This window comes from Amphiura filiformis, chromosome 2 (genome assembly GCF_039555335.1).
Source record: "Amphiura filiformis chromosome 2, Afil_fr2py, whole genome shotgun sequence".
Lineage (NCBI taxonomy): Eukaryota > Metazoa > Echinodermata > Ophiuroidea > Amphilepidida > Amphiuridae > Amphiura > Amphiura filiformis.
In genome coordinates, this window is record NC_092629.1 from 16,243,721 (window position 1) to 16,315,809 (window position 72,089).

Below are 72,089 nucleotides of genomic sequence, written 5' to 3' on the forward strand. Positions count from 1 at the left end.
ACTCACTGATAAGTGACCAGTGATAAGGTTCTGTACGTTATGGCGTACGTCCATTCATAATTCACTGGCAATATGACTAATGATATCGTTCTGTACTATATATAGCAACTGTTGATTCAAGATTATTCACTGGCAAAGTGACTAATGATATAGTTCTGCACTAAACGGCACATGTCCATTCACCACGATTCACTGATGGTGATATAGTTCTGCACAATATATGACAATTATTTATTCACAATGATTGACGGTTTTACTCTTGTTTGTACTGGCACAGCATAATTCTCAAATACAGAAAGGAAAAGAAACAATGTAAAGTAGTAGCAGGCTCATTTCTAAATTAGAATCTAATATATATAGTAGCATTGTTCTGGCACTGTCTAATAAATTACACTATGTTGTGATACTCATGAAGGTCTCTTGTGGTGTCCATAAGCCACATGGCTTCATCAGGAAAACAAGTTCAGTTAACAGTTCAAGTTCAGGTATCTAACCTCTCTGGATAGTATACAAAATAGCAACAGAGCCCGGAAGTAGTGCTACTTCAGGTTAACTTCTGTAACTTGCTCTGTTTCCCTGGCCAAGTCCAAAACCATCTTCTTCATTTGTGAAACAATGTCTTCATTTAAACCAAGGTGGTTCCACAGTGAGTTTGTGGAGAATATCAATGCAAGACGAATACATTCATTAGGCACAAGAAACAAATTTGTTTGATTTTTGGATCAACCATCGATGCTGCTTCGAGGCTTGTTATTAATGAACTAACAACTAATTAATCAGAATTAATGCTAAGTTTATATTAGTCAGTAATCAGTATCAATGCAGGCAAAGATTCATACGTTGTCAAAATTAACAATAGTCAATTAATTGATTTCATAAAAAGTAAGGCGACCATGCATCAGAAGAATGCATCATCACAGAATGATTGGATGCTTGTCTTGAGGGTGATACAGGGCAAGGGTTGGGTTTTTTCTGTGTTTCCATAGGGCAAGTTTTCTTTCCTTACAAGATAGCCTTCGGTTAAAGTTCCCTTCCCCCTCAAATGAGCCTTGGGCCAAGTTTGTTTGTTTTTTACTGACCGTCGTTTTATCTTTTCAGTTTCTGTTTCCGTATCCGTAATAGTTTTTGTAAGTCATTGTTATTTTGAAGTGGTAGTCTCCCAGGTGTGACCAATCTTTTATTCTAGCCTTTTGTTAGTTACTGAAAATTTGAAGCTCGTGAATTTCAGTTTTCGTTTTGGTAAGTTATATTGATTTTTTACATAAAACCTTGAGATGTGCGGTTGGGTGCTACTCTAGACAAAAGAAGAGTCTAAATTTTACGGTCCTAAATTCGCGGTAAATTGTAAGGCTTCAATTGACTTGTGTTTGGTGTATATGCACTTACGCCTAGACGTAAATGGCTCGTAAAAAAAGTCTTGCATTGAAATATATACTAACCATGTTGCCAAGTTATAAGCAAAAGTCTTTCATATTGGCGATGAAACGAGCGTCTGAAATAGTCAAATATCTCCCAATGAGGCGCGTACAAGTGGTGATTTGGTAATCATGTTTTATATTGAAATGCAATACAAAAGAATTGCATTGGAGCAAAGATAATGTATTCTATTCATTCGTACCAATGGCAAGCTAATCTGATAATTGGTTGGGCATATATGCAAGACTCGGGTTTATTTTAAATGTTTATTTTTACAGAGCTTATTTTCAGTCATGGATCATACTGATAAATTTCGCAAGGGAGGGGGAGGGAGGGAGATACTTGAGACTGAACAAGTGAGAGTGGGAGGGGGTGAGGAAGAAAGAGAGGAGAGGGAGAGACGGAAAGACTAGAAAGAGAAAGCTCGAGAGGAGAGAGTAGGGACCGGGAGGGAGTGGGGAGCCTGATCATGGGGGGGGGGAGGAAGCAAAATAGGGAGATAGACATTGATACGAGGGAATGGTGACACTGTGGCCCTGCACAAGTACATTAGGGCGCGACAGGCTCATAAGCGGACCTTTTGTGATTTCAGGGCTTATTTTCAACGTTTTTACAGAAAAAAAGTGGACATTATCATTCGGATTGGCATGCATTTTGTCAAATTAATATAGATCAATTTAGCAATGCAAACACCAGAGGGCGCTAGACCATTAAAAACATCGGTCTTGTCTCTCCCGCTTTTATTGATTGACATATGCATCTGCTTCTATTGAAATAAGCTGATTGGTACTTCAAAGTTAACAATGAAGTCAGATTACAGTAAACTTACTGAATCACTTGCGTTTTCGTATCTGAACAATAGACTTACTGAAACTGAAAAGATAAAAAGACCCTGAGAGTACAGAGGTTTTTTCTCACATATTGTAGGCAAGGGTTTTTTTCCAAAAATTACTAGCCCCTTGAACTCTTATAGTGCATCCCTTATGATTCTATTCATAGCCCTGTAGACTCAATCCCATCATGAGATGTCTATGAGAAGGCAGAACACCAGAGAGCCTGCAACAAGGCTAGCGAAGGTTTACCAGGTTGGTAATTTGTCACTGAGTGGACATTTCATAATTCAAAGAATGTTAACTTTTTATTTCAATGCATATTTTTATAAGCTGTGTTCAAATGGGCTGATAAATTACTGGGCTCTTCCAGTTGAAATCCATACACCCCCTATGGAAGACATGACCTGAATCTACCACACAGGGGTCAATATTTGAAATGGAGTCATCGATTCAGGTAACCCCTTTTGAAATTCACACTCCTTGTATAGGAAGTAAAGGACATGTCTTCCATAAGGGGTGTATAGATTTAGGTCTACACCATTTTTATACTAGATTTTGGCTTTACTGCTATTATACCAAAGTCAGTAAAGTGACAATTGACTCGTCTTGCTTGATTGTATCTCATATTTAACCCCATTGGCAATAATGAATTGGTCTCTAAGAGCTATTTTAATTGGTTACAAAGAGTGTTATATCATGTATTGAGCCAATCAGAGATGTGGTAACTCAGCAAACACAAAACCTTTTAAGAAAACATTTGAATGTTGGATTAATTAAAGGGTGTAAAACGTTTTAAGGTAATACACTATTTTAAAGTGTTGCGATTTGGTAGTTCACAACATCTTGCGAATGGTAATGAGCTTTGGCAAAAATTGCATTGCTCATTTCCTTGCGAAAGCGTGTAGAAGAATTAAAATATCACAGAAATAATTTTGTAGGTCCTGTGGTTCTTAAGTTATGTTGTAAAGAGGGCTGAAACAACAACACTTTTGTAAAATGTACATAACTCATTAACAACAATAAATTAAGCAAGTTTTCAAATTATATAATTTGTAGAATGAACTTTTGCAAAACATCAAAGTGTTATTTGTCAATAATTTATTGACCTAGAGAATGAAAATCGATTTTTTTTTTTGGTTGCTTCGACCAACAACACCTCGTCTACCCTTAATAACATTGAAACACTTTTTTGAAACCTGATGCAAAATATTCTAACATAATGATGACAAAATATTTTGCAAACAATGTTTGCTAACAAATGTTTCACAATGATATTTTGACAACATATTTGAAATGCAGTGCTTTTCATGTCTTTTTTATAAACTGACAGAAATGTTATTAAATGTTTTGACCACAACCAAGATACATTCATTTTAAAAAAGTTTTGTGTTTGCTGCAAAGAAATGTATGCCATTTACCATTAAAAACATCGGTCTTGTCTCTCCCGCTTTTATTGATTGACATATGCATCTGCTTCTATTGAAATAAGCTGATTGGTACTTCAAAGTTAACAATGAAGTCAGATTACAGTAAACTTACTGAATCACTTGCGTTTTAGATCTGAACAATAGACTTACTGAAACTGAAAAGATAAAAAGACCCTGAGAGTACAGAGGTTTTTTCTCACATATTGTAGGCAAGGGTTTTTTTTTTCCAAAAAATTACTAGCCCCTTGAACTCTTATAGTGCATCCCTTATGATTCTATTCATAGCCCTGTAGACTCAATCCCATCATGAGATGTCTATGAGAAGGCAGAACACCAGAGAGCCTGCAACAAGGCTAGCGAAGGTTTACCAGGTTGGTAATTTGTCACTGAGTGGACATTTCATAATTCAAAGAATGTTAACTTTTTATTTCAATGCATATTTTTATAAGCTGTGTTCAAATGGGCTGATAAATTACTGGGCTCTTCCAGTTGAAATCCATACACCCCCTATGGAAGACATGACCTGAATCTACCACACAGGGGTCAATATTTGAAATGGAGTCATCGATTCAGGTAACCCCTTTTGAAATTCACACTCCTTGTATAGGAAGTAAAGGACATGTCTTCCATAAGGGGTGTATAGATTTAGGTCTACACCATTTTTATACTAGATTTTGGCTTTACAGCTATTATACCAAAGTCAGTAAAGTGACAATTGACTCGTCTTGCTTGATTGTATCTCATATTTAACCCCATTGGCAATAATGAATTGGTCTCTAAGAGCTATTTTAATTGGTTACAAAGAGTGTTATATCATGTATTGAGCCAATCAGAGATGTGGTAACTCAGCAAACACAAAACCTTTTAAGAAAACATTTGAATGTTGGATTAATTAAAGGGTGTAAAACGTTTTAAGGTAATACACTATTTTAAAGTGTTGCGATTTGGTAGTTCACAACATCTTGCGAATGGTAATGAGCTTTGGCAAAAATTGCATTGCTCATTTCCTTGCGAGCGTGTAGAAGAATTAAAATATCACAGAAATAATTTTGTAGGTCCTGTGGTTCTTAAGTTATGTTGTAAAGAGGGCTGAAACAACAACACTTTTGTAAAATGTACATAACTCATTAACAACAATAAATTAAGCAAGTTTTCAAATTATATAATTTGTAGAATGAACTTTTGCAAAACATCAAAGTGTTATTTGTCAATAATTTATTGACCTAGAGAATGAAAATCGATTTTTTTTTTTTTTTGCTTCGACCAACAACACCTCGTCTACCCTTAATAACATTGAAACACTTTTTTGAAACCTGATGCAAAATATTCTAACATAATGATGACAAAATATTTTGCAAACAATGTTTGCTAACAAATGTTTCACAATGATATTTTGACAACATATTTGAAATGCAGTGCTTTTCATGTCTTTTTTATAAACTGACAGAAATGTTATTAAATGTTTTGACCACAACCAAGATACATTCATTTTAAAAAAGTTTTGTGTTTGCTGCAAAGAAATGTATGCAGGGCTGGATGTTTAAAGTTTATAATTGTTAATGGAGACCAAAAAGCTGTATTTTGATTGGTTGCTGAGATGATATTATCATGTAATTAACCAATCAGGGGGACTGTAAGCATAGACTGTCTACTCTGTAAGAAAGGCAGTTGTGCCCCAAAGAAGATAAATTACCCTTCCCAGAATTCTTTGCAACATGACGCATCATCTCAATGTATTACTTCGTCAAGGTTCCCTTTGTTTTCTGGTTGAGAATAGACTGGTAAATAACAATATTTTGCAATATCTGGATGTGCTCTGTTCATTGAGGTACTTTTTTGCCTCATCGACCCATGTTGCATTAGATAGCAAATCAGTATAGAAAATTGAAATACAAAAAATGCATTGTGGGTAGTGTAATATATCTTCTCTGATAGTGCCCATGGTATTGCACTGCATGCAAACACCATTTTTAATGTAGTCTTTATTGTAAATGATTGATAAGAATTTATTTTTATAATTATAAAATTTTTTAATGATAATTGTAATAAAATCAATGATTATGACAAAACGTTTGTGTTTGTTTTCAGTTTTTTTGTGTGTGTTAGCTGTCATAAACATGGCTGAAACGAATATATCGACACCCTTCTACGATAATTGACCAACTCAATTTTTGCAATATTGAGGAAAAAGTAAACAATTTATTCACTAATCTTTGGACAAGAACAAAATGATACTGAGACAAATTAAAGGATATTATCAGAAACGAATAGGGTGATTACATAACTGACTTAACTGCATGTGACTTTCAGTAACAAATCATCAAAATCTTAATACAAACAGCTGAGTGGGGCAAAAATTCTGGCATTAAAATGCCAAACTCACTATTTGTAACCTGTAAATATTGCCCAACTCACCCCAAAATCTCCTTTATGATTGGTCAATGTCAATGGCATTATTACATCAAGTGCATATGCTAATAGAGACATGATTTCGAAAAATTCTCAATACGGTTGTAAACTGAGTCTTGCATAATCCATAGGTCATCATATTGGTGGGCCGGGTCTGATGGGGGGGGGGGGGCACCAGGTCTGATTGGGGGCACAAGCCATTTTTTGGCAATTTTTCAATGGGCATGTGCTCCCCCACCCCTACCCTATGACGCTACACCACTGGTATGGATTTCAACTGGAATAGCCCTATCTACATGTGCATGTGAGTGAAAATTAAAGATTCAAATATTTGAGATCAATAAGAAAATAAGTTACAACCATTCAAAAAAATGACAACAAAACATATTCATTATTTTCACATTCATATATCAAAATTTATTCTAATTTGACTTTACATGAGACAAAAATAAATTATTATTTATTGTTAATTATGTTATGTAGTTATGAATTCAGCTGAGACAGCCGGATTTGGTTTTTGGTAAACCATGTTACGCATGCAATATTTTTTGAATTAGAGAACAAGGGATCAATGCTTTTCATAATAGAGGGCAGCATATCATTTTTTTAACAGATCAGATGATAACAGCATAATTAGTAATGAAAAGAGGAAATACAGGGTTAGCTAGCAGTCCAACAGGCGGCATAGGAAGCGCAACAAGTGACGTACGAGGCTGGCGAAGATACAGGGCTGACAGCACCATTCCAAATACACGGTTAGCAATTACAAATGGAAAATTAACATACTTGCAGTGTGGTACACGGTCGCATTCTCCCACGGTTTTAGAGTAAGATAATTTTGCTTTGACACCACATAACAAATTTAGAATTGTTTGTGAAGATTTCATGATTATGTGTTAATCCAATGGCGACCTCAAAATTGGCGATATCGCTTCCTACGCCGCCTGCAGTCCAATGAATTTTTGAGAACAATAAACCCTATTTACTATAAACAAGACATTTTTGAGTGACAAAACCAAGTGAAAATTAACTCACTACAATATTTCGTCCTTCACATCGGAGGACTTCATCAGGTATGACTGATATGGTCATCTGATCCACTTTCCCGGAGATGGGTTTCGGTTGGGCTTAGACTCTTTTCGCAGTCTTCAAAAGCGGATCATATACGTGGCTAAGGAAATATGTGCCCTCCTCTCTGTTTAAGGTCTTGCTCCCCCTTCTTCTAATCTCCATGGCTTCTCGAACTTCTCTAGACTTCTTGTTGTGCTCCTTGAGGATCTTTGAATCATCCCAATTGATAACGTGGTTGGCCCGGGCAACATGATCAGAAATTGCTGATTTGGTCTGTTCTTTTTCTGATACCTTGCGTTCAGATCGAGTGTACTTTTTGTTAGTGGCCTTATTGACTTCAGCTTTGTGTTCTGACATCCTGGTTCCAAACATGCGAGATGTTTCACCGACATATGACTGATCGCAGTTTTGGCATCCAATTTCATAGATACAATTGCCTGTTTTTTCTTTCTCGCGTTTGTCCTTCGGGTGTACTAAGATACGGCTCCATAAAACTCCTTGTGTACAGAAAACCCACCCATACTGATCAGTATCTTGATTTCAATTCCGAGCATCCTCTCCATCAAAAAATGGGAGTTATCAGAACCCTTTTTGATCGTATGAACTCTGTCGTCACAGAAACAAGTGATAAGATCAAAGAAGAAGAGCATATTCGCACAGTCCTTAAAAACTGTGGCTACCCGAAATGGACGATGGACAAAGTAAAAGATCAAATGCAAAACAAAATCCAAAACGCTGAAAAACAAATCTCTAAGAAAAGTAAGACCACTGATGAGAAAAGCAAAGGCATGGTGGTTATCCCATATGTTAATGGCGTGTCGGAGCGCATTCAAAGAATATTCAAGAAACATAAGGTAGATACTGCCATGAAACCTCACCAAACTCTCAGGCGATCTTAGTACACCCCGAAGGACAAACGCGAGAAAGAAAAAACAGGCAATTGTATCTATGAAATTGGATGCCAAAACTGCGATCAGTCATATGTCGGTGAAACATCTCGCATGTTTGGAACCAGGATGTCAGAACACAAAGCTGAAGTCAATAAGGCCACTAACAAAAAGTACACTCGATCTGAACGCATGTTATCAGAAAAGAACAGACCAAATCAGCAATTTCTGATCATGTTGCCCGGGCCAACCACGTTATCAATTGGGATGATTCAAAGATCCTTGGGCGGGAGCACAACAAGAAGTCTAGAGAAGTTCGAGAAGCCATGGAGATTAGAAGAAGGGGAGCAAGACCTTAAACAGAGAGGAGGGCACATATTTCCTTAGCCACGATATGATCCGCTTTTGAAGACTGCGAAAGAGTCTAAGCCCAACCGGAAACCCATCTCCCGGGAAAGTGGATCAGATGACCATATCAGTCATACCTGATGAAGTCCTCCGATGTGAAGGACGAAATATTGTAGTGAGTTAATTTTCACTTGGTTTTGTCACTCAAAAATGTCTTGTTTATTTAATCTACAAACCTGATGAACTTATTCAATGAACCTATTTACTATGATGCACAAAAAAGTGCTGTATTTGGCTAAATAAATATATACAAACAAATTATTAATTGTAAGGTTAGGACTGTGTTTATACTTTGAAAAGTCTCAACTTAGCTCTTTAATAATGCAATTGATGCAACTTAGAAGGCAGCTAGACAATATTATAATACATTAGAACATATTACAATGTAGAAACATTTTGACCAAGCTTCAAAAAATAAAAATTACATGTTAATGAGCCTTTTCAGTCATTTTAGCTCATTAACTACGGGTACATTGATTATTGATAAAAACAATAAGGTAAAGGAGCTTTATTTTTAATGGTTTTTTTAGTGTTGTTCAGAACAAACAAACAAAACAATTGTTGTGAAAATTGTAAGCTAAACCACACTATTACTAGCTATATCTCAAAATCAATATTAGCGACAAATGGCTCATTTTATACTTTGATCAGCTCGTAATCAGCGGGCCTTATAACATCACGGATTAATACGGGGATTAATATCAAAATATTTTATTTTGAAAATTGTCTTGTGACATCTCGCCAGAAGTCCTGTAGGCCTACTTAGTCTACATTCTTAAACACACAAAATATAGGCCAGCAGACAGGTCAACTAATAGCTACTAATAGCACATGGGTCTACTTTTCGGCGTAGTTGTAAAAGCCTAACATTTCCTGCCTATTAAGAGCTTATCAAACTATAGCATGATCTCATCACATATTTTCTTATCAACGCTTGTATGTTCTGAATATTAGTGCAGACGTTGCCATAGAAACAACACAGAAAGAAGTCCCGTTGCAGTGGCTAGAAGTAAATAGATTGGCTGGATTGTCGATTGACCTGTTGACAAAGACAAACATATAGGTTATTTTTTACAGACAAGCACAAAAGGTGTGAGAAGCATTTTGGGCTTCCTACCCCCCAGTAAAAAATAGGACAATTGGGAAAATGTCAATTTGGGTACATTTCACTGCATGGAATTTTGTATTGATCAAAAGTGGCATTTTGTAAGGTCCTAGATCAGTAAAGAGTGTCATAGAGTTGTATATAGTGCACAGCGCTATGTTGAACAAAGGGGAAGTCGTGCGATTTTTTTGTTAAAAGCAATTTCTCAATTGATTTCATTACATTGAAAGGTAAAGATTGAAATAAAACATGTTTCCATTTTTTTAAAGACCGTTTAGTGCCTGAAATCCAAGATGGCCGCCGTGATTGAAAATTTGCCATATTTTACTCATAAATTGCGCTTTTACAGAATGGAAGTCCCATTCATGGGTTGAGTACAAGTTTTGAAGGTGTTTCTTTATTGATTTGAGGACGCTGAATAAAATGAGAGGGGTCTGCACCATCGAAAAGTGTGGGTAACTCTTGGTAGAGGGCGTTTTTCAAAATGGCCGCCAAAATCCCTTAAAATCACCATAACTTGGTCAGAGAAGCACCCAGCAGCACGATTCTGATGTCTATACCCATGTTTTCAGGGTCAAGGAATCCAATAGAGTCATTTACAACAGCCTTTGACCTATCATTCCAAGATGGCTGCCAAAATTTCAAAATGGCCGCCAGTGAAAATTAATTTGGCTATATATCTCGGGTGCAGAAAGTCCTAGAAGTATGATGTTGGTGTCTATACCCATGTTTACAGGGTCTAGAAATCCATTGGTATAATCTAAAACAGCACAGGAGCTTAAATCTCAAGATGGCCGCCACAATTTAAAAATAACCACCACAAAAATGCATAATTTAGCCTATATCTTATCTTATCAGTGGTTTATACGGCCTTATCCGGGGTTTAGGATCCTTACCTGGGGCTAAGATATCTTAACCTTAGCATAACGCAGTCTAAACCCCAGATAAGGTATCTAAACCCCAGATAAGGTATCTAAACCCCAGATAAGGCGCCGTAACCCCAGATTAAGGGACATAGATTCCAGATAAAGCAGTCCAAACCCCAAATAATGTGCCTTAACCCTAAATAAGGAACATACACCACTGATAAGGCATCTAAACCCCATGTAAGGTGCCTTAACTCTAGATAAGGATCGTTAACCCCCGATAAGGGTCGTAAACCCCAGATAAGGCACCTAAACCCCAGATAGAGCGCATTAACCCCAGATAAGAGACGAAAACCCCAGATAAGAGACGTAAACCCCAGATAAGGCAGTTTAAACCCCAGATAAGGCGCCTTAACACCAGATAAGGAACGTAAACACCAGATAAGGGATCTAAATCCCACATAAGGCATCTAAATCCCAGATAAGGCGCCTTAACTTCAGATGAGGGACGTAAACCTATGATAACACAGTCTAAACCCCAGATAAGGCATTTAAACCCCATAAGGCTCCAAATAAGGGATGTAAACCATAAGGGATGTAAAACCTCCAAAAAGGGATGTAAACCATATAAAGGCAGTCTAAATCCCACATCTATTCTTTAGGCATCTAAACCTAGATAAGGCGCCTTAACCCAGATAAGGGACGTAAACCCCAGAAAATTCAGTCTAAACTCCAGATAAGGCACCTTAACCACAGGTAAATATAGGATAATGCAGTCTAAACCCCAAATAAGCTGCCTTAACCCCTGATAAGGGATGTTAACTGGGGATAACACAGTCTAGACCCCAGATAAGGCAAAACCCAAATACGGCACCTTAAACCCTAGATAAGAAACACAAACCCCATATAATGCAGTCTAAATCCCAGATAAGACATCTAAACCAAGATAAGGTGCCCTAACCCCAGATAAGGGACCTGGATCTAGGATAATGCAGTCTAAACCCCAGATAAGGTGCCTTAACCCCCGATAAGGGATGTGAATCTAGGATAACGCAGTCTAAACCTTAACCCCATTACACTGTTGTCAATTTGGGTGAAATTTTCTCAAATTTAGAACTCTCACAGTTAATATAGTTAAACGCCACTAATATCAGGTGAAACTAGATGATTTAATGATCAAAAATGATCAAAAACTCAACATAGGTTGAAATGAGACTTTTCTTGTTTAATTGCACTGAAGCGCAAACAAAATGGCATTGCGCCCTCGAAGCTGAAAGATACATAATTAGATAGAGTGAATATATGCTAAAAGGTGTCATATAATGAGAAAAATATACCATTTCGAAGCATCAAAACCCAAAATGTACTTTTTGGCAATATAACTTGGTCAATTACAGTGATTTTAAACAGGCTTTTAAGATGCGACGCAAACAAATAGTTCATCATTTCCATGCATCGCCCAGGCCTATTAGTGGTGTATAATATAGGTACTGTATCTGATATGCCGTCCATCTTGGACCTGGCAAGGGGTCTGGTTATGTAAAACATTTTGCTTTTGGTTCAAAGACATAATTATACACTTGGAAACGTGAAACAAACTCATGCATTTATATACATTTAAGCAGTATATAAGCAGCCATATTGGTCGCCATATTGAGTAATAATCATAATTCTAGAATATTAAAGGTATCTTTGAGTGCATGACACAATGCTAGTTCCATTGTTTGAAATTTAGATATTGAGCATACTTTGAGAGAGGTATGTGGCTTTTTTTTTTTGCATATGTCAGTCAGTTTTACAAGATTTTGGCAACCATCTTGGATTTTACCACTTACCCTGAAATATTAAATCTTTCTTTGAGTGTCTGACACAAGGCTACATAGTTCCAGTGTTTGAAATTTACTTTTTAGCATATTTTGAGAGCGATATATAGCTTTTTTTTTTTTTTTGTCAGTTAGTTTTATAGGATTTTGCGGCCATCTTGGATTTTACCACTTACCCCGAATCTTTCTTTGAGTGTCTGACACAAGGCTACATACATAGTTCCAGTGTTTGAAATTTACATTTTTAGCATATTTTGAGAGCGATATATAGCTTTTTTTGCATGTGTCAGTCAGTTTTATAGGATTATGGCGGCCATCTTGGATTTTACCAGTTACCCCGAAATATTAAATCTTTCTTTGAGTGTCTGACACAAGGCTACATTGTTCCAGTATTTGAAATTTACATTTTAGCATATTTTGAGAGTGATATATAGCTTTTTTTTACATATGTCAGTCAGTTTTATAGGATTTTGGCGGCCATCTTGGATTTTACCACTTCCCACGAAATAAAAAAAATGGAAACATCTTTTTTCCCATTATTTACCCCCACAAGAGACAAAATCAAGTGAAAGTTTTTAACACCGAAATCGCACGACTCGACATAGTGCTGAGCACTAATAAGCTATGCAGGGGTCTTCATGCTCTTCCATGTTCTAGGAGCCACAGGTTCTACTACAAATTTATTTTGCTCATCTAGAAATTTCCAATTTGCAGATGTATGCCTTCATTGAGCAGGACCTAAGAGGCTGCGCTGGAGAAGGTAAAAATTAGGGGGGGGGGGCAAACATTTGTTGGTGGGCTGAGAGGGGGTAAGTAATTATTTGCAGGCCGAGGGGGCGGGCAAGCATTTTTTGCTACTGCACTACTAGTCCTTGTTTGTGGTGAAGTTATGTAAACCTACAGCCCTAGTATCTGCCTGTGCAATAATTATGAGACCATAGGGGAAGTAACATTAAGGGGGGGGGGGCAAGCATTTTTGGCCAGCCGAAAGTTGAGGCAAGCAACTTTAGGCTAAGATAGAAAGAGACGACAGTACACATCAAGGAGGAGGGTCTGCCTAGTTGAAGGTATACAGGGATATGTGCCAAGGTTTGGGGGTACCTTTTCAGCGATTGTATAGCTATGAGACCAATGCGCCCAAATGGATGCATTTGGTCAAAGGTTCCCCTAAAAGCTCCCAATCAGGGCAATTTGGGTGCATTTTGGGTGTTTTTTGTGAAAAATTGGTATACTGATGGGTAGCAAAAAAGTAGGTAGAGTGGAAGTCAGCATCTGAAAGTCGGTGTGGTACATTCCCGTACAAATGCATACCACCCCCGTGTACCCATGGGGGAAGCGATGGCAGAACCAAACTAAACATGATGCTTTAAAACTACTCACCTCCCGTTTCTTTCTCTGTTGTTGGTATAATAGTTGGTCCATCATATGTGATGATAGTGGACAACACATTCTCCCAGTAAGTCTGTGCTGGACCTTGGACTACTGTGGCTCTGTACACAAAAACATAACATCAAAATAATAGGCCTATCAGTGATTTGCTCATCTGGAGGATCGTAAAAATCATCAATTTTGGCACCTATGTATACTGTTATAGATGTGTTAACATCTATCCTGCTAGTGGTTAAGCTGAAGGGCTGTAGTAGAGACATAATGAGACATTTTACCCAAATCTGTAATTTGTAAGAGAAATTAAAGCAATTAAATGTGAATTGCATAATGAATAGATACCTATTTAAATGTAAGTTTTCACCATTCGGGAGAAGCTTGCGGGCTACCCATCCCACATCGGATTCGGAAATTGTGCAAAAACCGGGGTCAAAGTCGGCAAAAAATTGTCAACACCCTTTATCAGCAGCATGAAGGGCCTAAATGAAAGTGCTTTCATTAGGAGGCTGACCCGTCTCTACCTCTAACGTTAATTTGAAATGTTGAAAATTCCAACCCGAAATATCAACTTTGACCCCCGCTTTGACCAATATTTTAAGTAGTATTTTACAAACATAACTAACCCCCGCGAAAGGACTTTTGCTTATAGAGCGTCATCGAACATTGGTTTTTTTCTTCAATAAGAACAGTACTTACCTGAAAGCCATATCGCCCTCAAAAGTACCAGGTGCTGTCCATTCAATAGTCACAGTTGTTTTGTCAGCATTAGAACTATGAGTCCATGTACCCTGTGGGTAAAGCAATAATTATCACATTAAAATGCCCTGCGTTCTTATGCATAGGCTTCAACATTCAGGATCGTATGCACAAAACAAGTTAGACCAGGTCTAACTATGGAGATTAGTCCTAAGGAGAAGGAACTTCTTGTTATTTACATTACATGTTCTATTATTATTGTAGATCGTGCTGAGGGTAAATAAGGCCTACCTAGTATATGGCAAAACCTTTTGCTGTGAGAAAAGAAAAGATTAAAGGAATCCCTCCTTAAAGTCTAACCTCTTAATACTTATATCAGTCTTGGGATCTATACCTTAAAGAACCCATACCACTCCTCTTGTGTGTCAGCTTTGTTTGTTTTAATATTAGAGTGGAAACACCGCTATAGGTCTTGTTCCCTTCCGACTTGCCTCAAAGTTAATGATCATTTTTTTCTTCATTTGTTCCCTTTTTCTGCAATACCTTTTGGTTGCTTGCCTACTTCATGTTTCTTTCATTCCCTCCCATAGTTTTTTATCCAGTTACCCCCCACACACACACACACTTTTAAGGTAAAAAAAACAAATTACACAAATTTGCACTTTTTGTGGCAATTTTGTCCTATTTTTATACCCCCATCCCCGCCTTTAAATTCACCCCACCCCCGAAAAACAATCTGGTAATTTAGCATCATCTTTTAAATCAAAATTTAATGATGTCTTTGTCAAATGACCGAATCCACAAGAGTTATGTTATGCACACAAACATTTTGTAGGCCTTGGTCTCTGCTGGTATAACAATCGCAACTTGGGGTGGTGGTAATGCTGAGGATCACGAAGTAGCCCCTTAGCAGTGGCGCACCTGGGGGAGCACGCCCCAACCCCCGCTTGTCACTCAGTCGGCAGTCGGGGGGAATGATGCATTGGGTTACCAATTGCTTGAAATGTTTGAGCAGTCGGGGAAATCGAAACATGCCCCCCCCCCCCCACACACACACGCACCCACCTTTGAAAACCATGCACTGCCCCACTATTTTTGTACTTACAACTTGGTTGTTATGACAAGCCATGAGTTTAGTTCCAGTGGGCGGGCTAGAGAAGGAACCTACTGATGTGGTAGTATCTTTAAACTCATCCTTGCGTCTCGCCTGTACTATAAATCCTGCAAATGCTGTGTCTGACACACCTGACAGGGTCACTGAGGAGGAAAGGAGAGCAAAAACATCACCTTACATTATTTTTATTTATGTAGAGTGTAAACATAATTATAAACAATGGTATTTACAAAGCAACTTTACGAAGGGGCGTGGCAACTTACCCCTCCTCCTGTTAGAAGACTTGCCCCTCCCCCCGATGAGATTCTCCGGCCTGACATTGAAGATTTTTAGGCCTTTTTATCTTTTTTATACCAATTTTTAACAATTTTCGTCAAATGGTACCCCCCCCTCCTTGAAAGAACTCCCCCTTCTTCTGAAAAAGTCCTGCTTATGCTAAACTGGGAAGAGGTGAGATTTAAGAAAGCGTTTGAAGGTGGTGATGTTGTCCTGGTTACAGGCGTGGGTACGGTATAGGGGTATAGTTCTAGTTCATACCAAATATATAAGGACAGCAATGGACGACTTGGCCTAAACTCATGATTCATGTTACACTATTAGAACATTGGGTAAACTGTTATGGGGTAAAATTTGGCTGGGTAAACTTTTTCCAACATTGGGTAAATATCCGCGGTATGGTTGGTTAAACATTTTGTCTCTTGGTTTACCTATCAGTTGGGTAAACAGTGCAACACCGCAGAATGTATTATGTATATCCAAACGACGCCATATAGAAGTGTTGAATGTTGAATTGGGTAAAGGCAATACCCAACAAAAGGATAAAATTGTAGTAAAGTAATTACCCAATACATCCATAATAATAATTACCCAATATCATTGGTTACAGTAAAGGTAATATATTACCCATTACCCAAAATATGGACAAAATCTACCCAACAATGTGGTAAAATAATTGCCCAACACCATTAGGAAATTTCACAATACCATTGGGCAAATGCAATTATATTACCCAACAAATGAACGAAAAATACCCAATACTGTAGTAAAATAATTACCCAATACCATTTGGTGATATGTAAAATTATATTACCCAACAAATTGATCAGTTTTTTACCATAATTCTGGGTAGCCTATTGGGTAACACGTTTAGGCCTACCCAGAAAAGGGTTGTTCATATAGAGCTATATAGCACCCAGTGGTTGGGTAAAACTTTACCCAAGTTGGGTAAAAATTCAACCTTTCTAACAGTGTATGTGCCATGTCATGAACAGAGTATATTTTGCTCCACTGCCCCCTCCCGTTTCCCTCCCATGCTCTACACTCCTCCATGAAATCCCAACATGTAGGGGAGACCGGGGCAAATTATATTACCCAACAAATTGATCAGTTTTTTACCATAATTCTGGGTAGCCTATTGGGTAACACGTTTAGGCCTACCCAGAAAAGGGTTGTTCATATAGAGCTATATAGCACCCAGTGGTTGGGTAAAACTTTACCCAAGTTGGGTAAAAATTCAACCTTTCTAACAGTGTATGTGCCATGTCATGAACAGAGTATATTTTGCTCCACTGCCCCCTCCCGCTTCCCTCCCATGCTCTACACTCCTCCATGAAATCCCAACATGTAGGGGAGACCGGGGCAAATTATATTACCCAACAAATTGATCAGTTTTTACCATAATTCTGGGTAGCCTATTGGGTAACACGTTTAGGCCTACCCAGAAAAGGGTTGTTCATATAGAGCTATATAGCACCCAGTGGTTGGGTAAAACTTTACCCAAGTTGGGTAAAAATTCAACCTTTCTAACAGTGTATGTGCCATGTCATGAACAGAGTATATTTTGCTCCACTGCCCCCTCCCGCTTCCCTCCCATGCTCTACACTCCTCCATGAAATCCCAACATGTAGGGGAGACCGGGGCAAGTCCGCCCACCCCATGTTTCTGATCTCATGACTGCTGGAAAAGTACAATGGTGATGTAATTAGCTGGCACACGTCATAGCTAAGTACCCAAGAAAACAAGACAGTCCGACGGCCTTACATGAACCGACGTCCATGACGAGCAGGGGGGGGCACCGGCCCCCTGCCCCCCCACCCCACTGGCTACGCCACTGGTTTGCTCTATCTATACCAATGTTTAGTGTGTTCCAAATTATTACTAATAATCAAAGTTGAATTTATATTAAAAATTTAATTTCAAATAGTCAATCATCACATTTGCTTAATATTGGACAAAAATTATTTTAAATAAAGCGGGAAAGGCGCCCTCGAGTTAAATAGTTTATACGGGTGAAAATATACACATCAAGTACACGAACTCTTAAAAAAAAAGCCGTTTCTTAAACACACTAAAACTAAATTACAAGATAAAGTAGGCCTAGTCAATAGATAGAGAATTTTGTCATGCATATTTTCATGGTCTGCTACTATAAACTTGATGTGGGAGTTACCACCTATTGATGGAAGCAGCAGGCTGCGGTCTTCGGATGGCTGGTAAAGCTGCCGATCTGAAGCCTGATGTGTTATTGATGTAACTGCTTTATGGTAGGATGTTCCAAATGACACTGACCCCAAAGTGACCCCTTTTGTTGGGAAAAATCTTTGTTTTCCTTTCCATCACATGTTGTTTGGAAGATATAAATTGCATAAAGGACCCCCTGTTCTGATTTTGATGATATCAATGATATATTTAAAGATGGAAGTAACTCGACGTATGGCCTAAAAATGCGACCCTATTTAGCACCTAAAATCTGTGGAAAGTTTTTTTGGGTGGTATGTACCATTTAAGGAGCATTTCCATGCGTTTTCGTGTCTTTACATTTAAAATGCACGTGAAAAAATGAGGACATCCACAAGCGCGTGCATGGACGCCACCAGGTTTTTACGTGCGTTTGCCGGGAATAGGCCTACATTCATTTAGGGATTCAATCATGTTTCACCGTTGTTCATCACCGATTAACAACGATGCGTCCGCGTCGCGTCTACTTCGCGAGGGCAGCTTTAGCTGCCCAAGCGAAGTAAACCACGCAGACGCGCCGGACGCGAGTTGTTAATCGGTGATGAACAACGGTGAAGCATGATTGAATCCCTTTCAACAACGAAGAGAAGCTAAAGATCGTATAATTCACGATTATTTCCCAAGGAATGTCAGTTAATCATTGCCACTCAGCCTTACAAAAACTTCGATGATTTCTCTGTTGATATCAGCAATAAAACTACAGAATAAAACGGCAATGTTTAGCCGCTACCTGACAAATACTGAATTCAACCAAGGATTCTCGAGTACTAATATACTATAGGATAAGCCACTCGTTTGCGCAAATGAAGTCAGTCATTCAGCCTATGCGCCTTCATGCATGTGATGGCATATTGCTGTACCCCTGTACGTGTAGGAGTGTATTTTCTGTGGAAGAGTCTATGCATGTTTACGTCATCGTTTCAAAAAAAATTAAATGGCGAAAAACGGCGAACAATTGGTCGTTTCTTTCCATTACTATTATATTTTGAAAAACCAAGTAGCTGAGGAGTTACCTCAATATGCTAGGAAAATATTATAACCGGTGACCCCATTATGAGACTGGCTAAATAAGCTGTATTTTTGCCGGAAAGGGTCCGAATAATTGGCAGTCGATGGGCGCCATCTTGGAAAAATAGCTCGAAATAGACTTCCTCGACAGTCGTTCAAGATTGAGGAGATTTTAGCCTGACGATGTTAGACTTGATCAAGACGGACTGTCGTTTGTACTGTAGCGGTCTAAATGTGCATACATTTCATACATAAAATTAGCTCGAAAATCAATAAAACAAGTAACGAATGCGTCTAATTTTCTCTCTACTAACACAAAATGTAATGAAAAGGGTATATCTTTCCTAAAACAAATAAACGTACTTTCAAATTGCGTTACAATCGTATGTGTACTTGCACGTCTGGAACTAAGACTAATTTGCGCACTGAAATGCTCAAGAACTGTCAATCATTGACGAAAGCTGTCAGTGCAATACAAAACAAGTTCCTTTGGCCGTACGCAAATTAAATACGTGCACAAGTACGTAAGTTTTAGGCTGCGCACTGGATTGCATAGCAACCGGCATAGTAACGTCAATCAAAGTCAATCAAACTGCCGGCGAAGTGACTTCACTTTTTATACAGGGATTGAATACGAGTGTCACGGCCCTGATTCAACTTGTACGCACAAAGGTTCCAGACATGACGAATTTTACGCGCTATCGCGTAACGCGTATTCTCGCTCGCGTTCGCGTATACGCTACAGTAAAAGTGTGGGTTCATCACGAATTAACAACGCTTGGCTCCTGTATAAAGGTATAGGAAGAGTTGTTGAATTCCAATTTAATAACAGCTCCGATTTTGGAAGAAGCTTGAAACCTTTTAATATATATGAGTAAAGAAGGGTTTAAAAATATAGAAAACAATGTTCATTGGTGTTTAAATTACAAAGAGACTTTTCAATGTTATTGTTAGCTGTTTTAACTATTTTTTTTGTAATTTAAACTCAAGTTTTGGCCTTCAATTTTGATTAAATTGCATAAAAATTAAGGTTTTTTTAAATAATTCATATAGGTTTCTAGCCAGGATTTTGGAACCGAGGGCGCACAACTTGTAAATGTACCGACGGAAATATTTTTTACCGACCGAAGTTTTGATTTGTTGACCCAAAATTTTTTAGCATGGTTTGAAAAAAAAAGGATAATAGGCGCTACTAACATAAAAACACATACTTTTTATGTGCAATTGTCAATTTTTCATCATTTTCGTTACAATTCTCCTCATTTTTCTGTCACCCTGGGTGGAAAATAGTCTATTGTTAACCCAATTTTTTTTTCAACAACGCCTTCCGTCTACCGACGGCCTTACATGAACCGACGGCCATGACGAGCGGGCACCGGGGGGGGGGGGGGGGGGGCCCCCCCCCCGCTCCCCCCCCCCCCCCCCACCCCACTGGCTACGCCACTGGTTTGCTCTATCTATACCAATGTTTAGTGTGTTCCAAATTATTACTAATAATCAAAGTTGAATTTATATTAAAAATTTAATTTCAAATAGTCAATCATCACATTTGCTTAATATTGGACAAAACGGTTTAATCCGATGCTGGATGGGTGGGATAGGCCTGTTTGTGTTTCAATTTTTGATGATAGTACTTGTAAAAGATGTTCAAACGACTTTTATTCCTAACATCTATTGATATCTTCATGAAAATTGCAAATCAGCAACTATAATGCGTTGAATTCGCCAGCGTGTCTAAAGTATATATAAAAGAAAATAACCCAAAAATTAATGATTGTGAAGCAGTTTCCGGCAAAAGTTTATCACGCTTATAGTCCCAACTTTGCATAAAATCGTGTTTTACAGATCTTGTGAATGTGATCTCTATAAATTTGAAAATAAAATGCGAAAATTTGAGCAATGTTTACGATTATGTGCGCATGAACATACGAGTTCAAAACGTGGTTAGCAGTCAGATGTAGGGTCTAAATACGGGAAAATCTGTCGCTAATTTTCTTAAAAAGTAGGCCTATACCTAAAAATGTGGTGTCATTCTCAGATATGCGGAATTTTGTTCTGATTTATGATATCAACAATATTATTATAAAGTTGGAGGTAACTCGACTAATGTCCTAAAACGCGACCCCTACTTCTTAGGGGACACAACATATATCCCCAACACCTGAGCGCAACGCGATCGGCTATCAATTGTAGGCCTATACTGGTACGCTCTGACTGGTACGCGACGGTGAACTGATTCAAATCTCTTTCTGGGTTGTTCGGACCGGACCAGTATACGTACTAGCGATCTTGCAAACTTTATCCCGTTTATTAAAATAAAATTACTGATCATAGTGAACCTTACAGTAAATTAGAAATAACGGGTCCTATTTTAAATTAGATGGGCCTTATAGCGGGGCTTATTTTTAATTAGAGATAGCGGGCTTTATTTTAAAATAGCGAATTTTATTTTCAATTACAGATATGAAGCGGGCTTTATATAAAATTAGAGATAGCGAACCCTATTTGGAATTAGAGACAACGAACCTTATTTGAAATTAGTGATAGCGAACCTTATTTAAATTTAGAGATAGCGAACCTTATTTAAAATTAGAGATAGCGAACCTTATTTAAAATTAGATATAGCGAACCTTATTTAAAATTAGAGATAGCGAACCTTATTATAAATTAGAGATAGCGAACCTTGTTTGAAATTAGAGATAGCGAACCTTATTTAAAATTAGTGATAGCGAACCTTAGAGATAGCGAACCTTAGAGATAGCGGACCTTATTTTAAATTAGAGATAGCGAACCTTAGGGATACCGGGATTGTTAAAATTAGAGATAGCGGACCTTATTTAAAATTAGTGATAGCGAACCTTAGAGATAGCGAACCTTAATAAATTAGATAGCGGACCTTTTTAAAATTAGAGATAGCGGACCTTATTTAAAATTAGTGATAACGAACCTTAGGTATAGCGAACCCTAATCGAAATTAGTGATAACGAACCTTAGAGATAGCGGACCTTTTTCGTAATTAGTGATAACGAACCTTAGAGATAGCGAACCTTAGAGATAGCGAACCTTAGAGATAGCGAACCGTAACCGACACATTTCGCCACAGAAATTATCGTCAAAAAACGTTTTTGAGTTCAAGGAAGTTTACATTTTTGAAATTAGTAATATTGTAATAATCTCAAGACCTTGCAGAGACGGTTTTCGTTCTTATATTTATTTGGAAGGTGAACATTTTGCCCAACATATTATGCAATTAAAAGAACGGCATATTGTGTTTAGTAGGCATAACACGAGGTAAAGAAAAAAAGTAGCGTTGGGGCAAGTCCGCCCTGTACGTATGTGAAGGGCAAGTCCGCCCTGTGTTTTCCCCAGGCGGACTCCCGGGGCGGATTCGCCCCATCGGCGTATTATGCAAAATATTGATTATAATACCTTTAAGAAGAGTAAAACTACATGCAAGCATATTTTTTAAAGTTGAGTGCTATCAGTATTACTCATACCACCGTTTATGCCCTTAAACCATAAATGCCGAAGTTGTAAATAAAGGTTTTGCTCATTTTGGATCCCTACATTTATTAGCTTACATTATACCCCTCCAATAAATTTAGTAGACTCTTTGGAAGAGAGTGAGTGCCTAATATACCCTTTACTAAACGTTTGCATTAAATTTATAATTGTTTTGCAATATTATAACCTTTTCTTTTTATCAGGGCGAACTTACCCCACCATAGGGGCGGACTTGCCCCAGCACGGGCAAGTCCGCCCTGTCATCGTGATTTTTATTTTCCCTTCTCCTGCCGTTACTGAAAGCTCAATGTCCTTACAAATGTGGTAGTATTTAGCTATAGTATACAGCTTAAAAATGTAAAAACCATAGCCTTCTAACATGAGAATTGTCCTCTCTAGGCGAGATTGAAGAAAATAGGGCGGACACGCCCCGGTCTCCCCTATATATGATAGGACCGAACATGAAACTGAATACATGGATTCGTACCTCTGACTGTTTGTCCAGGGCTGTACGTGTCCGAATCCAGTGTAATTTGGTAAGGCGAGTTCACAGTTTGAGGGCTCGAGTTATGACCAGTGGGTTGCAGGCTTGTACATGCGGATGATGGAGGGCCAGACGGATAGGCATCTGTCGCCGTTGGTAATACCACACATATTAATAAACCCAGTAAGGGCATTGCTGATGAGAGCATCATTGTCAAGAGAATTGCAGATGACAGTCACTATAAAAATCCTGTAAAACAAAACAAATTTTACACGATAATAACGCGAGTATAAAATTAATCAATATTTTATGAACATTCACCAAACAAACTGGTATAGTTTTAACATATATATACATATTATTACAATTATAGAATAAAGAATAATAATAAGCATGCATGGATTAATAGTCTTAATAAATAGGCCTATATAACAATATTAATGGCGGCACACAGGTCCACAGTGCATTGAGCCCCGGAATGAAAATATAAGTGGGGGGCGGGTCGCCTCTGTAAAAACCATAAAGGGCACTTCGTTATGAAATGAAATTGCTGTGGAGCAAATCACACATGACATGTCGGACTGAAAAGTGTTTTCCAGATTCGGACTTGCGCAGGGTATTTTATATTCGGACTAGCGGCGTGTCGGACCGAATAAGTGCTTTTCAGATTAGGACTAGGTTTTCAGATTTTAAATAAAACACTACGCTTGTCCGAAAAATTCGGACTAGCGTCGTGCTCTTCATAATTAAATTTTGGACTAACACAGTGTCGGACTGATGCAGTGTTTTCATTTTCGGACTGACGCACATAGGGAAAATTTGCGTGTCGGACTAGCGGCGTCTTGGCAGGCATGTCAGACTAGCAGCGTGTAAAACCGCCATGAGAACTGGTTCTTACTGCGTATATAGGGCGAAGTGGGGCAATTTGGTCCACCTAATGTCCCATTTTGCCCCACCAGATTTTACTTAGTCGTTACAGACCGTGTACCTGTATTATCCATAGGGAGAGAAACTACTGGGAACCACACACGACTCGCCGCTCGCGGCTCATCACCCCCCTTGATCGCGTGTCCCCCACTATCGCGAGTCGGTCTTTAACAAACACTAGATTTTACTCGGCTATAATACTAATACCCGACAAGTGACCACTACTGACAAAACAAAATGAACATCACCAAGAGTCTAGTAGACTTACGTTTCACAAAAAAATGGTGCCCGTCGGCCTCCGAATGGCACTTTTAATTGGTTGAAAATATAAATAGACATTATATCAAAGTTCTTTTGTTGCAAAAATGGGCAAAATGTGACTATTTTAAGGTATAAAAGTATTTCCGAAATCACTGACCCAAATTACCCAGTGTCCCAATTTACCCCAGTCTACCCTACCGGTAAATAGATGGAACTAAACTTTGACGATAAGGTTATAAGTTCGAAAGTTCACAAAACGAAAATCTTCTTAAACTTTCATCTTTTGATCTGACCATGGATCCATTAAAATCTTATTTATTAGAATTAGTAACAGGTCTATGATTTGACCATGAAATTTGCATCAATTATTCCTATCATTATATCGAAAAATAATCCATTATTTACTTTTCTGAATGATACGGTACAAGGAAATAGAAATCATTTCCGTGTATAAACTATAAACCATAGGCTAGTATTGCCATTGTGCAGAAATTGCTGATCAAGTTTCCTACACTGAAAAAAAAGGCGTCACAGTGACATCTTCCAGGAGTCAAATTGTAAACATGGTAAATGGCACTGACAAAGGTGTTCTTTTGACTTAAAATACCGGTAGGCCCTATTGTATGACTTTACTCTTTCCAAATATGTATTTTGATCTCCACTAGGCCAGGCCCGTACGCAGGATTTCATTGGGGGGGGGTGCTGATTTTGAAAAGTGGACTTTTTTCCAAGGGAGGGGGACGATTTTGTGAAAAGTGTACAAAATGTGGACTTTTTTTGTCCAAAAAAAGCGTAAAAAACCTGATTATTTTGCTCGCTACGCTCGCAGATTCTGACATCACAGTTTTGGGACTTTTTGTATACTTTTCCAAATTTGATGACAATAATGATAATATTACAAAACTTGGGAATTTGATTATTTTGGTACAGGCCTCAATGTGAGGTACGAAACAAAATACGAAAAAAAAATCTGATCACCTACTTTTATAAAGCATCAAGCGGCAAGTTCGCGTTATACAAAAGCTGGCACTTGGTTTATCGGGTATGCTCCGGGACCATAAAAAGGCCCCCAAACCCCCTACATGATCAATCATACAAGGGCAAAAATTAAACATGCTCCAATTAACAGGTCCAAGGTCAATTTGCATGTTATAGGCTACATGGGGTGAAAAATTAAAGTTGCTCCGAATTTCGTAAAAATGGATGCACTAAATTGTTCCTCAAGTTCAATGGATTCAGGAAAAGAATAGTTTTTACTAGGCCTATCTGCGATATCAAGTTCAGAAGATAGATGATAAATGAATACAAATTCAATTCCATTGAATCATATGGAATCCTACATATCTTTTGACTCTTTGCTGTGTATCAGTGTTGGAGGACTCGGGACTCGGACTCGGACTCGAGTCCGGACTCGAGTCCTTTTTCAAGGACTCGGACTCGGACTTGGACTCGGAAGCTAAGGACTTGGACTCGGACTCGGACGCCAAGGACTCGGGGACTCGGCTTCGAGTCCTCCCCGAGTCCGGCAAAATCAGGTCTTTTTAGGTCTTTTATTTTCATTCATTGTAAACTTCCTATGCTTGATTAATGATCACATTACGTGATTAATTTAAGTAATTTTGAATGCAAATAAATTCAGTTTGTAAATAAAAGTCCAACCGAAAAGCAAGCTTGCTTTCAGTTATATCTTTAAATGGTTAAATGGATCGTTTGTTTTGACATGGCTGCTTTGTTAGACGCAAGTCTAGAATATACATGAATAATATCTTGGGGCACTCAAGTTCAATTTTGGCAGGGGTGTGCGGCGCCGAACTTTGGGAACTAAGAACTGATTTGGGGGGTATAGGCCCCTAATAGGGGCTTGATGAACTGAAATTTCAACATTTTTGTGGAGGTCTGTGAACGTAAATTGGGCCAAATTATTTGGAGCTAACAAATTCAAAAATGTTTCCAAATTGAGCTTAAGAGCTACAATTTTCAGAGTGTTAGGCTCAATGAACTGGAGCATGATGCAAATGTGATGGGTCTAAGGAACTGCCGGAGAGCCTGAAAAAGGGACCCTGGACCGCCGCACATACCCGTACCACAATATTTGTAAGTGGCCCCACCCTCAGAATAATACTGCATCGGCCTACAGTCGGATCCAACACCCCTTCGTTTGGCACCTGAAGTTTGGTAGTAACGTCATATTTTGATTGTCATATTGCATTTTTGCCTCTTTAAAACACAAGCCTATAATAAGTTACTGTGAGTCTGTGATTACAAGTTGTATCAAAATGATTGGTACCCATTAATTTCCATTGATATTGGATGAGTATGACACACAAAAATTCAACACATGACTCGTATAATTTATAGATAAATTGTACAACAAGTCATAAACTATATATTTTGCATATATCAAGGGTAGCCAATGTTAGATTTGGCTGTTCAATAACCATCAAAATTGATGGGTACCAATCATTTTGATACATCCTGTAGGCCCCCCATATACTCTGTTTCCAAGCTATGCTACCTAAGGAAGTGAGCAAAAATTATGAGCATTGGGGGTAAGGTAAAATGGGGGGGGGTAAGAATTTTTTGGCCGATCGAAAGGGAGGGTGGAAGCAATTTTTGGCAAACCGAGAGGGGAACAAGCAATTTTTGGCATATTTGGGGCACCTTTTATATAAAACGCTCTAAAAAAGTTTAGAAAACAGTACGGAAACGCTTAGGCCTAAATTTTCCTGCGCGCTGCGCTCGCAACATAAGTTGGGATCCCAAAAAAATGGCATGTGCAAAGGAGGGTGCAAAGATTTTTGGCAGGCTGGGGGGGGCAAGCAATTTTGTCAGGCCGAGAGGGATAAGCATTTTTTCCAATTTCACCCTCCCCACGCTCTGCATAATTATTGCACAGCCCCAAAACAATACTAGGCATGCTAGGTGGGACTAGCAAATTATGTATTTACAAGAATAAATATAGAACTAGAATTTTGGTTAAGTTTAGGCCTACATTGGTAAAGTATTGGTGAAAATCCCGGGGCTTGAATTTAATACATAAGGACTCGGACTCGAACATTGAGGACTCGGATTCGGACTCGGACTCGGACATCAGAAATTGGTAGGGACTCGGACTCGGACTTGGACTCGGACACCAAGGACTCGGACTCGGACTCGGATGACGAGGACTCGACTACAACACTGCTGTGTATTACTAGACATCGCAGTCTCGCAGATAGTGCAATCTATGACTTTACTCTTTCCAAATATGTATTTTGATCTCCACTATAGGCCAGGCCCGTACGCAGGATTTCATTGGGGGGTGCTGATTTTGAAAAGTGGACTTTTTTCCAAGGGAGGGGGACGATTTTGTGAAAAGTGTACAAAATGTGGACTTTTTTTGTCCAAAAAAGCGTAAAAAACCTGATTATTTTGCTCGCTACGCTCGCAGATTCTGACATTTTGGGACTTTTTGTATACTTTTCCAAACTTGATGACAATAATGATAATATTACAAAACTTGGGAATTTGATTATTTTGGTACAGGCCTCAATGTGAGGTACGAAACAAAATACGAAAAAAAAATCTGATCACCTACTTTTATAAAGCATCAAGCGGCAAGTTCGCGTTACAAAAGCTGGCACTTGGTTATCGGGTATGCTCCGTGACCATAAAAAGACCCCAAACCCCTACATGATCAATCATACAAGGGCAAAAATTAAACATGCTCCAAATTCACTAAAAAACATGTCAAATTATACGTCTGGGTCTTTAGGGACGCACCATTAGATTCTCAGGGGAGGGGTAGGAAGGTAGGGTCAAGCGGGAAAGTTTTTTTTAGTGTTGGTGGGGAAAGTTTTTTTTGCTCACGTAGTGGGTGAAAGTTTTTTTCAAAACTTTCTCCCCCCCCTGAGAATCTAATGGTGCGTCCCTAAGGATCACAAAAATGTAACATATTTGAGCGTAGGACACATTAGTTACCAAGTTATGAGGCTTAACAGGTCCAAGGTCAATTTGCATGTTATAGGCTACATGGGGTGAAAAATTAAAGTTGCTCCGAATTTCGTAAAATGGATGCACTAAATTGTTCCTCAAGTTCAATGGATTCAGGAAAAGAATAGTTTTTACTAGGCCTATCTGCGATGTCAAGTTCAGAAGATAGATGATAAATGAATACAAATTCAATTCCATTGAATCATATGGAATCCTACATATCGTTTGACTCTTTGCTGTGTATTAGACATCGCAGTCTCGCAGATAGTGCAACCTATTCTTTTTTTTTTAAACCTCTTAGCTAGGAGCAATTGGAGCAACTTTGACTTCTGACTAATAGCTCAACACAACAAGCAAATCGACCTATGACCTTGTGCCCCATGGCTTCTTAACGATAGGTCGTAGGCCTACACGCCCAAACATTGCATTTCTGGGATCCGTGGGGCCAGACGCATAATGTGACATGTTTTAAAGTGTATTGAAATCAATTAATATTTCCCCGAATCCTATGGGGTCATTTGGGGGGGTCTTTGAGGGTCACGGTCTCATAATATCGCTTGACAGACAACGTATTAAATTCGAGTTCAGCATACCCAAATTAACAACAAAAGTAAGCTGGTTGGCATAGGCGTAGATCCCGGGGGATGGGGGATAATATTTTGCCAGGGGGATGGTCCATACAATCATCCCCCAAATATTGACGGCTGCATGTGGGTTTCTGACCAAATTAACCTCATATTTGGCCATTTTAGCCCCCAAAGCCCAAAAGTGTTCGCGCTACGCGCGAATTTATTCCACTTTATCCCCCCTCCCCAAGTCAAAAAGAAATCTACACCACTGCTGGTTGACAACTTTTACGCAAACTTGCCACTAGGAACACGATTTTTCCAAAATATAACCAGGAATGCAGGATATCACAACGGTCAATATAATAATTAATACTCCCGTAAATTTTAATGTAAAGCCCCTTTAATAATATTAACACCAAAAAGAGCTTATAAAGGCTATGTATGCGGTTACGTAAGCTAAACAGAGTAACCTTCCATGTCAATAGCAAAATCAATGACCGAACAATGAGGTGAATATTATAGGTAGGCCTAGGCTGAAGCTTATGTACTATGATAGTTTAAACTGTGACAGCATTTCCGCCTTCAGTTTACCTTCCACTGCATTTAATCAAAATTTGAATTGAATATTTCAACATTGGTAATGTTAGTCATTTATATTTTGCTGCTTCCAATGTTCATAAGCCTAGCCATTTATAGCCACCAGTTATTTTGCTAATATTAAAACAATACATTGTAATTTGATCGAAAGGGACATTCCCGAATATGAAGTAGGCCTAGATAGCTCTAGAAGTATGAAACGTTTTGTCGGATCGGATGTAGGCCTATATGAACCCCGGGATATGAATATACTTTAATATAGTTATGTTAAAACGGAAAACATGTCAACTCAATTTAAACTACATTTTATGTACATATTGAATTCAATACTGCTTCCAGGACTGCTTCAACGGCTTCAAGTCAGATCATCTCAGCGAAAATCATTCATCTCAGGCTCAGCTTTGGTCAGGTCACATTCATGGAGCTGGAACTCTTGAGATTATTTTCCTACAAATTGAGCTCATTGAGCTATTAATTATAAAGAGTCATGCTTACTTACCTTAAATATAATGATCCAGTTCTTGAATTAGTCGTATTCTGCTATAAGAGAGAAGCTAGGCTGAGCTCTGTTACGGTAGGCCTACTATGGATGATTGACTGAATCCTCCCGTGGTTGCGTCGGCTGCACTGAGCTGATAGTACTTGTTGAAGAATTCCTCTGCGCTGAGGAGCACCAGAGCAGGAGGGCGGCGTACTAAATACATGCACTCGTGAGCGTCCGCTAGCCGTGTAATACCAGAGAAGATGTAATAAAGCTTTATTACATCTTCTCTGGTAAAACAAACTGTATTAATATCGTAAGTTTTCATTTATGATCCAGAAAATCTCCTCAAATGTATATTAATATGCTATCTTAAAAAGGGTGACATTTCTTTACATTCATTCAGGGTTTTCATGCATTTCGATATAATAAACTGGATGTCATTTTGAGGCTTAGGCCGTATAAAATTAATATTTTGGTTCTCGTCTAGAGGATTTTCATGAATTGATGAGGGAGGGAGGTTTTTTTTTCAGTGTAAAATCAGCATTGTCTGTAGTTTTCGGTCTTTTCCAACAGTGCTTGAGGAAACGATGAGGCACTTTTTTTTTTTCAAATGTGAGATTCTGAGGTATAAACCCCCTAGAGTACCAGAAAAAGACTTGGAAGTGGTCCTTGTTCTTATTTATATGTATGAAAAATTCATAAATCATTCCAAAGTCTAAAATAATTAAAAAATCTATAAAAAAAAAAATCTGACAAATCCCAGATATAAGGCTTAGTAGCATATACATTGCATAATAAATTAGAATGGGCTCAGAATTGGGCTATACCATTTATTTTAAATAGGGGTGTTTTTGATAATTTTGAATATTCCCATTTAGACCTAACTTCTGGGCTTCATACCCCGTATGGTAACGCTTCATTTGATTTGTCATTTTAGGGTTGACTTGATGGAACATTGTTACATTGAAAATGGAACAAATTAGTTTGGGGAAAATCATGTGGTAAAAGGGGTGTTGCCAGAAAATGTTGCATACTTTCAATTTTGAAAATGGATTTAGGTGCATAATAAAGCTGGTTATCGCATAGAATAGTTGTATAAAATTGTACTGTTATCATGTACAATAGGTTAGTGTAGTTTGTATAATGTATTAATATAAAAAAAAATGGCAGAGTTACCATTCCGCATGTAAGTGTTGCCAATTTTTTAACGTTAAAAGTTAAACGCATGCTAGCAACACTGATGGTGTTCTTGATGAACTAATAATAAACCGTACTTTGATATTAACTTGTCATGAATAGCTGCATACAACTAGAATTAACATTATTACAATCATATTTGGATTGTATTTACAATATCTACAGTTAAAAGTTCTATATTCAGTTTCTCATAGGCCTAATCCCCCTTGAAATATGTGTAAAAATTCCGGTCTTCTTTGCTCGTTTTGAGGCCTTTTGGGCAGCTTTTGAGATATTTTATGACAACCAGTCGATTGCAAATCGATGAAAGTATAACATATGTTTCAATGTATGGGTAGCCTGCAAGTTCCACCTCGTTTTCCAGGTACGAGGCACTAAACAGCGCCCTCACTGCTTTTGATATGCTCTCAAGACTACAAACCTGTTTCTGCCTACTTTTTATTTTATTTCGCAGACCTATTTTCTCGATAATTATAAAAATGCGACTTTTTTTGCCACTCAAATTCATGCATAAGCTTTACACTTTATTTGAGATATAATTCGCTACTCTCACTGATTATTAGTCTAAAGGGCAGCCCAAAATACCTCAAAAAGTTTTTGTATTTTACCGGAACTCATAAGGGTTACACAAATGGTGCACTGATTTAGTTGTGTGCTCCCTTCAAGGATAGGCTACAGAATGTTCATAAAATCAAATTTTGTTATAATTTTCCTGAAATATAAAATGTTCTGAGTAAAACACTCAAGGTTTGAGTGCTCTGTGACATTAACATCAAAAGAAATGCCCTATTAAAGTTTTATGGTGAATTCTGAAAATGTCCACATTTTCAACATTTTGACCATTTATTTAGATTTGCATTAAATACCAATTCTCTACCTTTAGTTTTTGACTGTTTATCTACTAAAAACCGCTTTAACCCTAGAACTACTAAAAAACAACCCCCTCCCCTAAGATTCTTTATCCGTCATAAAAAATGCACGTGTCTGCGCCCAAACGACCTAAGCTAATCGTAGATCCATCCTTTGCGCTCATTTAAGTGCATGATACATTTTTTACCCCAACATCTTACCCGGGTAGAACCGACCGTCAAAGATGACTATAGAGGGGGTTGGTGAGGCACCCATTGGTTTATACTGTAAAATCAATGATTTTCATTTCGCTCTTAAATTATTCCAAGAGCTACTGACTTTTTACTTGTTAGTTAGGTTGAAATAGTGTGTCTTTTCCTTTTATATTGAGGAGAAAATTTGGTGAAAATCACATTTTTGTAGAATTTTTAGCCCAAAATCAATTTTGTCTATACTCTTGTACATAGCCGAAATTTCCCAAATTTTCATGGGCACCCTCACATTATGACATCATAGCAACATTGTGTGGGGAATATTTGTACTTATTTTGGTATTACTGGGTAGAGGAGATCCATAGCTATACATTGGTACCAAATATAATGGTATATGACGTTTATAATCGAAAATTAGGGTGGGTTGCCCCCCCCCCCCCCTCATATAGTCTGTGTTACAAAATATGGCTCAGTAGTTTAAGGGTTAAAAATTAAAAGAAATTACCTTTCAAAATTGCAAGGGTCTGATATTAACGATTTTGAAACAATCACCTCCCCATATAAAAAATTAAGATTTGGGAGGTTTGAGGACTCGTGCCGATTTGGCACCTTCAGACCATATTGCTTTAAATCTTATTTTTCTCACAATTTTTGACAATTTCTTTTCTGCGAGAATAAACTTAGCAAAACTTGCATCGAAAACGCATTAATATATTCATTAAGTTATCTGTTTAAATTGAAATAAGTGCAATTCAATCAAAAGCCGACTTCAATTTTGGCTGAATCTCTCATGAGCATGATTTTACGCCTAGGCCCTTCGAAGGGAGCACATTACTAAAGGCCTATGTCAGCGGATGGCAGAAGAAAAGCTAGGCCCTCAGTTATAACCTCATGCTCCTTCTGAAGGTTTGTTTCTTCTACAGCAGTAACTGCAATATCACTGTTGCCTTTAGACCTTTTTGAAGGCACTGATTTGCGCATCAGTCAGGTATTCTTCTGCACAGAAAGGTCTTTATCCATACTCATATGTCCTTGCATACATCCGTTGGATCAAACGGTTTCGAACCGCTTTTTCCCTATTTCAAATTTTGATTTGAGAAAATTTACTTGCAGCTTGTTTGCTTGTGAACTTCTTTCCGTTTTTGCATTCTTCAACGCCCATCCCATATCCCTAATTTCTGTTGGGGTAACTCTGTGTTTAAATGAGCTTCCACACATTTTAATGACGCATACATTTTTTACGCAATTTGCTTCAGGACAGGAGAATACATTTTCTCTGCTCTCTAACTCCCGCCAACATTCTATCAACGTTAAATAAATCCCATGGCCCAATTTGCAGAGTATAGAAAGCCAAATTCGTCATTAATGGCAAAAAGTGTATACTGGTATTAACTGTTTAGTACATTATTTCTTTTGGTAAAATTAAATGATTTTTTTCTCCCGAATTCAATTAATGTAATAATAATAACAACAACAACAACAACAACAACAACAGCAACAACAACAACAACAACAACAACAACAATAATAATAAAAATAATTATACTGATAATAATATAAATATAAAACACTTAAAACACAATTTTCCAATTTTAAAATCGAAACACTGCTTTTTTGGAGAAATTTTTATTCATTAATATTTTATAAAGTGTCAAATGCTACCAAAATACTTTGTTATGCAAATTTGTTCTCTACTAGTAAGATTATCCCTGAACTAATTTTTCTTGAACTAAAAATGAATGATTAAAACCAAAATACTATAGAAACACTGTTTTTTCAGCATTTTGATATTTCTGTAATCTCATATTTATATTTGCAATACATTAGGCTGACAATCTCCAATAATTTTAATTTTCCCAATGCTAATATTACAAATACAGGCGAAATAGACAAATAAGAGATTGTAAAAATAGGGAAATTTCTAGAAACACTGTGAGCATACAGATGATTTCCCCAAACCATTTTTTCTATAATTTCTTAAAGCATACTTTAATCTTCCAGGAAACAAAAGTTTGTTGAATTGGAAGCGTTGGCATGATACTTACAACCGTTTCAAACATACAGGTTTTATGTACTTTTCAAAATAATTAAAAAAACACCCCTCTTAGAAATAGTGGTGTCTCCCAAATCAAAAGGCCCTCAGTTCCCATTTAGGTCCTGAAACACAGATAAGACCTTGACCTAAATTCTACCCCACCAACTTTAATGAACCTGCTCTAACTTTCTTTCAGAAGGATATCGAATTAACAGGAAATTTTACACATAATTTTACCAAAATCACTCAATTTAAGGGGGAAAGAACAATTAGCCGTTTCCATGGCAACAAGAAGCTGGTGTCACTTTAAATGTTATTTTTGATACATCACCCTAAAGTATCATTGATTGACACAATATGAAGAAAATTGGTGATTTTGCGTTTTGCCACAAATTTGAAAAATAAGTCTATTTTCCTGGACAAGGCCTCTTAAATATTTTCTGCAAAAATTAAAAAGTTACAGGAACAATAACGTGCGGGGGGTGCGTGCGTCCACCCGTAAATCAAGTTTTCATTAAATCTTTGCGCAAGAGTGCGTGGAAGACAAGATCAGAATTGACGGACCGCGATATTTAATAATGAGTGTTTTGTACACACATCCGTGAAATCTGCTTTTCACTGCAATAAACTTTCTTGCTAACATATTACATGTTTCTACTTCGTGCAACTAATGGATAATTACCAAATTTCTGTAGCTATTTAATATAACACATCTTACGGAACTGGCACTTGCAGTATATTAGTGGAGGAAGGGCCCAACTCCAGCTCGTATTAAGACCTGCCTGTACCGTATACCGTTCAGTGCCATGGAAACATTCGAATATATGTAATATACTGTATGTTCATGTATTAGTGAAGGTCCGCTGAAGATGAAAACATTCTGTCTATAAAACTTTTGGGCAATTCCGTAATTAGGCCTACGTCATTCATTTATTCATTTCATTCGGCTGCGATGCAGGCGACTACAAAGATTTCTCCATGTACTACGATCTGAAGCCAAAGTGGGAATGGCATCTGGCAGTAGAAAGTTGTCGAAATCCCCAACAGTTTTTGCACAAAAGACAAAAGACAAGCATATGACAAGTAGGATGTTCTTTGCCTTCCAGGTCTTCTTTTACCATGTAATGGGGTGTAGAGAGCATATCTTCTGCATGGTTCATTCCTGCATCCTCAGGATATGTCCCAGGAATCGTAGTTGTCGTGATCTGACAGAGTTGATAAGAGGCACAGTGTTGGTGATGGTATATTACCTTTTCATTACTAACATGGTCAGTGGCTTTATGTTCAGCATTATCCTGTAACATGATGTACCAAAAGCGTTGATCTTATTTTCCATGTCAGTAGATATCACCCAGGACTCGCAGCCATAGAACAATACTGTACGTAACACAAGTGGTGTGAAACAGCTTGACTTTTGTTGCAACAGTGATTGTTGGACTTCTCCACAGATGCTCCAGTTTCCAAAATGCATACCAAGCAAGCGCCTTCCGTCGGGAGAGGTCACTGGTGCTAGAGCCCATCATGGAACCAAGATATTTAAAATCGGTGACATACTTCGTTGTACTTGATGGATTCTCTGTATACAGTGGAGTGGTGGCTGAGGTTTGCAGTTGATGGTCATGTACCTACTCGGTTTTGGGAACACTGATGATTAGACCCAGGTTTTCTGCTGCAGCCGCTGTTCTGGTCAGCTGTGCCTGTGCCCGCGGGATGGAAGATTCAAGTAAGGCAATATCATCCGCAGCGAAATCCAACGTTCAAAACCTTGGCAGGATAACCATGATAACGCCTGGAGCGACGCGGGTGTGTTTCAACACCACTGTCAGTCCCCTCGGTAGCCATCTTCATCAAATAGTCGATGAGAACAATAGGAATGGGGCTAGAACATCCCCCTGCAATACTCCAGCAGTAGTCACTAGGAAGGGTTCCGATATGTTGCCATCTACCAATACGGCACTTTGCGAATCATACAGTACACGTAATTGCCTTTACGATACCATAGTGCCGCAAAACAGAAAACATCATCTTCCTGTTGATTGAATCAAAGGCTTTCTTGAAGTCAATGAATATTAGTGGAAGTTGGTAACTATGGAAAGCCTCCATGATTCTACGGAGGATATGCGTTTGCTGTGCACAGCTTCTGGCTGGTCTAAATCCGGCCAGGTTACTTCTTATTACTGGATCAACATGGTCCCTAATTCTATTCGGTAGGATCCTATTATACACCTTAGCTGCAACTGACATCAGTGTGATTCCTCTATAGTTGTTCATGAGGCTGAGGTCTCCTTTCTTTGGAAGGGGAACAATAACATTGATAATCCACTGTTCCGGTGGCGTAAGCTAGCTTTGTAAAAACTCTACGCAGATTTTATGGATGTCTGCCATAGCTTCACCACCACCCTGGAGTGCCTCAGTGGTAATCGCACAGTCCAGTCCAGCAGCTTGGTTTGTTTTCATTGCTTGAATGCATGGCCTACGTCATACACTTTCAAAAATTGTCAAAATGTTTAAATAGTCCAAATAACTTGATTTAAGTCTCATATTGAAGGATATAGAATGTAGTTTACCGATCTACTATTGAATTTCATCTAACATAATTTTTTTTCTAGATATGGGCAAATATGAAAAATGGCATAGTTGCGGACGTAACCGTACCAAAAATGCCACTTTCAACCACCCTGTACCATTTCTTTTTGTTGTTTGAAACAAATTAATTTGGCATATTTTCCAAATTTAGTATAAATACTTTGTTTTGAAAATGTTTCCTTGTATGGATCTATGTCCAATATTTAGAAATAACATCCGGAACTCGTTGCGGACGCGGACGTACGAATTGACAAAAATCAGAACGTACGTCCGCAACACAAAAAATGTAGGCCTACGTCCGCAACAGCTGAAACCGAGTAATATTATTTTAAACTGTAAGATGAAAAAAAAAGAAGATGTTTGTCTTTGCTGTGTTTCTTTAGCTTGGTCCCTCATGTAAACAAAACTGTATTAGTTTCCATCAAAGATCTGTACACTTCAGAGTAATTAGGCCTATGACTGAAACACATGTACCTCAAAAAGTACACTTTCTGTGAGTACGTCCGCAACGGGGATGTGTTTTTGTGACTTGTCATGCAAACCGAGAATGGGATTAGAATTAAATTTTCAGGTTTTATACTTATCAAAATCCATATGCCTCCATAAGTTGGATGTTCTGGGTCCTCAAAGGCACAAACTAGTCATTTAGAACAAGGTGGAGCATGGCATTGAACAGGGTATGAGATAAGAAAGGTTAATGGGGTCATGTTCCACCATAGGCGGTGGAAGCGGGAGGGGGACGTTCCCCTTAAATCTTTGCACAAAGGGGGCGTATAACCACAATGGAAGAGAAAATAAAGCAAAATACTCGCCGTGTTTTGATATATGATCATGTACTCAGTGCCCGGGTGCACATCATCAATTTTAGTGCATGCTCGGGAATTGAGGTGGTGGGTCTATCGGAGCTGACGACGTACCGGAAAAGGGGGGTCTTTTGGCTGCATGCGAACGGTCAAAAATCAATGGGCTTTCTTGGTTTGTGGTTGAAAATCGCTTCAGAAGGGGTCTTTCGGCTGCGAACGGTCCAAATAATGGTCTTTCCTGGTTTGTGGTTGAAAATCGCTTCAGAGGAGCCGGGGGGGGGGCTTTCTGAGCTGCGAACGGTCCAAATCAAGGGTCTGTTTTGTTGGGAAACAACCAGAAATGTGAGCAATTTTGGGGTCTTTTAAATCAAGGGTCTTTCAGTGGTCTGTTTTAGAAAAAAATCAGGGTGTCTTTGGGTGCTACGCTCCGGCTACGCTGTCTCAAAACAGGGGTCTCCCCCCGGCAGGGGGGCACTCAACTTCAGAAATGACGGGTGCGGGACTGTGGGTGCATGTGCCTACCGGAGTCGCGAACTTTTTCAAAAAATTTCAAAAAAAGGGGTCATCGGGCAGAAAATGTTGAAGAAATTGGAGCAAAATTGTATCATGGCACTTTATCATCATCATCGTGGACGGAATGGAGGAAGCATCAAAAGTATGCTGGGCCCAAAGTCTTCTGTCTTTCATCAGTTGTTGGATCTCTGACATGTCTGATGGCTGTAGGCCAATATCACTCTTGATCATGTTGATGGTGTCCAGGTGTCAGGGTATTGAAGTGGCCTTCTGCCAGAAAATCAGTCGGGAGACAGGCTGGTCAATTGTGCGAATGCAGTGACCAGCAAAACATAAGCGGCGTTATCTGATCAGTGATGACCCAGGGGAGATGCAAATTTGCTGAAATAGGAGAATTTGAAAGTATACATCATTTTGATGTTATTATTCTAGAATAAAAAAGGGGGTCATCGGGTAGCCGTACCTGAAAAAGGGGTCATCAGGTAAGACGTTTTGAAAAGGGGCCGGTCATCGGGTATTTTCGACTTTGGGGGGCCTATTGACATGCACATACCGTCACTTCTCGTGCCGGCCGGGGGAGCATACCCGTATGGTCATTTGTGTCATTTGGGGCACTTTATAACACAAATGACCATGCATTGTGGGTAGAATAAATTATGTTCCCCCGGAACTTTGAGACCCCCTTTTTAGATTTTACAGCTCCGAAAGACCCCCTAAATCCGGGCCCTAAATTTGGCCAAAATAGAGCGTCCATCGAAACCGGGCGAAAGACCCTTGATTTGGATGAAATCAGCTCTATAAAGACACCTTCATCCACATTTCTGGTGATTTTCAGCCATTTTCAACCAAAGATCATTGTGTTCGCAGCTCCAAAAGACCCCCTTTTACCGGTTCGCCGTCAGCTGACTCAGTTCCCACAGACCCACCACTTTAAAATTCCGGGGAACCATAGATTATCAATAATTATGATGTGCCCCCACCGAAGACTAGGCTACAGTGTTGCTCAAAATAAGAGCTATAAATCCCTATAAATTGTTTGAGTATGAGGTCATTACTGGTATTAGAAACACTCTCAGCAATCTCTATGGACCACAATGGCCTCACCCCAAATGGCATAGTTCAATATCCTCAATTAAACAATCATAGTGCAACATTTGACCTCTAGTAACAGACCATGAAATCTTGTAACCAAATTTGCAAAGGTCATTCAATGATTGTACAAATGTACAAGGTCACAGAACTGTGCGCTACTAGATGAGCATGTTGCGAATACAAGCTATTAACAGTGGTTTCACTATTTCACCACACACTGCAATTTCTTCAGAGTGTCATCTGTGATTTCGCCATCATCATCACAGTCACTTTTATACTGGACTCCCTGTTTGATCTACCGTTTATTTTTCTTCAAGATAAAATGAGCTTAAATTATATTTAAAGGCCTATTCGTATATATAATATTATGCTGGCAGCTCGGACTCTAACCAACATCCCTGTTGAATACCAATACTGTTGACGGGACTGTTGAACACTAGCACTTTTGAACCCGAGATTTGATAGCCCAGGATCGGCAATTCTGCTAGGTAAGTATAGACACATGTATCTTTATTAATTTGTCGGCGATTCCAACTAAACCAAAAGTGAGTTTTTCTGGTTGACCAGATTTAATTATCAACTAAGGGGCTGTGCAATAATTATGAGCCCTATAGGCCTGGGGGAGGGTAAATTTTTTTTTTTTGGGGGGGCAAGAATTTTTGGCGAACCGAACGGGGGGGGCAAGCAATTTTGGCCAGCCGAGAGGGGGGGGGGCAAGCGATTTTTGGCACACATTCATGGGGCGCGTTTTAAATAAAACGCTGTAAAAAGGCTTTGGAAAACAGTACGGAAATGCTTTTTAAAGCATTTCCGTAATGTTTTCCAAAGCCTTTTAAAATATGCTAATTTTCCTGCTCGCTGCGCTCGCAACATATATATCTAGACCATACATGTATAAGGTTTGCAAATTGGGATCCCAAAAATTTGGCATGTGCAAGGGGGGGCAAAGATTTTTTGGCGGGCCGAGAGGGGTGGGCAAGTGATTTTTGGCAGGCCGAGAGGGGGGCAAGCAATTTTTGGCAGGCCATTCGAAAATTTAACCCCCCGGGCTCATAATTATTGCACAGCCCCTAATTGAACAAATCCCAGATGACTGAAAGTATATGGTGTGTGTGTAGCCTAATACTTAGTAAATAGTTTAGGAGTAGGCCCAGGGGCGTAGCCACCCAGCAAACACAAAAACGTTTTAAAAACGTTTTAAATAAGTTATATTTTGGCTTTTGGTTTAGGTAAAAACGTTTTAATAACATTAAAATGTCGGGTTATATAAAGGTCATGAAAACGTTTTAAAACGTTTTGTATGAAAACACACTACAACAATATTTTGAAATGTTTTCAAAAAATGTTATTGTAAACTATTTTTGCAAACATTTTCCCCAAATATTGTGTCAATACTTAAATAACATTATGTTGAAATATTTGAACCCAGCAAACACAGAAATGTTCTTAAAATGTTTTTTTTTCAAAACCTTTTAATAACATTTAAATGTTGGGTTATATAAAGGTCATGAAAACGTTTTTAAAACGTTATTGAAAATATTTTGGGCAAACATTTTTCGCAAAATATTTTTTCGACCCAAAAATAACATTCTGTTTAGAAAGTTTTGTATTAAGTTTTCAAGAATGTTTTTGGAATGTTATTAAAACGTTTTTATACCATTTATATAACCCGACATTTAAACGTTTTCTTTATAACATTTTTGTTTGCTGAGCAGTAGATTATCAAAATAATGTTCTTTAAGGTTATAAAAACGTTTTACACTCTTAATATACCCTTTATATAACCCGACATTTAAACGTTTTCTGACAACCTTTTATAACCTTTTGCGAATGATGTCGAAAACGTTTTGTGTTTGCTGGGCATCAGCTCTCTTTGCCAGGGTGGGCAAGGCTCCAAAAATTTCCCCCAAGTCAATAAGTAAATGGAGCAAAGCGAGCGCAGAGATAACTGGCGTGGGGGTCCATGGGGCGAAGCCCCCGGAAGCTCATGGGTTTTGGGCTTTTTTATACCATGAGGAGAAGCCTCCTTGCATACATTTGTAATGCTTTTATGTGAATATTTTACCATGTAAAAATGGTTTCTTTTATTTTAGAATTATCCGAAAGGAAATAAAATGCATTTACAATGCAAGAACAATACAATAAATTAGGCCTAGACACAACTGATATTCTTGATTTGAAATTGTATTCATTGTCCCCTTTCTCTCATTCCTTCCCCCTTCCCTTAATAATTATTTCCCCCTAAATTATTTCCCCTTCTCTTGTTTAAGTTTCCCTTCCTTCTTTTCTTCTTTTTCATTATATTCCAATTTTTTCCCCTTTCTCTCATTCCTTCCCCCTTCCTTTCTCTTACTTCCGCCTAAATTATTTCCCTTCTCTTCCTTAATTTCCCTTCCTTCTTTTCTTCTTCTTCATTATATTCCAATTTCTTCCCCTTTCACTCATTCCTTCCCCTTTCCATTAAATTATTTTCCAATAACTTCCCCTTCTCTTCCTTAAGTTTCCATTTTCTCTTTCCATCTTCTTCACATTCTTCAATTTCTTCCCCTTTCTTACACTCCTTCCCCCTGTGCATGAATTGCTTCCCCACAACAAACATGCAAGTTGTTTTCTTTACCTCTTTCCCCCTCTTTCATTCCCCTTTCCCTATCCCCCCCCCATCCCTCTTAGGCTTCCCTTTCGTTTTTACATTTCCCTCTTTTTATTTATTCACATTTCCTCTCTGTTGCTTTTCCTTCCCTCTTTCTTTCCTCATTCCCTCTTCCTTTTCTGTGCTCCAAATTCCTTTCCCCTTCTTTCTTTTCCCTTCTTTCCTTTTCTTTTCTTTTTTCTTTCCCCCTTTCCTTTCTCTTGTTTCCCTTCTCCCTCCAAATTTTCCCCAGATCTGCCCACCCCTAGTTACGCCACTGTGTAGGCCTATATGAAATTGCGACATGAACGCCCGGCATGAACGTCATCTGAGGGATTTTACCTTCAATTTTATAACAGGGTGTCCCAAAGGTCCATTTACCATTTGATCTTTTACAAGGATCGGGAAATCAAAATACAATAGTCCCGATGCAAAAAAAAGGGGGGGGGGGGCTGAAATTTTTTGACCCTCCTAAGAGGGGGGGAACCTGAAAAAAAAAATAACCACAAATTTTCCTGGAAAAAATAAGTTTATATGCATATCTATGGGGATGACCCATAATTTTCATGTCAAAAAGGGGGCCCTGGAATTTGTGAGGTCTGTAAAGGGGGGCCCCCGAAAAATTTTCGCGATAAACTTTTTTTGCATCAGGCCCCCCTTACAAGTGTTTGTGAACGGTCCCTAAGCTTGATAAGAACCTTTTCTTTATTGAAAAGTAGGACGTATAGCTGAGCTGACGAATCTAATTTCACGCAATCCTATACCTTAATCGTTAGGGGCTGTGCAATAATTATGAGCTCCTCCAAACGGCTCGCCAAAAATCGCTTGCCCCCCCCCCCCTCGGTCTGCCAAAATCGCTTGCCCCTCCTCCCCCGCGGTCCCCGCTAGTTGAGTACAAGGGAGCGGTTAGTTAACGGGGGTGGTTTATGGTGTGGTAAACGGTAGGCCTAATGATAATGATTGTGTCACAATTATGTTACCTGGAAATTTTTAGAATTGAGAATCTTCCCCGAAGAACTTATTTTCAGTATATTCCCTCAATTCTGTCACAGATATTATACAGTCTCCTTATCAGTCGGTTTATGTCGTGCTGTTTCTGATAGTGGCAAATACAGAGCGGGGATGAGACTACACTGCATTTTTGGGTTAATTTTAATGTTCAACGGTGTATCAAAAAAAGTCACGGAGAACCACCATTCGTCTGTAGGTTGTTTTGGTGAAATTAAATAGGGAGCGCGCCTGGGGTCGCTGCTCCAAAAAGATAAACTACAGGTGGTGGTCGCCGTGCATTCTCTAAATTCAGTAAATTTTCATCGTCAACCGTGTATTGAATGGGATTATTTTGAAATTGTAAAACGCTTGAAATTTCAAAAACAAATAGGCCTATGTTAATAAATAATATAAATACAAGCTAAAACCATGGCATCTCTTTCTTCCATGCTAAAACCGTTGGGGTTCGATAATGAACCTCACCGAGTATATGGAAAATGCCATACGGCCGGGCGGTTTCACAAGTTGCCGGCTATCATGCCACTCGCCGCCTGATAAACTAAGAAGATAACGTTTTCCCAAGAAAAGCTGAAGTTCTATTTTAGCTATTTTTAAAGGGGCTCTATTTTGGTCAAATGTCTTTCGGAGCTGTGAAATCCAAAACTGGGGATCATTTTCCGGGGCTGCATACCCATAGTACACTCTCAGAACATTGGTTAAAAATTTTAACCAACTTGGTTAAAATTTTAACCAACCATGTATTTACAGGTGAACAGCCCAACAGTTGGTTATATTGTTAACCAACCTGGGTTGGTTAACAATATAACCACAGGTTGGTTAAAAACATTGACCAACTACTGGTTAACATTACGGTAACCAACCAGTTGGGTAAAGCATGTTGGGCAAAATGGGCAAAATATAACCAATAGTTGGTTAAACACTATGAATGGGAAGTTCATTTCATTGTTCATATTTTAACCAATTGGAGACATTTGAAGGTAGGAAATTATATTATAAACATTTTATCGGGTATAACACTTAGTTTAAGTGTGTGCGAGGCCAGACTGTGAGCAAGACATACGATGCTTTATCGACGACAGCTACCACCACAACCGGTAAGCTTAAGCTTAAGCTTACCGGTTGTGGTGGTAGTTCTTCTTCTTCTTCTTCCTTGTAAGTGCCTACCTCATATGTATGAGTATTATCGCACTGCGTACAGACAAGCTGTACTTATTTGTTGTCGTCGATAAAGCATCGTAAGTCTTGCTCACAGTCTCGGCCTCGCACACACTTAAACTAAGTGTTATACCCGATAAAATGATATACTTTATAATATAATTTCCTACCTTCAAATGTCTCCAACAGATCTTGAAGACCCGATCCACAGCTTTGCAGCAAGCCACTCATATCGGCCATCTTGTTTTCTGAAATGCATTTTTGCCCAACACAATGACCAATCACAGTTCGCAAAGGAACACCATGTGACCATGGTTGGGCAAAACCATACTTTGCCCAACTTTATTGGCGGGAAAAGGATGTTTTTTACCAAGGTTGGTTAACTTTTAACCAACATTGTGTAAATACTATATTGACAGGTTTGACCAACCATGTATTAAACTGTATTTTGCCCAACTTCAAGAATCTTAACCATTGTTGGGCATTTTTTAACCAACTGTTTTCTGCCCATTCATTTTTTATCCAATGTTCTGAGAGTGTATGGTCATTTGTGTCAAGTGCCCCCCCCCCCCCAAAAAAAAAAAAAAGAATAATAAAACCAACCCTACATGTACAATGAATAAAGCAATACACGGGGTTTCGTAGCTTGTCGCGACCACCTTATAACCTGTAAATCCCAAAATCAGAATTAATTTATGCCAATAAATAGGCCTATGTTGCATTCGAAATTACAAATATATTCAGTGGCGTAGCGGGGGGGCACAAATTCATTTAAAAGACCGGGTTGAAAGATCAATTTAAGACCATAAGGTCTTGTTCCACACTATTCCATTTACTCACAGATTTCTTGTGTTGGGTGCCAATTATTGGGCTGTGAATGTGGTCCAGGAAGCTGTTCCATGTCAGTGCATTTTGCTGTTGTATCAGTTAGACAACTGTTTAGTTACTGAAAAGTGTTTAGAGTAGAGTATTGAAGTAATCCTGTGTTCAATTTTTGTTCATTTTTATGGACAGGAATTTAAGATATGACCTTGTGAAAGATTATAAGTTTCTTTTTGAGGCCAGTTTATAACACGGAAAACAGTTACATGGAGATGATCGATGGGAATTATAAAATAAACATTATTTTTTACCAGGTTCGCCATCGCAAATAATAAAGGAGACAGGGGGAAAAAGTGATCCCGCCTAGAATCGATCCCAGGACCTCAGGTTTACGAGACCTGTGCCTTAACCACTCTGCCACGGGAGCTTAACTTTCGCTGGGATCACTGCTAAATGGGACTTTAAGAATAGCAGAGTTAGTAAATCAATTACTCCTTACCACGTTCAGTGTGCTGTGTAACAGTCTTTATTATCATTACTTTATGCGCCTGTCACACTACACCGAATAGGTCTTCCGTACAAGAAACGGATTGTATTTTAGTAAATCCGTTGTTGTTCGTCAATGATCGTTTTATGTTCTTTTTTTTTTTTGCTATCATCCGCCAAATGCGTTTTGTGTTAGGTGATGTTCGTTAATTCCGTCGGCAAGTTTTGTGCATGCACAAAACTTGAAACGGAGTGTACCGAATACACATGTTCGGAATTTATCCGATGTGTGTTCGTATGGTGCTGCATATTGCCGGAGTTTGTTCGCTCTCCTTTCGTTCATGTTCGTTCTTTGTTCGTTGCACTCGGCCCGTGTTCGTTGCAAATACGTTCCTGTGAGGCCTTCACCACCGGATAGCATATTTTTGCATTCGGTGATGTACGTTGACCCAGACCGTGTTAGTGTCACACTACACCGGATCGGTCTTCCGTATAAGAAACGGATGGTATTTTAGCAAATCCGTTAGTGTTCGTCAATGTTCGTTTTATGTTCTTCATATGTCCTGCTATTATCCGCCAAATGCGTTTCGTGTTAGGTGATGTTTGTTTAGTCCGTCGACAATACGTTTCAAGTTTTGTGCATGCACAAAACTTGAAACGGAGTGTGCCGAATACACATGTTCGGAAGTTGTCCGATGTGTGTTCGTACTGTTCTGTTTATATACCCTGGGGTTGTTCGTTATTCTTTCGTATATATACCGCAGGTGTTTGCAAGGTTTCGCAGGCGCTTGTGCCGGATGTAGGCATATGGCGAACATGTGCATCGATCGGGGGGGGGGACTTTCTGAAGGGTGTGTGACACAATATCATATTTCCCCCAGTACTTTAGTGACTGACAAGTAGAAAAAAGGGGGAAAGGGGAGAAAAAAGAAAAGACGGTGAGAAAAATTGAAGAGAGAAGAGAAGAGAAAAAGTTAAATTGCACGTAATTTAGTAGGCCTATGCATGTAAGTAGTATTGAGAGAGGGCACTTTCTGAATGGTAGAGGACGCAATATCAAATTCCTACCAGTTTTAGTGATTGACAAGAAAGAAAAAAGAAGAGAAAACATGAAAAAGGTTAAATTGTACGTTATTGAGTAGGTCCAGGATAGTATATAGTAAGCCTAAGTATAGGCCTGTGATTATTATAGGCAGTGCTTAAATGTGGTTCCTTGGCCCAAAAGCCTGTGAAAATTACTGCCCGGCCCGTCGATATGTAGGGCCCGTGACATTTTGTCACCAAAGTCAGTATTTAAGACGGACTTAGGTCTATTACTGACTTTAACATATCAATCCATGCATGCTTTACCTGAAATTACGAGTCTGAAGTCTTATATCTAAGTGTCAGTGGATCAGTGTAACATTTTAAATTTTGCAAATTCAGTTCGGGCCTTCTTTGTTTTTTGTTTAAGGCAATAATAGGGCAAAAATGATGCACCAAAAACAATTTTTCAAATTGTCCATTTTTAAAACTAAATTTTTACACAATAGGCCTAGGCCTAATAATGTAAATAGGCCCTACAGTCCCCATGCAAATGGCTTCAATTGGACCTTCATTTTGAAAAATTGACAAGTCTTCCTTTTGGACATCCACGTGTTATTTTTAAACAATTGTTTATATTATACAATAATGGTGAAAACTTTTCAATGGCTTCAATTAGGCTTTCGTTTTCAAACTAAAATAGTACCCAATGACAAATGCCTTCAATTGGGCCTTCATTGTCCAAAGGTTTCTCACGTCTATTGCCCCCGGACGCTGGTTGCCCTGATATATCAGATTTGTAGCCCTTTTGTACTTATTAGCCAATATTTGACCATTTTCGTCAAAGTTTTCTCCCTTAAAAGTTGTCTTTCCCCACTTTGTTCACCCTCTGAAAAAGTGCTTGCTACGTCACTGCCTCTAAGGGGTCAAAAACCCTCTCAAACATACCACAGGGATCGATATTGGGCCCACTTTTGTTTTTAATTTATATTAATGACCTTCCTCTTTGTTCCAACAATGCGGACTTCGTCATATTTGCCGATGACACCAATATTCTTTTTTCACATAAAGATCAAAACTCCCTTGAAACTCTAGTTAACAATGAACTAGTAACCATTTCGAACTGGTTTAAACTAAATAAACTTTCCTTAAATATCAAAAAAACTAATTTCATGATTTTCAAAAATAAATACAGTAATATTCATAACAAAGATATTAAAATTCTCATAGATAATCATATTTTAGACAAAGTTCACACAACTAAATTTCTAGGCATATTAATTGATGACGATGTTTCATGGAAATCTCACACTTCCAATGTATCCAAAATGGTCTCTAAATATAATGGTATTATCCGTAAGGTTCGCCCCTATCTACCTCAGGAATCATTACATACACTTTATAACACCTTTGCTCTCCCCTACTTATCCTACTGCAACATTATCTGGGCTGACAAAAATAATTCCCATATAAATTCATTATTCCTTATACAAAAAAGAATTATTCGGACATGCACCAACTCTCTTTGGCTTGCCCATACAGACCCGCTTTTTAAACAACTCAATACTCTTAAGGTGCAAGATATTTATTTCCATCAACTCGGAACATATATGTTCCAATACCACCACAATCTCCTCCCAAAAGATTTGTCCATTAAGGAGTTTTTTAGAACTAACAAAAGTATTCACCATCACCATACTAGGCAAGCCAATGATTTCCACGTTAAAATGTCCAATACCAAATTGGCTGATAATATAATTAGTATTCAAGGAGCCCTTTATTGGAACTCACTTCCCCAGTCTATCAAATCTTGTAGTTCAGTGCCATCTTTCAAATCCAACTCTAAAAAAATCCTCATCAGCACATATGTACAACACTGATTAGCCTACACCTGCAGTTGTTGTTTTTGTTTGGTTTTTCCTTCTCATTTTTCAGGATCTACTTGCATAAAATTAATTCAGTATATATGTTCCACAACAAATCGGACCCGTTTGTCTGTCTGTTTGTATTGTTCCAGTCTTTATTTATTATTATTATTACTTTGTTATATTAAAAATAAGCTATTTGATAAATTTTGTTAGCTCGCTTTGCCTTGTATGCAGATTATCACTTTTGCATTTCATTGTTCTTGCTCTGCAGAACTATACACCATTTACCATGTTAATTTATCGTTCCATTAAATATGTAGATTTTTGCATTAAATATATAGTTACCAGTCTGGTCCGTCCTGGTTTTCCGTGACCGCTTTGGTTACCTGCTATGTTAGTTATAACTTAGCTCATTATATAGACTCGTTGCAAGTGCACGTGCAATCATGTGCTTATGCTTTCACCCGGGCTAATTTTTACATTTTTGTTACTATTGTACCGTAATACTTATGCCATGCCTGAACTGTTTTATATTATAATGGGATTTTACAACCTTTTACACCTACTGTGTAGGTTTGGTTGTTATTTTCACCATCACTACTCATTGATTTATAATTGAAAGCACAGCTCTTGTGATAATTAGTTTATACCTAACCCACAAGGCATATATCTTGCTATTGTATTTATTATTATTCTAAAAATTTAAAGTCTAAAGTTTATCATAATTATTTAATACTAACTTCTGTAAAGGGTGCCACAACAACACGCTCTGCGTTCAGTGGCATCCTCATCATTTCACCATATTATACGATGTTTGTAAAAGCTTTTTTATATTGTATTATTTAATGGATGAATTTGATGAAATAAAACTGAACTGAACTGAACCCTCTCCTCCCCCACTTTTCTGATAGGGTGGACGTCCCTGTTGGTGCCACATGCCACGGATTCGCCGATCATTTGTCGGACGTTGAACGATTGAATATAAAACGCCTGCAGGATTATTAGCGGCCACAACGCATAGAGAGACGAACGGGAATCGGATCCCCAAATCCGGACATTTGTCGGCCGTTGACCCCAAATCCGGTCATTTGTCGGACGTTGAACGATCGAATATAAGACGCCTGCAGGATTATTAGCGGCCACAACGCATAGAGAAACGAACGGGAATCGGACCCCCAAATCCGGTCATTTGACGGACGTTGAACGATCGGATATAAGACGCCTGCAGGATTATTAGCGGCCACAACGCATAGAGAGACGAACGGGAATCGGACCCAAAATCCCACCGAATCTTCTGCCGGACTGGTGATTTTTCCACCGAATAAAATATTTTTGTATTCGGTGATGTACGTTGATCCAGTCCGTCGTAGTGTGACAGACCTATTACATACTGCAGTTATGCTGTCCGTTTTCCTATACACAATACACAGTGCTCTTTCCCATTGACGCGTGACCTCTACAAATAGCCTACGTTAAAAGTATGGGGATATGCCTAGTTAACGTCGCTGTGTGAAAAATAACCGGCCAATATTAAAAGTTCTCTTTTAAAGTTCTAGAAAATATAGTTTTGTAACATGTCCTAAATTTTTAGCTAATTTAGATGTTTGAAAATATGCGTACTTTGGTGTTTTAGTTAATGTTATAGGTAATAGTACATTGCCTAGTTAACGTCGCTGTGTGAAAAATAACCGGCCAATATTAAAAGTACTCTTCTAAAATTCTAGACAATATAGTTTTGTAACATGTCCTAAATTTTTAGCTAATTTAGATGTTTGGAAATATGCGTACTTTGGTGTTTTAGGAAGGATATGTAAACGACAGATAACACCAAAAATATGAAGAAATTATTTCCAAACCGTGTTAAGTCTGCAAACCACCATGTTTCTCATTTTCAAGAACGCTGGTTAACAATAAGCACGTATTGTCTCATTTCGTAAACAAAGACCACAGAGAATTGTTCTCTAGCGCTCGCTTTATAATCGTTCACCCAACTGAAAGTATAATCCCAGCTCATTGCTCCATTGTACGTGTAAAGCAGACACATATATTGTGTGTATTTAACCAGAGAAGATATGATTAAATCAGTTGAGCTGTTTTCAATGAGTGTTATCTTGGTTTAATAGCTTTTAATGGGGTTTAAGTCCTGCAAAGGTCGAGTGGAATTCTACTGTAGACATGACTGCATCATGACTTTATTTTCTCGGCATTGACACGTAATATCTGACTCCGTATCCGTACTTCTTGAAGCACATCTGCTCTAGTTCTTTATTAAGATCAAGCCAGCAGCTAGTAATAAATCTAGACCAAACAGTCGGTCGGATTGTTAGTGCACATTTTACTAAATAGGCTATATATATAATACAATTATTGTATACAATATTATAAGAATAACGATTTTATAATTAAAAACTAAGACAAATTAATGCGTGAATACTTAAAAATGTTGTTGTTAGAAAATGTACAAAATACTAAACATATTTGGGCTATTCCATTTGGAATCCGTTATGCCCCTGTGTCAGTAAAAGTCTCAGTAAAAGGGAGTATATTATTCACATGAAAGTTACCCAATTGTCTATTGTCGTATTTGTAAGACTCTAGCTATATCTTCAACAGGGGGAGTGTGGATTTCAAATGGAATAGCCCATTGCCACAACATTGAATGGTACTCAGGTTGAGGGGTTCATTTCCAGTGCCATTGCAAACTTATGTCTTTTTCTGTATTTTTGAAACTTGAAATGTAGCGTTTTAGTATTATTTCTAAATAAGGATATTAAAGATCATTTCTTTTTCTTTTGCTCTTTCAGAAACATGAATAATTCATCAGCTGATTGGGTAGACCGTACTGACCGTGTACCATTTCACACATGCAAATATTGCAGGCAGAGATTCTATTACAATACCTGCAGATATTTGAGTCATTTAAGACGCCATGAAAACTGTATACATCCTTTCAGGCATAGACAGCATAGATTCCTCCATCGGGCAGTTCCAAAGGTTTCAAGATTCTCACATTCTGGTAGCAAGGACAGTCATGAAAGGATCCATACCAAAGAAAAGCCACATCAATGTAAATACTGTAAGAAGAGTTTCTCTCACAAAAGTACCAGTAAATGTCATGAAAGACTTCACACCAAAGAGAAGCCATATCAATGTAAATATTGCAACAAGTGTTTCTCACAGGCTGGTAACAAACACAGTCATGAAAGGATTCATACCAATGAGAAACCATTCCAATGTAAATACTGCGACAAGTGTTTCTCACATTCTAGTAGCAAGAACAGTCATGAAAGGATTCATACCAAAGAGAAACCATTCCAATGTAAATATTGCGACAAGTGTTTTTCACATTCTAGTAGCAAGAACAGTCATGAAGGGATTCATACCAAAGAGAAACCATTCCAATGTAAATACTGCGACAAGTGTTTTTCACATTATGGTAGCAAGAACAGTCATGAAAGGATACATACCAAAGAGAAACCATTCCAATATAAATACTGCGATAAGTGTTTTTCACATTCTAGTAGCAAGAACAGTCATGAAAGGAGTCATACCAAAGAGAAGCCATATCAATGTAAATATTGCAACAAGTGTTTCTCACAGGCTGGTAACAAAAACAGTCATGAAAGACTTCATACCCAACGAAAAACCATTCCAATGTAAATATTGCGACAAGTGTTTTTCACAGGTTGGTAACAAACACAGTCATGAAAGGATTCATACCAATGAGAAACCATTCCAATGTAAATACTGCGACAAGTGTTTTTCACATTCTAGTAGCAAGAACAGTCATGAAAGGATTCATACCAAAGAGAAACCATTCCAATGTAGATATTGTAACAATTGTTTTTCACATTCTAATAGCAAGAACAGTCATGAAAGGATTCATACTAAAGAGAAACCATTCCATTGTAAATATTGCGACAAGTGTTTCTCACAATCTAGCAACAAGAACAGTCATGAAAGGAGTCATACCAAAGAGAAGCCATATCAATGTAAATATTGCAACAAGTGTTTCTCACAGGCTGGTAACAAGAACAGTCATGAAAGACTTCATACCAACGAAAAACCATTCCAATGTAAATATTGCGACAAGTGTTTTTCACATTCTAGTAGCAAGAACAGTCATGAAAGGATTCATTCTAAAGAGAAACCATTCCAATGTAAATATTGCGACAAGTGTTTCTCACAGGTTGGTAGCAAAAACATTCATGAAAGGATCCATACCAACGAGAAACCATTCCAATGTAAATATTGCGATAAGTGTTTCTCACATTCTAGTAGCAAGTACAGTCATGAGCGGATTCATACCAATGAGAAACCATTCCAATGTAAATATTGTGACAAGTGTTTCTCACATTCTAGTAGCAAGAACAGTCATGAAAGGATCCATACCAAAGAGAAACCATTCCAATGTAAATATTGCGACAAGTGTTTCTCACAGGTTGGTAGCAAAAACATTCATGAAAGGATCCATACCAAAGAGAAACCATTCCAATGTAAATATTGCGATAAGTGTTTCTCACATTCTAGTAGCAAGTACAGTCATGAGCGGATTCATACCAATGAGAAACCATTCCAATGTAAATATTGCGACAAGTGTTTCTCACAGGTTGGTAGCAAAAACATTCATGAAAGGATCCATACCAACGAGAAACCATTCCAATGTAAATATTGCGATAAGTGTTTCTCACATTCTAGTAGCAAGTACAGTCATGAGCGGATTCATACCAATGAGAAACCATTCCAATGTAAATATTGTGACAAGTGTTTCTCACATTCTAGTAGCAAGAACAGTCATGAAAGGATCCATACCAAAGAGAAACCATTCCAATGTAAATATTGCGACAAGTGTTTCTCACAGGTTGGTAGCAAAAACATTCATGAAAGGGTCCATACCAACGAGAAACCATTCCAATGTAAATATTGCGATAAGTGTTTCTCACATTCTAGTAGCAAGTACAGTCATGAGCGGATTCATACCAATGAGAAACCATTCCAATGTAAATATTGTGACAAGTGTTTTTCACATTCTAGTAGCAAGAACAGTCATGAAAGGATTCATACCAAAGAGAAACCATTCCAATGTAAATATTGCGACAAGTGTTTTTCACAGGTTGGTAGCAAAAACATTCATGAAAGGATCCATACCAACGAGAAACCATTCCAATGTAAATATTGCGATAAGTGTTTCTCACATTCTAGTAGCAAGTACAGTCATGAGCGGATTCATACCAATGAGAAACCATTCCAATGTAAATATTGTGACAAGTGTTTTTCACATTCTAATAGCAAGAACAGTCATGAAAGGATTCATACCAAAGAGAAACCATTCCAATGTAAATATTGCGACAAGTGTTTCTCACAGGTTGGTACCAAGAACAGTCATGAAAAGATCCATACCAAAGAGAAACCATTCCAATGTAAATATTGCGACAAGTGTTTCTCACAGGTTGGTACCAAGAACAGTCATGAAAGGATCCATACCAACGAGAAACCATTCCAATGTAAATATTGTGACAAGTGTTTTTCACATTCTAGTAGCAAGTACAGTCATGAGCGGATTCATACCAATGAGAAACCATTCCAATGTAAATATTGTGACAAGTGTTTCTCACATTCTAGTAGCAAGAACAGTCATGAAAGGATCCATACCAAAGAGAAACCATTCCAATGTAAATATTGCGATAAGTGTTTCTCACAGGTTGGTACCAAGAACAGTCATGAAAGGATCCATTCCAAAGAGAAACTATTCCAATGTAAATATTGCGACAAGTGTTTTTCACAGATTGGTAGCAAGAACAGTCATGAAAGGACGCATACCAAATAGATTTTTTCTATCATGCCATATATCCTTTGTTATATTTTAGTTATTTTAGTTATTTTGCATTTACATATTGTATGTTTTTGTACAGTGCTTCTATGTACAATGTAGTTGTTTATTATTTTGTAAAATGCTCTATATTCTACCAAGAAATATCGGTCTGTTAAAGGATGCTCTTATTGCTCTATAAATAGTTTCCTGGTTAGGCAGTCAGACCGGACTGCTCATAGGCTGGTAAAAAGAAAAGTCATGACAGGACTACAGATCCATAACAAAGAGAAACCATATCAATGTAAATATTGCGGCAAGTGTCTCACAGGCAGGTAACAAAAACAGCCATGAAAGACTTCATACCAATAAGAAACTATATATCAATGTAAATATTGCGACAAGTGTTTCTCACAGGCTGGTTACAAGTACAGTCATGAAAGGATTCATACCAAAGAGAAGCCATACTAATGTAGATATTGCAACAAGTGTTTTTCCCAATCTGATAAAAATCACCAATATAATATTACTAGTAAATATCAACAACAAAAAATTGTCCACTATGCCCACCCCACCCCACCCAATTTGGGCTTTATACTCCCTAAGCCAAGAGAAAAAATCTGGGACAAAAATGGTAAATTTGTTGATTGTTTATGTTGGATACCACCCCACCCAAGGCTACATTATAAAATACTGAGGCCGTCTTGAATGGGGGTGGGGGTGGGGGTGGAGAGGACAATACTCCCGGGACCCAAAAAGGGTATAAGCCTACTGGTACAGCGAGATTTTTTTCACAACATGATTAAATATTTGATTGAGCATGTTTCAGAGAAGTTTGTATTGTATTCTGTTTGACTTCAAAGATTTTAGGATCTCTGTTTTAATGAGGGGCTGTGAATTAAATATGCACCCCCCCATCCTTCCAGGTAAAATTTCCAAACGGTGTGCCAAAAATGGCTTGCCCCCACTCGGTTTGCCAAAAAATCTTTGCTCCCCCCTCTTTGCACATGGCAAATTTTCAGGATCCCAATTTTCAAACCTTAGTTGTCTATAAAAGAATTTGTTTCCAAATCCACTTTGTATACAGTATAGTTCTGACAAAATTACGGTTTTTGTTTCAATATTGACGTTGCACTTCTGTTCTGCCAAACGTAGTACCAGTGGATCCCTTTTGGAAACAAACAGATTTGACCATTGAATTTTCAGAAAATCACTTCACCAGAAAATTTTTATTTCAAAGTAACTTATTAAAGTTTGTTCCGCTTATAATTGGTGAAAAGTTTGAACCATCCATGAACTCGACCTCCGATGCCCTTTAAAAACCCGGGTAAAAACCACGCGGTAATATCAGGAGCACAACAAAACACTGGACAGACACACAATATTTTATTAGTATTAGTGCACCTGTGTAGCCCCTTTTTGTTCCCGTCATATTGAGAATTCTTTTTTGTTAAAACATGTTTAAGCACAAAATTGCTCATATCTTGTTGGAAACCATGCCAAACTACTCCTCTAGTCGTAAGGGATTCCGATAAAGTATAGTTTGACCTATCTGTGACGTACAGTTACAAGCAAAAAGGTCATATTTTGACCACAGACCCTGGCAGTGGATGTCAAAATATGACAGTTGTTTTAACTTGAGAACCGTATGTTACAGATAGGTCATCAAGCTATAGACGAATGCAACGAGCCAAGTGATGATCAGAAATCAGTTGGCCATTTAGGTCCCCGCAGCACCAAACTGGTGTTGTGACTGCCCAATTGGGTGGATTAAAGCCGCTTAAAAATCGATGTTAGATTGTATTGTGTTGTAAACTGTCATCATTCTTTTGTTTACGTGTAACGGATGATAGAATGCCGTTTAAAATCCCCTCCAAGGCCGCATCATTTCACATTTTAAGTGGGATGGAGCCGACGGGGACCCAGCTTATGGCTGCCATTGAGGTGTAGGAATGCGTGAATTGGATTTGTCTGTACTTTATCTGAATCTACTGAACCACAGTAGTTTTGTGTGATTGTCAACAAGATATGAGCAATTTTTGATTGTGACCCCTGTATAAACCTTTTTCTGCCATCTTGGAAAGAAACTATTTTTGGGTAAATATCTCATTTAAGGGTACACAAGGTACTGTTGGTCGAAGCAGCCAAAAAAATTGATTTTCATCATCTAAATTAATATATTATTGAAAATTAACACTTTGATGTTTGCATAATGTGATGTGCCCTGAGTAATTTAATTTAATTATTTAACTTTGTTTACAAGCTGAAAGTATTTCGTGAGATAGGAAACCCCCTTGCACTTGCAGGGGAAAATCCATTGGATTGTGAAATGGAGATCATTTTGGAAAGTCCCCCAGGATGTAAATGTGACAGAATGGTCTATTAATAGATTGTGAGTATAAAATGCGAGAGCTGGAGTTTGCTGATTACAGAATGTCATGGGAGATTGTGAATATATAGCCAATAATTGAGCTATTTTAATACAGCAACGAAGGAGATTGCGAGCACACAAATGTGCTCTTCCTCATCAAAGGATTAAAGTTCTTCTGTCGAATTGCTGGAGTTTGCTGGGTTTATGAAAACCACACATCTGTCAAATACAGCGGAGCTGTGTTAAAGAAACCTGTTCCCTGGAGAAAGAGTGATTGGTGAAAGAAACACCATTTTTGGAGAAAGCAGCGCAAGGAGATAAATATTTGGGGAAAGCAGCGCAAGAAGGTAAGTGATTGGAGAAAGCAGCATCATTTTCGAGTGAGGATTTCGTACGCAACGATATTTATAAACGCAAGTGTACACTGGACTTCGCTGATTTTCACAGGACAAGTGAATAAGGATATGTTCATGAAAGTTCATCTGTGTTGGTATAAATCATGATTTTGATTTAAACTTTTGATCCAAACACAAGGAAATAATTCCTACCTCGGAATTTTCAGATGGTACTCCATCTTTCATCAGCGAGTGAGTGACTGTATCAGGTCTTGTCTCGGTCCCAGCCGGTTTGTGTTCCTCCGTTACTAAACAAACCGTCTGGCGACAACCTCATAGTACGTCTTTTCTGATTGGCTGAACATCAACGCCATAAATGCTGGCGTTAAATTTTGCTGTCAATCAACGCTGGGCCTCGGCGCATGCAGTAGTTGATGGACAGCTATGCGGTTACATAAATCCACACAATGTACGTGAGTACGCGCTGCAAGTCGCGTACATGAAAGGTGATATCGGACGATCGGCGCCTCAGCCCTTACGAAAATGGCACGCAGTTTTTGAACGCATGCAGCATGCAAGCAGCACGCGTGCCGCACCGCATGCAGCACGCGTGCAGTTGGTAGCGTGCGGATGCGTATATTTGGAACGAGGCACGCATGCAGGGAAGCGTGCAGATGCTTGCTGCATGCGTGCAGGTCATGAGCGTGTGCAGTTTGCATGCAGCATGCAAATCCATTAGCGTGCACTGCATGCGTGCAGCACGTACTGGCCATATATATGCGAGACAAAATCATGAAAAAAAAATCAAAAATAATGGTTAACAGTGTATACTGTCCTTACAATTAGTCTTACATAACCTGGCTATCCATTTCACAATGAACCAAAATTGCCTAGCTTAATTTTATACAAGTCACTTATCTAACTTTCTTAGTCAGTGGGAGTGGTTCTAGTTCGTATACACATTTTTGATTGGACAATCGCAAGATTTCGGGTGCCGTTTATCAGGCCGTAGACGACCCCACGTCATCATGCGTCTTGATAATGCCTTACACGCTTGTAGAGGTGCGCGTATGTATCGCGATGTATGCGTAGACTAGTGCGAAATACGCGACGCGCTAGCAGTACGCGCAACAGAATACGTGAAGTTGTAAACAAGTTTCGTTCATTTTATAATGAGGGGAGTTTTTATGACGGTAACTTAGTTTTTGCTTTAAAAAATTGTTTACAGTTATTAAAATAATATTTAACTGACTAAGAATGAGAATAAACGATAGGAATTTTTATTTTGCCTATCCTCTACCTATGATAGACGACAGGCAGGTCCAATATTTTTATCGTAGTGGATACCGGCTGCGCCGGCATCCACTACTCAAAATATTGGACCTGCCTGTCGTCTATCACACGGTAGAGGATAGGCAAAATAAAAAATTCCTATCGTTTATTCTCTAATAACCTACCTGATTTTGAACCTGGGACCTTCTGCATGGGAGTCTGATGCTTTACCATTTGAGCTATTGGGGTATACACATTTGATTAAGTGTTTTAAGTTAATATAAGCAATATTTTGATGACTAAACCGGCCAAAGTGCATCATTTTATGAATATTGATCAAATTTACTGTGAATATTGATAACATTCACTATCAAAATGTTGAATTTTGTTTTGATTTTTTGCAGTGCCAATTAACTGTTGATTCATGAATGGCATACCAACATTGGCCCAATATTGCAATGCCAACTATCGATTTGGCCCAATGTTGCAATATCAACTTTCGAAACAGGAATGACATTCCAACATCGGCCTAATGTTGCAATGCCAACTATCGAAACAGGAATGGCATTCCAACATTGGCCCAGTGTTTCAATGCCAACTATCAAAACAGGAATGGCATTCCAACATTGGCCCAAAGTTGAAATGCCAACTATCGAAACAAGAATTTGCTTGCACTCCCCTCTAGACCTGCCAAAAAATGCTTGCCCCCTCCCCTGTTGGCCTGCCAAAATTGCTTGCCCCCCCCCTCCCTCTTGGTCTGCCAAAAATCTTGGTCTGAAGGTTAAATACTTTAAAATTTTGTTCCGAAGGCTAACTTATTTATTCATTGTAAACATTTAAGGTTTTACCGTCGTTACTAAACCTATCGACGAAATTTTTTTAAATTGACATATTTTGTACATTAATATGTATAGATAATAAATCAGGAAAAAAAACAGGGGGTGCCGGACCTCACTTTTGAGCTACAACCGTTTTAAAAGAGGTGTACATTTCCAAAAATCTCTGTACACTTCAATGGCAAAATCAGCAATTTGTCCAAAATATACCACCTTTTGCGTTATATAAAAAAATTGTCGAGACAAAATTTTTTTAATTTTATATATGTTATGAAAAAGAAAAAGCTCTGTAAAATCGCGCAAAAAAAATTGGGGGTACCGGACCTTGTTTTCGCGTAAATTTACCAAAATAGGTCAAAAAAGCATTTTTTTCTGCGACACCATGCGTAGTTAATTGCGTAGATGGATATTTTGATGAGTACCAACGCGCTGGTATACAAGCGCGATCTGATGCGCGATCAGCGTTCGTTTACGCATATGGCCACAAAAAAGAAATTGTCTGTTTACGCAGGAAAGTTTTCAAAAGTTAGCTAAGATACTTCTTAGGCTAAGAAGTGTTCATATTAAATAGGAACAATTATAATGATGTCGACTATAAAAGACTTAATGAAGCCTTAAAATTCTTAGCCTAATTCTAATTTGGTGTATTTTGGTCACAAACGGGTGTAAGAAAGACTCCCATTCTGCAAAGATATTGGGCCAAAGAGTTATCAAGTTACATAAAGTGACGAATTTTCAGCTTTATGTTCACCTGACTCGAATGACCAAAAAGAGGATTTATTAAACATGTTAAGCGAAGCGTTTGACACATGGGCGGAAGTGTTTGACTATAATAGGCCTACCATATACCGTAGGCATAGGCCTATAGCATGCTTATTACCGAGAGGAAAACTTTTTTGGTCACAAAACTATAGGCCTACGGAATTATCTCGAGGTGGATTCATTATCATCAATTGTTGCAGTTCAATTAAAGCGAAGTTAAACACTGGGTTTCCTATAGCTGTAGAAAAACGTTTGGCCAATTATGATATCATTTTTTGTACATGTAGGCCCATGACCCTTTTTTTTTTAAACTGAATAGTTTTGATGATGTTGGCTGTATCGCATGCATTATGAATTCAATGCACGTAGTAGGTTTTTACCCAATAACACAAAATGCTTTAAACATTTAAATGTTGGATTATAAACTTTTATTAAAACATTTTTAAAATAACAATAAAAACATTCAACACTTGCTGCAAAACATATTCCAAGTTGGTACAATGTTGCCAAAATAATATATGTCTACAATAACATTTTTTACAACATGTTTTAAATATGTAGTGTCATTATGAAACGTTCTACAAACGTATGATAGGCCTATAATATAGAGTGTTTACCCAACATTTAGGCCAAGATATTATTAAAACGTATTAACCAATTTAACCAACACTCGTTTAGGCCTAATGTTAAAACAAAACCACCCTAATTCTGTGTGGGTAGGTCTATAACTTCATACCATCTATTAGACACTACTGTCGTAGGCCTACTTTGGGGAGGGGGTCTAGGTCCGTTATCAGTGGAAGCACGCTGGCATTTGGTTTGTACATGTTGTATTTAATATATTAGAAGCGGCCACTTTTTTTTGCGCTCAGCAAACATTGTTTTCTTTATTTTGTGGCCCTAGTTATCGCCGGTGCGTAAAAATAGCATTGACACGCACAACACGCATCGTTCTCTGCGATGTCTGCAACGCAACGCCGAGCACGACGCGGAGTACGCACGCGTTGAAAACAGGCGCAATAGTCAAGTCAAATCGGGTGACGACGGTAAAACCTTAAATATTTTCACTTCTAGATCATTGCCAAATTGTGACTTGATGTCAGTTGTGTAAAGGTGAATTAGTCATTGAAAATCCTGCATGCATGCAGCATTTTACCTTTACTGCTTCTGGAAACCCTGTATGCGTGCAGCATTCTAACTTTGTGATCTGGAAATCCTGCATGCATGCAGCAATATGCGTGCTGCATGCAAGATGCGTGCAATTTGCATGCAGTCCTACAGTCCGCACACAAGTGTAGTCTGCACGTAATTTGCGTACAGATTGGTAGTCTGCACGCAGGTTCTGCAAACAAATTGTGTGCGCGGTGGATATTTGTGTGCGGTGCCTGCATGCACACAGCTGGTTCGCACACATGAACACGCTACCAGCAGGCCTTGCTTGCATGCTGCACACATCTGCACGTGTGCTGCACACTGCCGCATGCGTGCTGCATGCTTCCGCACACATTTTTCATTGCTTGCATTTTCGTAAGGGAGTGGCTGCTATTAGCTAGCGTACATTTTTCGTTTGCGGTATCTACAAAGACTACAAATTGTGGAGGGCCTATGATGTTTAGTGTCACTTACACAAGTCACGTCCTATAGACGAATCCAACGAGCCAAGTCATGGTCAGGATTTGGTCGGCCATCTTTGGTTTCCCGCTAGCACCAACCTGGGGTTTTGAGCGCCCGATTGTGCAAATAAAAGCCGCCTAACACCTGGAGAAGATGCAAAGACGAGGAGGGTTAATAGAATAATATATACAATAGAGGTAATCCTGTCGCATCTATATATTCATACATAGTCCTTTTGTTCATCCATTTGTACATCTATGAATAGATGCGACGGGATTACCTGCGGAATTATCTCTATTATATTATTCTATTAATCCTCCTCGACCTTCTCTGGGTGTAAGGCGGCTTTTATTTGCACAACTGCTGGAACTGTATTGTGTTGTAAATTTAAATCGTTCTTTTGTCTACCTGTGTTTTCGCGGAAGGTGTAAAACGGGTGATGGAATGCAGTTTAAAATTTCCGCCAAGGCCGAATCATTTCACATTTTGGATGCATTGTAGCCGACGGGGACCCAACTAAAGGCTGCTAGTCAGGTGTAGGAGTGCGTGTATTTGGATTCGTCTATAGCCAATTGAAAACAGTTTTATTTGGAAATCCATAAACCAATCAGCGAATGTCATTTCAGGGTTGTCGCCAGACGGTTTGTTTAGTGACGAAGGAGCACAAATCGGCTGGGACCGAGACTATATCAGGTCGAGATTTTCTTGACCTTTGACCTGATAATAGACTCGTAGACTCCTGAAAGTTTGAACCGGCCCCGTCTTTGTTGAGAGAAATCATGAATAAGGATATATTACATCAGTCGTCCAGAACATTGCAAGAACTCTAGGATCACCAACAAGAAAACCGCTAGTTAAGGGATCCAAAATGAGCGTTTATTGCGTTTCGACAGTATTTTTGTGGGACATGAGAGCACCTCAGACCTATCGAATTGCATTCTGAATACGAAGCATGTCTTTCTGATATCAAATAATTTTCATTTTTTAAAATCACAATATAATACAAATTTTATGACAAATTATAAAATTTGATATTTTCAAATTTTGATATATAACAGTCCTCGAAGTAAATTATATAAATCTAATGATATATTCTTAAAGTGTATTAGCAGGGAGGAAAAAGCCGACGGTCAATTGAAAATTTTGACCTTTCATATTGCAGATATGGATTTTTTCCCAAAAAGACCTAATTTTTTTGGTGTTTTGGGAAAAAAATCCATATCTTCAATACGAAAGGTCAAAATTTTCAATTGATCGTCGGCTTTTCATCCCACCTACATACACTTTAAGTATAAATCATCAGATTTATAAAGTTTACTTCAAGTACTGTTAAATATCAAAAATATCAATTTTAATGATTTGCCATAAAATGTGTATTAAATTGCGAATTTCAAAAATCAAAATTATTTGATATCAGAATGACATTCTTCGTATTCAGAATGCAATTCGATATGTCTGATGTGCTCTAATGTCCCAAAATAAATACTGTCCAAACGTTCATACCCCAGCCTAAAAGTACTGATATAATAAAACTGTGATTGTGTGATTTTATTAGGCCAAAAAAAAAAAAAAGTTTTTTCTCAAAACTTACAAAAAATTTAAAAAAAAATTCGAAATGCGATTTTTTTTTTTTTTTTTTTTATTCCCGACTTTTTTCATGGTATTTTGAGAAAAAAGTCTGATTTTCGCCGATTTTTTCTGGAAAAAACTATAAAAAAATATTTTTTTGAAATAAAAAAAATGTCTGCATTTGTTTTTTGTCAAATCGTGGGATTTTACAAACGCGCACGCAAGCTTTGAGACGAAGCTTTTTTTTTTTTTTTGGCCTTATATGCATGATGTTGTTATATGTACCAATCATACTTTTGTTTTCAATTAAGGTTACGGAGGGTGAAAATTCCACTCAACTTGTCTTTTGTTTTTTAATTTTTATTTATGAAGTATATGTATATATTAAACATCTCAGAGATGTAGATTTAAAAAATTGTATCAACAAAGTATTTTTTAAATTATTTTTGTGTATCAATATTTGCTCTAGATATCCCACAGCACTAATTCTTTTTTTACGACAGTTCTTGTTTTAAGGGGACACTACACTAAATCCTTCCGCATTTGGTGTAACTCATGGAAGAAAGAGAAGGTGTGAGGGCTATCATTTTTCTTTGGAAGGGGAATCCCAAATATACATGGGGGGCCCATGGGTTAGATTTTAAAAGGTATGCCAACATTTCCTGTCATCCTCCCCTGGCCCTGCTCTCGGCCAGCCTAACTTTGCCAATGTGGAAACTTTAAATGGCCTAGATATTATGATGCAGATTTGAATGTTTCTAAAGTGTTTCCTAAGCCTTATAAAGATGCACTGTAAATGTTTGCCAAAAACTGCTACCCCCTCCCCCATACTACCCTCCCCCAGGACTCATAATTATTATGCACCTAGTTACTTTATTGTATTTTCACATGTATTTCAATGGGACATTTATTTAGTGATGTGCCCCTTATAGTGATTATTATTCCAGTGCATGAACTGGCAACCCTATCATTATCATTTGATTGCTAAAATCACTGAAGCATATGCACAGTGGAGCATGAGTATTCAACCAGCACTATACTAGACAAAATCAATAAAATAAGTACTATCACCTTGGCCCTGGCAACACTAACTAGCATTGTAAACAAGTTAGCACATGGTTTGAACATGATAATAGATAGTGTGGAAGTTTTGGCAGAAATTTGTCAATTTCTGCAAGTTTTGTGAAAATCAATTGATACTTCCCATGCAGTAAGGATTATCAGTAGTAATACAGGAGCACTGCACCTGGAATATTATGGGATTGTGAATTGATACTGTGAAATAGCAGAAAATGTGAGTACTTGAAACTAAATGTGTGGATATCTCAGAACTCCATTTTGGACCATTTGGCCTGATATGCTGAGATGAAATAAATTATTTTTAATGTTTCCCGTAGCTGATTCATAAAATTTTGATATGCATGTGTTAGCTGATACTTCAAAGAAATAATGTAGGGAATAATTGTGTCAATATATTGGCACACTAAATTAATATTGTTGTTGCAAAAAGACGACATTTACCCCATCATTTTCATTGACATTCTGTGAACATGTAAGCTTACTGTTTTAAATCAGGAGGACCTATCGAAAGAATAAATAGGTACATTATTTCATTGGTTTGTTTGTAACACATATGCGAAATCGCAATGAAATCGGACCCTCTCCCCATATTTTCCTGGCCTCTTTCCCAAAAAACCTCATGCTCATGAAATTGAACACAAATTGAAACACTTACAAAGTACATTTGTGTATGAGCTATGACGTTAAAAGTATTACAATAATAATCATTAGAGTGTCAACTTTAAGATGAAGTATGATTTTTAGGCCTGCCATGTTTATTTTTTGAAAAACAAAATATTTTAGGTGGCTACGTGCAGCCAATTTGCCTACACAAGAGTTCAAAATCCTGTATAACCTTAAAGACTTTGTTAGCTTAATCAAACAGTGTATTTGTGTTGTGCATTCGTGTGAGTTCGGGTAAAAGGTGATTTTGGCCTTGAGTCAAGTACGACTCGTAACAATAAGTTTCTACAAATCGTATAGTTCGAAAACTTGCTTGAGTTATTGTTGTTAATGAGTTATGAACGTTTTACTAAAGTGTTGTTTCAGCCCTCTTTACAACATAACTCAAGAACTACAGGACCTACAAAAATATATCTGCGATATTTGAATTCTTCTACACGCTCGCTATGAAATGATCAATGCAATTTTGCCAAAGCTCACTATCCTTCACAAGATGCTGTGAACTACCAAATCGCAACAGTTTAAAATAGTTGCAAACCTTAAGTAAGACAGACCACCACGATATGCTAATTAGGGCTTAGGGGTTACTAACCGTAACCCGCATAACCCCTGATCTTCTTAAATGAGACATCTCCCTATTTTTTTTTTTTTTTTCAAATTGGTAAAAACATATAGAGCTACATCTGTGGCAATTTTCGTGGGTTTTTTTTGGGATAAATTGCAAAATGATTTCACCATTCTGCAGCACTATCAGTAGGCATCTACTAGGGGAGGGTGCCAACCAAGGGGTAAATTACACAAAAATAAATCAAAATATCAAACACAAAAGTTAAGCAAATCATACAGTCCAAGATTTATTGACAGTTCAGAATAATAACATTCACACAGTGTATGTGTGTGTGGAAAACGGTAACAAATAATATGGCACTTTGGTATGCATAAAATAGTACAAATGCTTGCAGCAAAACAGTCAGCATTTTGGTATGCATAAAACAGTACAATAGCTTACATTGTACCAGCAACAGTATTATAATAGAAACAATGAAAAGGCAATTTTTATACTTTTGGGGGAAACCTTACCTATGATACCATGCACATGATAAATTGTTTAGGGTTGCCAAAACATTTCAGCCCAAATCGTGCGTCAAATAATCAAAAAGTCACCCATTTTTTTAACTTAACCATTGGCTTCTATGGGAGAGGATAGGCTTGGGCATCGTCAGTCTTTTGCATATCGCAGCCAAAAACATATCGCGATATCGCAATCTGACGATACTTTTATCCATACATGCATGCCATCAGAAGTTCACTGGTATCGGTGCAAAACGGCCCGACAAACAGTGAAGTATTAAGTATACAAATAACCAAGTACAAAACATACTTATTCAATCCACTGCCATCGTTCAAAACCGCTTCTTTATATTATATCCGAAACGTTATTAAAAACAGTATGAAACCATTTGCAGCCATTATAATTGTGCATGGTTTCCGCTATCGCATTGCATGAATATTAAGTTGATCGTGGCCTCCGAGACCACTGCTGCCCTCATGCACATTAAACATTTAGTTGATCGTGGCCTCCTGAGTGGATGGGAGACCACTGCTGCCCTCATGCACATTGAACATTTCGTTTTGATCGTGGCCTACTGAGTGGATGGGAGACCACTGCTGCCCTCATGCACATTAAACATTTAGTTGATCGTGGCCTGCTGAGTGGATGGGAGACCAATTATAAGTATATCGCCTGTCACTATTTCTACATATCGTCATCGCGATAAGGATTTAATATCACGATATATCGCAGGGTGCGATATCGCCCAAGCCTAGGACAGGATACTACAGAAAGTCACAGGAGCCAATGTCACCCGAATTTTTTCCATAACCATTAGTTTCTATAGGACTGCAAATGGTCAAACGTTGCATGGGAAATCTTCAAAAGTCGCCCAATTTGGGCTACCAAATCGCCGTTATGGCAACTCTGATTTGGCGTGATTGGTTAATTACACAATATATTCATCCAAGTGACCAATTAAAATGTCAACTTCTTAATATTTCAGCACAATCTTCTTCAGCCTTAGTGTGGTTCTTACCATGTTGCTGATTGGCTCAATAAATAATAATTGTCTCCTTGTAACCAATCAGCAGGCAGTTCTCATGGGGTTGAAATATCTGGTCAAAATATTAAGCATGATTTTTTGCAGCTAACAATTTCTATGTGACAAAATGAAAATGAAATCTGATACAGAACAGAAGTTTTCATTTCTAGCAAAGCTGCCCCAACGTTCAAAATGCTTTTCAGTATTCTTAAAACTTCAATACAAAATCATTATTTTCACACTTGTACAAAAGTATCCATTAAAAAGCATTTTCAGTATATATTTTCCCAGTAGATACTCTAGTTGGCAACTCCGAATATGTGCCTCCTAGTCCCTGCCAAATCCGTGGCCTTTATCAGTTGCCCCACCCCTTTGGAAGCTCATTTTGACATGTGCATGCTTACTTCCCCTTCAATGGGCCTTGTAACTGTTTAGCAAGACAGTTGATAATTGCAGAAGCATGATGATATCATGCCTACCTGTCCCACCCCTCACACCTGTCCCACCCCACACCCCTGCCCCTCACATTGAGCTAGTCCATTTGAAATCCATACACCCCCTATGGATGACATGACATTAATCTTCCACACACAGGAGTGTGAATTTCAAATGGGGTTACCTGACTAGGTGACTCCAGTTGAAATCTACCTACACCCCCTGTGTGGAAGATTATGGTCACGTCTTCCATGGGGGTGTATGGATTTCGAACAGAATAGCCCATTTTATCAGTGTTCCTGCTCTATACAAGCTCTTTTTGACATGACCAGTCATAGGAGGAAACCAGAACATCTTATATCCTGATTTAAAAGATTTGATATTTCTGTAGAGAAATCAATATCATTATCAGAGGGCTCCTGAGAGCATATGTCCTGAGAGCATGTTTTAGACCCTAAAGTGTTATTCAGATTCCCTTTGACAGCTGAACCATCGCGTATACGTGCGCGACGTCAAGCGTGTGCATTGAGCTTGTGCAAAATAATACGCGCTGGACGGCTAGCAGTACGCTTAATTTGTAAAAGGGAATCTGAATAACACTTTAGTGTCAGCATCTCAATATAGAAAGATCAAATCCAACCACTTGTGATTTGACCCACAGAGTACCGACTCCGCTATGTTTATGTGTCGCTCACGAGTCGGTACTCTTTGAGTCTAATCTCTTTGTGTTTACAGACTGGTCATCATTTGTGTCAAATAACACTTTTTCCTGTTTATACCTGACGGGGGTACTACACCCCTGCCCAATTTTGTGCCTATTTTTGCATTTTTCTCAAAAAAGTTACAGCGCATTGGTGACAAGTAGGATATGTATATCATAGGGACAAGGACTACAACTACTGCACTGGAAATTTTTATTTCAGCACAGACAACAGTTGTGGAGTTACAGTCAAAAATGAGGGAAAACCAATATTTGATCAATAAATCAATAACTACTTGCCTTGAGTTGCTGAATTTTCAGTGCAGTAGTTGTAGTCATTGCCTCTATAAGGCCAAAAAAAAAAAAAAGGTTTGTCTCACGAACCCACAAGATAAGTATGTGAAAGCGATACAGCTGCGTTTGTCTCACGCTGCTGACCGCCTTTTTAAAGGGTTTTTTTTTTTTCCCGATTTTTCCGGTTCACTTAGCCTCACGGAGAACTCTGCGATCGAGTGAAGCCATGTTGTTTTCATAAATTTTTGTATTTTTGTAGCTGTTTTTTAACTAATTTTTTACCGCTTATTTCAACATGATTGTTCAGATTCAGTATAGTTAAAACAGGGGGACTGTGCTGAGGAATTGGGCACTGCATCGGTGCGCCCGATTCGGTTACTCTGAATGCCCTAAAAAATGAGTTGGTGTCGGGGCTCTTTCATTGTAAGACCACTTGTAGTTTTCCAATACCTGTCTTGTGATTTTCATTTGTCTCAGGCTAAAAAAAAAAAAAAAAAAATTAAAAAAAAAACACTTTCCTTTTTTTGCAAATGTTCGTGAGACAAACCTTTTTTTTTTTTTTTGGCCTAATATACATATCTTACTTGTCACCAATGCGCTATAATATTTGCACAAATAGGCACACAATTGGCCAGGGGTGTAGTACCCCTTAAAAGTACCATAATCTCTAAATCAACATCAAGTTCCATTTCATGGCTGAACACAAATTACTGTAAAAGTGTTCATTCTCGCACTACATTTAATTTTGTGCTTTTTGCGTTCCAAGTTACTGAGAAAACAGTGTTGGAATTACCTGCAATTTTTACCAAAAACATTATTTAGACAATGTTCTTATGATAAATATTAGCATAATTATGTGTTCACAGTGTAAGAAATTGCTATAGAAGCTGAAATTTGTGTAGCAGCTTGTCCCGTTTGGGAGCATTTTGCTCTGCTATATCAGGTAAATCCAAAGCTGTGTGAAAATAGCAACAGAAATATATTATTTTTGTGTATTGATCAATGTAAGGAAATTTAGAATGGCAAATTTAAAAACAAGGGAAACAGTTCATAATTCGCAAAGCGCAAAAAATTAATAGTGCGAAAATGTCCACTTTTACAGTACCACATCTTCAATTCATATAAATAAATACAAAAGCAAAATACACACTCCATAGAGCTACAACTAAACAAAAAAGTGAATTTTTCACCAACAAAGTAGTACTTGATTTCTTGCATTCTATCAGAACTCGAAAACACAAAAGCTCTCTTGGATATAATATTTGATACAAATTTATCAAAATACTTTTATGACCTTGTTGACCTAACAATCAAACCTTCAGAATGAACATCAATTGTGAAGGGAACACTTTTCACCTGTGCTGGTAGTACAATTTTATAAACAACATTTAAACTTGAAACGAGAGCAGAACTCAATCTAAGTTGATCATTTCGTATCAAGATCGGAAAAGTTCAAAACATGGCGGACAACAAATCCCATGAATCCCAGTACCTTTTTCAGCAAAAATACAGCTTATTTATTTAGCCAATGTCAACATGGGGTCATCATGTTGAACTAAACCCGCTATTTGGCACTTCAATAATATGACAGTAATGGAAAGAAAAGTGCAAATTTTCATCTCAGCACTTCAGATTTGGACAAATTAAGGCTTGGCAACGTAAGCATCAATCTCTTGCACAAGACATACTCTACGCTTAATCATGTCTTTCATACAGATTTGTGTTAAGCACTATGTGGGCAAAGCTAAAGTTGAAAAGCTGAAGTTTAAAAATCTATTCAACTTCGAATCTTCAGACATGCTGCAGTTACACTATGTTGCTCTCAATTGTAACAAGATGGCGGATTTATCAAAGCATAAATCTGCAGAGCTGATTGGGACTGCAGAGTCCCAATTCTTCAATATAAATAATCTCTTTGAGTAAGATTGATAAAGTTCTCTGCTTAATGCTGAACACGTATATAATTTCAACACTTGAATACAACCAACTGGTAAATGCTTTATTATCACTACACACTTATGGCTTTTTGCACTGAAGCTACGCTATTCCAAATCCGTACACCCCTTATGGAAGTCATGGTCTTAATCTTGCACACAGGGAGTGTAGATTTCAAATGGGGGTTACCTGAATGGGTGACTCCATTTGAAATAAACTCCCCCCCTGTGTGTGAGATAAGGTCATGTCTTACATGTACATGGGGGTGAATGGATTTCAACTGGAATATGCCAAAGTACACTTATCAAGGAACGTCAGTTAAGAAAGATGAGCTCCTGATCTGGTCACATCCATCAGTTACTATTTTGCATCGGCCTAAATCGCAAATGGGCTACTTGGCAGTTAACCCCTTTTTGTACTTTCCATCACAACTTATTTTTGAAATAATTAAACATTCATTGATTTTCAAACATATACAGATTTCCAAATTATTTATAAATCACTGATTCTAAATCTAGCGAAAACATATATCATGATCATTTGTTTCAAATGAAATCATTACATTTTCTTGCAAATTTCTTGAACATAATTATACAAATTCATAACCATTATATTTATAAATTACTATAAGAATTTTCATCAACAAAAAATCAAACACATAAATAATAACTTTCTGCAACTGAAATGAATACAAATTGCCTTCTTATACAATTTTCCAACACAAATATACAGAATTTCAAACACAAAATTTACAGAATTAATCAGCATGATTTGTAAATCACAATTAATATTTGCAAGGGTACTACAGTATATATTTGCACTCATTCTAATAAAGACTTCAATCATTCACCTTTGCAAGAAACCCAAGACAACATCATCATCGATATGCACTAGAAACTGGGCCAACATGCCCAATTTGCTAGCAAAATGTTACATGTAAGCCGATTATCGCAATGTCAAACTGGATCGCTCTTGAGTCTTGAACCACATCAAAATGATCGCCACACAAAGCACGTATACCATCATTCCAAAAGTTACCATGAGATTACAGAACTACTTGGCTGGCGAATAATGATGCACACATCAACAATTAATGATCGGTTTCCTTACAATGGATTCTGAAAATTGCTTTATGGTCTATTGCATATTTTGCATTTTTTCCAGAATGCACCTGGAAATCTTAATGGAAGCACATATTATCTCCCATCCCATATGGAGGGAATATAATTGAAGACCGAATTAAAGACTAGTTTGCGTCTGATGTCAGGGCAAAGGTGTGATGTGATTGGTTGCTGACCTGCGCAGTACAGTATTTATGGTCTGGTTGACAGGACGTCATACGCAAACTAGTCTTTTTAATTCTGTCTTCAATTATAGCTAGTGATTAATACACAGTTTGTAAAATTTCTCAGCAAGGAAAAAAAATGCAGGGTTTGAACCAGGCTCTAACCCAGTTGAGTTGGATTTGTGTGAACCAGGCACTACTTGCAACCAACCAACACAACATATTGAGACTTTTAGCCTGGAGACAGTTTAAGACAGTAGCTCCTACTCCCCGACTGGGAGCTATTTCATGGCAACCGGTGGGCAAATGTAACCGGTGGGCAAATAACAGGCATGAGAATAGCTTTTTTGAAAACTGCCTGAAATAGCATGTGGATTTGACCTTAAAAAAGAGCAAAAGGCTGAAAATTCTCATGCCTGAAATGAAGTCTGCTTATTCTCACGGTTCTGAGAGATAGTATTTAGCAAGGTCACTTAGCGATGTCTGACTGGTCTTCCTGATTATCACATATAAAGAACTAGGTCAAGCCAGGGTCACATGATATTATGCAACTTCATCGGCGAATGAGATGTCGCTGTAATGACTATACATGATTCTATCAGCCAATCGGAACCTCACTTCCATGTTTACGCTATAAAAAGCGCCAAATTGGCAGACTGCTGAAAAACCTTGCTGAAAACTATGCAAGTGGTGAAACATAATGCATTGGGATAGTCCAGTTAAAATCCACACAACCCCTGTGGAAGATTTTTGGCAATATCTTCACAGGGAGAGTACATTTTTCAAATGCAAGTAGTCGGCTTACTCATTTTGAAACCCATAATCCCTCTGTATGTACTAGCTTTTACCTATATCTTCCATAACTGGATTATTTCAAATGGAAGTTACCCAATTGTCTGTTCTATTTGAAAATCATACTCCCTCTGTAATGGAGTGTGGATTACAAATGGAATAGCCCAGTACTTCCAAAGACAACTTTATTATAAAA

General features: G+C 38.1%; 2 protein-coding genes across 2 annotated transcripts; one reads left to right on the top strand and one right to left on the bottom strand.

The window, feature by feature from the left end:
- Nucleotides 1-6,476: 6,476 nt before the first annotated feature.
- LOC140145945 (putative defense protein 3) lies at nt 6,477-29,932 on the bottom strand. The gene is made up of 7 exons (XM_072167683.1): nt 29,780-29,932; nt 22,958-23,203; nt 15,433-15,584; nt 14,328-14,419; nt 13,626-13,735; nt 8,650-9,490; nt 6,477-7,063 (listed from the first exon to the last, which is right to left on the bottom strand). The coding sequence occupies exons 2-6, from the start codon at nt 23,163-23,165 to the stop codon at nt 9,402-9,404; spliced, it is 651 nt and encodes a 216-aa protein (XP_072023784.1). The 5' UTR covers nt 23,166-23,203; nt 29,780-29,932; the 3' UTR covers nt 6,477-7,063; nt 8,650-9,401.
- A 20,921-nt stretch (nt 29,933-50,853) lies between these two features.
- Nucleotides 50,854-54,629, top strand: LOC140138516 (uncharacterized). The gene is given in 2 exon segments (XM_072160374.1): nt 50,854-51,403; nt 51,405-54,629. Coding segments are annotated over 2 exon segments (3,018 nt in total). The 3' UTR covers nt 53,873-54,629.
- The last annotated feature ends 17,460 nt before the right edge of the window (nt 54,630-72,089 follow it).

Bases quoted from the DNA above. Each gene is read 5' to 3' on its own strand.
- LOC140145945 (XM_072167683.1), bottom strand. From the start codon at position 23,165: ATGATGCTCTCATCAGCAATGCCCTTACTGGGTTTATTAATATGTGTG. The intron at 15,585-22,957 runs GTACGAATCCAT...TTTCCTCCTCAG, and splicing joins CCCTGGACAAACAGTCAGAG to TGACCCTGTCAGGTGTGTCA. The intron at 14,420-15,432 runs GTAAGTACAAAA...CTTTACCCACAG, and splicing joins CTTGTCATAACAACCAAGTT to GGTACATGGACTCATAGTTC.